Source organism: Cryptomeria japonica, chromosome 4 (genome assembly GCF_030272615.1).
Source record: "Cryptomeria japonica chromosome 4, Sugi_1.0, whole genome shotgun sequence".
Classification (NCBI taxonomy): Eukaryota; Viridiplantae; Streptophyta; class Pinopsida; order Cupressales; family Cupressaceae; genus Cryptomeria; species Cryptomeria japonica.
Window position 1 is genome coordinate 776,690,496 of NC_081408.1, and position 72,089 is coordinate 776,762,584.

A 72,089-nucleotide genomic window follows, 5' to 3' on the forward strand; every position below is an offset into this window, starting at 1 on the left:
TATGCCACCTGATCCATTATCCTTTAATGGTCCTTAATTAAATTCATTTAATTATAATAATCAGTGGCAAAATCCTTATCCATCAAATTATGGGAATTTTCCTTAGCCAAATTGGAATAACCCCCAAAATGCATGGACCAATTATCAAAACTCTCCCCCTCCTTGGCAGAAAAATCAAGGAGGCAGACAACCACCTCAAGGAAACTAGCAACAAACACCTCGATGGAGAGGAGGACAACAATGGTCAAATCGGTCCACTAGTTTCCTGCAACCTCCTCAACAACCCCAACAACAAGCTCTAATGCCACCACTTAATCAAAATGCTACTATTGCACCTAAACCTACTCAGTTTCCATCTCAATCTATGCCCAATCCTAAGAGTAAACAACCACAACAATAGTAGGTTTATGCTACTGATCCAAATCAATATCCTTCCTATGTTGTTAATATTAGTAACATCCACTTAAGGTTAGGAACAACTCTTCCTGCACCTTCACCTCCAGTAATAACTGAGATGCCTGCAGAAGATCCCATTCAGCAAAGTGAGACAACTCTACCTGTTCCATCAAGGCCAATGCAGTAGGAATCAAATATTACACCTCCATTTCCCCAAAGATTGGAAGTTGAGCCAACAAAACTAAAAGAAGAACCCATGTTTTATATTGTGGATCAACCAAAGAATGTGTGTGTTAAGATTCCTTTGTTTCAAGCAATAAAAGGCATTCCAATCTATGTAAAAGCAATGAAAGAAGCTTGTTTGAAGAAGCTAGGAAGAAAGAGGAAAGATCCGCAGATGGTCCATGTTGTAGGCCAATTAGCAGATATTATGTTAGGAAAACTTTGTGTACCTAAATATTTAGACCCAAGCAGTCCCATTGTGGGAATAATCATTAATGGAGTTCAAGTTCATAATGCTCTTATTGACCTAGGGGAAGCAATAAATGTCATGAAAAAGGATGTGATGTAGAAACTCAACATCACTACCCCAAGATCTACACCTATTGTCATGCAGCTTGCATATAGTTCTACTGTTAAACCAGACGGTATGGTAGAAGACCTTATTGTAACACTGGATTCCTAGGAATATCCAGTTGACTTTGTTATCCTCTCACCTAAAGAAACTCTGGAGGGATACCCTATCATTTTGGATGGACCTTGGTTAGCCACAATAGATGCCTTCATAGGATGTAGGTCAGGATATATGACCATCTCAGATGGGATGAAAACTAAAAAAGCTTGCACTATACCCACCTGTAAAGCCTTGACTTGAGAAAGAGCAACCAGTTTGGCTAGATATAGAGGAAAATTCTGATGAAGTCAATATAATACAATAGTTGATGATAGGAAGATGAGGATGTGCTCTCCAATATCTTGCAAAATCAATATGGAGTCCCTGATCAAATTGATGATTGCAATACAGAAAATACATGTCCCTTACAACTGTTACTGCCAGCTTCTGCTGCAAGATTTCCTGCAGCCACAGACCTACTACATACACTACTGCCACATGAAATACAAGTACCACACTTTCCTATAGCATCTATAATAGAACTGATTAAGAAAGTTGAAGTGACTCCAGATAAATGGTTGAATGTTAATAATAACCTCACTCAAGATCAAACTATGTCGCTAACAAAAGTATTAATGTCTCTTAAGGAAGCATTTGCATGGGACTACACAGATATGAAAGGATTACATCCTAATTTGTGCACGCACAAAATTTACATCAAATAAGACTGTAAACTAGTGAGGCAACTTTAGAGAAGAGTCAACCCTGCATTAAGGGAAGTAGTTCAACAAGAACTGCATAAATTACTAAATGCGGGGTTCATATATCCTATCTCTGACAGTGAATGGGTCTCACCTCTTGTCATTGTTCCTAAGAAAAAGGGAAAGTGAAGGGTTTGTGTAGATTATAGGGAGCTTAATGTCGCAACCAAGAAAGATCACTTCCCTCTACCTTTCATTGACCAAGTGTTGGACTCCTTAGCAGGGAAGAAATATTTCTCATTCTTAGATGGTTTTAGTGGATACAACCAAATAAGAATAGCACTATAGGATCAGGAGAAGAAAACATTCACATGCCCATGGGGGACTTATGCCTACTCTATGCTTCCATTTGGCTTATGTAGTGCCCCAGCTACTTTCCAAAGGGCAGTCATAAGCATGTTCTTAGATATATTTACTGATTGTATGGAGATATACATGGATGGCTTCACTACCTACAATGGAACTTTTCAAGAAGCATTAAGTGACTTAAAAAATACTTTGCAAAGATGTGAAGACCATAACTTGTCTTTAAACAGTGAGAAGTACTTCATGATGATGCAAGAAGGTGTTGTCCTTGGCCACTATCTTTCTCACAAAGGAATTCAAGTGGACGCAACAAAAATTGAAGTTATTTATAACTTGCCTATACCTGCAAAACAGAAGGATGTAAGGATTTTTCTAGGCCATGCAGGCTATTATAGGAGGTTCATCAAAGATTTCAATAAAATTGCAGCACCACTGTATACACTCCTCACTAAAGATGCTTAACTCGAATGGACAACCTCATGCAACAAAGCATTCTCTGAGCTAAAGGAAGCATTAACTCATGCACCAGTGCTTCAAGGTCCTAACTGGGAACTTCTATTCCAGATACACACTGAGGCATCTAATTATGCAATTGGAGTTGTCTTAGGACAAAAAGAAATAGCAGTGGAGCATGCAATTTATTTTGTCAGCAAAAACTTGCAGGGCCCTGAATTTAACTACATAGTGACAGAAAAGGAAATGTTAGCAGTCATCTATGCCCTCAATAAGTTTAGACATTATATAACTGGGTATAAAGTATTTGTTCATACAGACCATGCAGCAATCAGATATCTCATGAACAAACCTTCAATCTCAGGAAGGTTGGCCAGATGGATTCTTTTGATGCAAGAGTTTGATATCATTATTATAGACAAATTGGGAAAGACAAATGTAGTTGTACATTTTCTTTCAAGCTTACAAAAAATCAAGATTCATCGATTATAAAATGAATCTATCCTCCATTGTTGTTCATACACCATGGTATGCTGATATAGCCAACTATTTAGTTGCTCAAAAGGTACCCTCTCATTTTTCTCCAAAATAAAGAAAACTACTTGTTGAGAAGAGTTTCAAATTAGCATGGACAAAAGGATGCTTATTTTACATAGGTCCAGACCAAGTCATGAGAAGTTGTGTGAGAGAAGATGAGACTTATGACATGTTGCATGCATGCCATGATAAACCCTGTGGTGGACATTTTGCAGCAAAAACAATAGCTATCAAAATAATTAACACATGATTTTATTGACCAACACTTCATAAAGATGCAGCCAGATATACAAATAAATATGATAGGTGCCAATGGATGGGTAGACCAACCAGATCAGATGAAATGCCCTTGCATCCTCAAGTGGTGGTAACACCATTTCACAAGTGGGGCCTTGATTTTATAGGACCAATTGTTCCACCTTCTAATGGTAAGTCTTACATTTTGGTTTGTACTGATTATGTCACTAAATGGGTAGAAGCTAAGGCAATGACACATGCAAGAGATAATAATGTTGTCGAGTTTCTCTATGAAGAAATCTTCACAAGATATGGGGTTTCTAGAGAAATTGTCATAGACCAAGGAGCACAATTCACATCTACACTTGTTATAGCATTAGTAAATGAATACAATATTAGGCATTGAAAATATACACCATACCATCCTTAAGCTAATGGTCAAGAAGAGATAACCAATAGGGATATTGAAAGCATCCTGACCAAAACTGTAGATCTCCATAGGAAAGATTGGTCGACTAGATTGTCAGAGGCAGTCTGGGCATATAGGACATCTTGGAAGACAAAAACAGGGTTCACTCCTTTTGAGATGCTATATGGGAAGAAATAAATGATGCCCATTGAATTTGAGCATAAAACTCTCAAAACAACAGTTGACTTGGGCATGAATATCAATGAAGCACAACAAGCAAGAATCATGCAACTGAATGAGTTAGATGAAATCAGGACAACCCTGCATCACACTGAAATCCTACAAAACCAAAGAATTAGATGGCATGATAAGTACATTAAGGATAAGAAATTCCAATCAAGAGATTAGGCTCTCCTATATGATTTATGATACAAACAAAATTTGGGAAAACTTCAAACAAGATGGTTGGGCCCATATGAGGTATCAAAGGTATTTGAGAATGGAGTTGTTCAGCTCACAATAATTGATCCTGTAAGATATAAATTGTTATTAAACAGGCATAGGTTGAAGTTATATCACAAGCCCTCATCCAAAGTAGAGTTCCTACATCAGTTTGCTTCAACTTTCGATTTTCCTGGAGCTTCAAACTCCAATTTTCCTGTAGCTGATGAAGGTGGGCTCACAGCCCTTCCTTCTGACTTGTCAACCATAACAATTCATAATAAACACTTCCATGCTTTTGGAAGTCATTTCTACATAATAAATTCCATACACCACTTAATTTCACTTCCTTACATTTTGTTTCATTCCATCTCACTCCACATACCACCACTTTTCCAGCACTTACATTAAGTTAATTGCAAGTGAGCTAAAAAGGACTACAACATGCATGTCACCCCATAATTCAAGGTATGTCATAAATTAATGATTTATTTATTTCTTGTTAGACTCATTCATTGCCTGCATCATTATTGTAATGTATATTCCACATAGCCTTTCTATAATTTCTCTTGTATCATGTGAGAACACCTGGCACACTTTTGGTTGGGGGGAGTGCAGTGTGATTTGACTTTCCCATGTTCCACATCATCAATACCTTGTTTTTAAATATGTGATTAAAATGTCATTATGTCGCTTTTAATAAAAATTAAATCTGAGTTAAGGGAATAAAGTGATAGTGATATTTTATGCATTTTTTTGAAACTTTGCATGAGTTACCTTTCTGGGTTGTACTTCTGCTTGTATGAGCCATAATAACACTGTCTCGTCACCTTTTTAGTTGCCATTTTTGCCATTTTCATCTATAAGGGTAGAAAACACTCAGGTTTGAGAAGTGAAAATAGGGTTTTCCTTGAAAGAGAGATTGTGAGCCACATGAGACTTTGGTAGGAAGTTGAAACAGAGTATTGCAAAACTTGAGCTGAAAGAGCATAATGGGGGGTTCTTTGATAAGGCACGAACCTATAGTCCATACCTCTATTTTGCAAGACCAAGTATGTGGTCAAGAATTTGTTTAGAGTGAATGGTTGAATTATTTTCTGAAGCTGGATGATTTTAATAAAGATATAGCCACTGCGTTTTCCATGACATTCTCTAATGGTGAAGAAAATGTTAAAGGTTTGAGGGTTCTGGCCACTAAAGAAAGGATTGCAGAAGTGACAGGGTTGCCAATTGAAGGAGAGAAGTACCCAGAATCTAAGGATTCTAGGAGTGCTAGAGAAGAATTCACAAGACCTGGTGATCATGCATTGGTTGTTGACAAGCAAGGGGCCAGAAGAATCTCTTTACCAGACAAATGGATGGCAACATAATTAAATATTTGACCTGTGAAGGGAGATAGTCTTGTTTGCACTCAACTCACTTTAATTTTCTCAGCCATCTCAAGCATGGAATCAGGATTAATGTCCCAAATGTGTTGTATAACCTTTTGGTGATCATGGCCGCTGAAACTCAAAAATGTAGGTTGAATTCGACCTCTCACCATTGTTTAATTAAATTTTTAGTTCAATGATCATTGAGGGATGTTTCTCAGTTATCCTGGGAGGAATTTGTCTCAATTCAGGAATTTATCACAAAATATTATAGGGGTCAACAAAGGGATCTTGAAAGAGAGACTAGGGTTTATAAAAAGAAAAGGAAAATTGCTCCTGAAGCCTCAAGCTCTAAGAATGTTCCTGCTGCATATTTTTCTGCAGCAAAGGTAATCCCTGGCAATGTTGAGCCAACTCCTGTAGCCACCAGTGGAAATGTTCCCATAGAAATTTCTAAAAAAACTAGGGCTTCTACTCGTAGGAAAAAAGGTAAGACAGTTGAGTCAACTGAGGTTGAGATAGAAGAGGAAACCCCAAGCCCTAAATATGCAAAGAGGAAAAAGTCAACTAAGGCCATTAAGGAAATCCCTAGTACAAAAATCCCTAGGAGATTAAAGCGAAGACAGAGGTTTAAATAGAATTTAGAGAAAGAAAAGGGTTCCTCAAGTGTTGAGGGTGTAAAAAGGAAACTTGAGGATGACATAGAAGAAGAAACTTTAAACCCTGAAAGGAGAAAGTAGAAAGTTGCAAAACCTCCTAAAAATGGAAAGGAGGCTTTTGTCACAAAATCTCCAGCAACATCTTTTTGGTTCAAATAAACTACAAAGAAATATCAACCTACCAAAACCCATAGGAGTGCTCCAACTATGCCTTGTAGAAGAAGTTGTAGGCTTAGAGGAAAGCCCAATAAAAATTCAAATGTGAAATCTGGAGGACCTATCCAAGTTAATTCTTCAAACTTGGCTTCTAAAACCCCTGAGTCTGAGGGAAAAGAGGAAGAAGTTGAGCGGGAGGAGGAGATGAGTGGAAGCTCTAAAAAGGAGCAGACTTCTGAGGAGGAGTAGAGCACTGAAGAACACCAAGAAGTTCAAGAAGAGCAATATTATGATGAAGTAAGGATGGGCGGGTTAGATAATTTATTGAAAGCAGTAAAGAGAGTAATTGAGCAGGAACAAGATGCAGTCCTGCAACAGCTGCTTCCATGATAGGACAAGAGGAAGTTCCCGCAACATAAAAGAAAACTCCTACCACTAAAAAGGAACCACAACAAGAAGGAATACAATAGACTCCTAGAACAGAACAAGAAGCAACCTCTGCAAGAGAGCAGGAAGATGAAATATGACAAAAAGAAACTCTTTCACAAGAACTAGTTAATGAAAAGTGGAAGAGAAAGGATAGTTAACTGAGGAACAAAGGAAAAGGAAAGGAAAAGATAAACTTCGAGTAGTTAGGCATAGGCCTACTCCTTTTTCTTGGATGTCAATTACATTAGATCTATATTAGGACATGTTGGACAAGGAAGCAAATGGGAAAATGAGAAGTGTCAACTACAAAAAGAAATTAAGAAAAGGGATGAGAGGATTGTTGCTCTTAAGGGGAAAATAAACACTGTAGTGACCATGGTCCCAAGATCCTTGAGTGTAGATCACCAATTAGGGTCTATGCAATGTATTTAAAGGAATATTTTCTCACTTTCAAAATGTCTAGGATTCTTTCAGATCGGGATCACTCCTTGGGAACTGCACAAACATTTTATCAAGTTTATCAAGACTTTCATGCTATAATTAGAAACTTACTTTGCGAGTTGTATTTGCACAACTATGCAATGCCTCATGATAGAGAATGGAATCCTCTATTATAGATTGGTGGCATACATTTGAGAGCACTAATGTCCTGGATTCATAATGAACATGCAAGAGGTGAAGAAGCTAAGACCTATCAAGAGGAAGAACTCATAATTCCTTTGCCAATAAGAGCAAAGAGTGATAATCCCAAGAAAATTTATTATGAATGGTAGAGAGTGTTGTATCATCCTGATTTTAAACCCAAAATGTTGGCCCTGAGGGAAGAATCATACAAGGAGTTTGAAGAAATGAGCTTCTCTGAAGCATAGTTAACTCTGGGTCACATAGAAACAAGGTGGAACAGTCTTACAGAGGAATTACAAAGGGCAGAACCACACTCTTTATAGAATTAATATGTAGCCTTGAAGAGAACTTTGTGGTACCTTCAATTGGGTTGAACACAAATGAATAATTGGCTTCTATTACTCTTTCAACCACCTATGCTTCTATGGCCAATACCAGATTGCAACAGATTTGCCAATTTATTTGATGAAATAGTAGAGAAATCTAGATGGGACAGACTTGAGAAGAATAAGGGATTTTATTGGAGCCTTGCTATAGGAGGTTCATTACAAACTCAAGTCATTGATTACAGGATTCAAGCAAGAGTAAGGAATGCAACATCTTCATCTTTTTCTAGAGGACCAACAAGACTTTAGGTTGGGGGGAATGATGAGCCAAAAGAATGGCTCTAATTTATCTATGTTTATGTGTCATTACTGGGACATTAGGACTCTAGATGTGTCTTTTGAGTTCAAAACCTCTACTAAGTGATAAGACTTTATATATTTTGATGGTGCGGTCATATGATATGTGTTGGTTAACAAATTTAGCCTTTCATAAGTTTATAATAAATTGCTCATGTATGTGTTGGCAATATTGCATTATAACAAACAATGAAAGATTGTTGGCATTTCATAAAAATATTGAGAAGGTTGTTGATGATTATGGATATAACTGATTAAGGATGTTTACTATCTTGATATTATTATTTTGTCATTGATGTCAAGAAATTGATTTTCTAATTTACTATGATGTTGCCATATCTTGAGAAGTATGATTTGAAGATTATAAAGATGTCGATAAAAGACACAGGAAAGAATATGATGAATAAGGTATTCAATGGGCAACTATTACCGAGTCAGACAATGATGAGATCATGATGTTTTAGATTGTTTTAACATCATACATATGTTGTAAATTGTAAAGGTTAATACTATACTATGTTATCAAGCAAAGAACCTAGTCGGTAAACCCTAAGGAACCTAGTTGATAAACCCTAAGGTTATCACTATCAGTTAATGAAGGCGGAATGTCTACCGAGTGAAGTTTAGTATTTACCGAGTTGTTACCAAGTTGTAACCGAGCTATAACAGAATGCATTAAATGTTTGCATGCGTTATTTAATGAAGGAAGCTGATGAGCTAGAACTGATTGAATGATTGGTATGTCATTAATATAGTTTGTTAATGAATCTAAGTCAATAGAAAGTCAGCATGAAGATCTACAGCGTAGATTGAACCGCAATACCCTAGCACAAGTTCCAAGAAATATATGCAAGTTCCTAGGTGGGGTAAAATGTTTTCAGATCGAAAGATGCATTGAACCTGGACAAGATCAAAGATCTGATGCCTATGATTGATCATGGGAAATGTGATCAAGGAGATTAAGCGGTTACCTAATTATTTATAAATAGGAAACTGTTGATAAACAATGCATGCGGGCAAGTGTATGCACAGGGATGCTACATAGTGATTACCGAGCACAGAAGCTTGAAGACCTATTTGAATAACAGAGTATAGAAGCCCAGCAGATGGACAAGATTAGTTCTATGTCTATATTGTATTGAACAAATAAGAATCTTCTTTAGCATTTTAGATGTGAAGTTGTAGATAGATTTTATTACTATTATTTTGTGAAAGTGACAGAAAATCTCTTAACCGAGTGGACTTAACAGTCTTATTTGTAAAACCCTCTAGCAAGGTGACATTCTAATTGAGTGTTTGAAATCCTTTAACAAGGTCACTTCTAACAAGGTGAAGATTGTAACAGATCTGAGGGAAATCCCTTAACCGGGTCACATCTAGCAATGTGTTTGTAATCTTTAACAGGATTTGCTTTTAACCGAGCATACTCTAGAAGAGTATATTTCTTAGTGGGTCCGAAATCCCATGGTGGTTTTTCCCTATTTGGGTTTCCACGTTAAATCTGGTGTTATGAGGTTTATGATGTTTATATGCTTTTGAGTTTGCATGTTTAACAGTTTTGGTTATATTACTGAAATATATGTTACCGAGGTTGAATCTGACGTTTTTATGGAAGATTAAGTTTGTATGATTCACCCCCCCCCCCTCTCATCTTGTTGGCTATTGGATCTGTACTTATATTAAGTATCAGAACTATCAGTATGCCCTTAGTTTTGTGAAAGACTAATAGATCCAACAGTTGGGTAATCCAATGAATTCTTTACCCTATGCATAAGGGTGCAACTTCCCTATGATGTTCAATGAATTTTTAAACACACATAAATATTGACTTCATTTTTAACTAGAAAGCGAGAAAAGGCTTTTCACATTCATCAGTCAACACCACATGAATGCCAGTAAGATAAACACTCTATATGTAAACCCACAAATTTACAATAAAAAATAATTTTACTTCTCAAAATTTTTACTTAAAGAAGCGATAAAATCATGGACTCTGATTGAGTCTCTCTCGTGTCTCACAAGACAAGGGGAATCAGATCCAGACAAAGTTAACAAAGAATTACTTATCACATTCATTCATAGACATATGAAAAGTGGATAATCAAAGAAGCAACAATTTCAACACAAACAGATTTATCCCAAAAGAGATTCTCTTTTCTACATTTAAATACATAGATTTGAAAGTTGTTGAAAATGTCTAATTTATTTATTGATAAAATGCCTTCATTGAAAATCCACAAGTATCAAAAAAAAAGTCTGCTAATCTTTACCAAAATTTATCGGACCTTTTTTAAGTCTTTAGCCAGAAATATATAGCTAAAATTTCTACTCTAACCACTTAGTAACCACAGAGTTACACCACTCTACCCGAGGGTAAGTTAAACAGTCTGTTTTAAAAACTAACTAATAAAACCATTTTTTTTTTACTAAAAACAACAGAAAGTAAAGAAGACACGGGAACAGTTATCCAATTCATGGCAACGGGCGACCAGTTTGATCATTCTTCCACTCTATGAATGCCTCTGTGAATTGCTAGATGATAGGTTCATTTAGAATGCCTACATGTAAAATTTGTTGTTGTCAAACCTCCTTATCATGGCGCACTTGTTTTACTTTATCCACATGGTTGTTCAAATGATCTATGCATAAAAACAGTAAGGATTCGATTTTAGCAATGGTGGAGAAATCTTTCTTGGTGACCACCATTGCACTCATGACCATATCAATTTGCACTTCAAAAGATTTGCTTATGGCATCAACGGTGTTAACGATTTGTCCATCCTCCTTCATATATTTCACTCCAATGCATTTCAGATCATTAAGCATGTTTTGTACCAATTCAGACAATTCTTGCCCATGTTTAACAAATTCCTCATAGCCCTATTTTATTACTAAATTTCTCCATTCAATTTTCTTTTTGCAAATGTACAAAACATTATCATCGAATCCTGGTAAAGGATTTTCTACAAGGAACTTCATTACACCATGCTTTTGAACTTCTTCCATGTGAGCTATTTTTCGAGCCCATTTGGATTCTTTGTTCTTCTAGGCTGTGTTTTCCTTTCCCAACTCTCAAATAACTTTAGCATCGTCATCATACACCTTTCTCAAATGCCCAATGTATTCATTTCCCTCTTTCCTGGTCGTATCTAACCATTCAAGGAACACCCCATGCATCATTTTTTTCCTTTGTACTTATGCGAGCAACTTCTGATTGCTAGGGGATTTAGGATCAAAGAGTGCTAGTTGTGTAGACAGTGGTTGGGGATCTGGTCCATGGATTGCACCAATGTATTTCATCATTTGTCTTAAGATTTCCTTTAGTTCCTTTTTATCTTTTTCATCCTTCTAGGTCCTGGTTATGATCTTTTTTTGTGGAAGCTTCAAGATGAAGAACATCTGTGGCCCGAGAAGCAATACCAATATTCACCTTTTCAACAGTAAAATCCTGAACTGTAGGGTCCTCTGTTTTCTCATCTATTAATGGGCATGCTATCTCTGCAGTCCAATTCCCATTGTCAGCATCAAAATCAATTCTTGAAATGGTTTTTCAGTTTCTTCACTTTGGGAGCCTTCCCCAAGCACTTGCTCACCATATCTTCCAAAGGGATCGAAACTAGAACCACATTCCTTTTCTTTCTATTCAGGGTATTTTCTAACCATAGGGGCTCGGTGGGCACAAAAGTTTCATCAGAGCCAGTTGTAGTCTATTTTTCATTCTTTACTGCCAATGTGGTAGTAGTGTTTGCCAAAATATGTACTTGTTGAGTGTCATTTGCATCATCAACATTTAACACCTCCAAGTCTGGATGAGTTGAAGAATCTTCCATATTAGGAGAGGCTTCTAAATCAACTATGATGGAATACATAGGAGATTTCTTAGCTCTACTTCTAGTTCTGGCCCTGGTGATCCTAGTAGGAGTTGGTTCCCTTTTGATTTCAATTGGCCTAGCACTCTGACTAACTTTAGTTTGTGTTATGGATGATCCTGCAACACAAGGTGTAACACAGGAGTTAGCCAATGGGACTTCAGAGAATGAGCTTGAACCTTTATTAGAGCCCTTTCCTGTTCTTTGCTCTCTTAGCCATCTTTCAGTTCTCTAATAACTGGGAATGTCCTTGTTTGGATCTAGTCCTCCTCATCTTTTTCCCATTCCACTTCTGGAATAACTCCCTTTTTCCTATCATCCACAAACTAAGGATCCATCAATTCACTCTCATCATCCTTGACATTGGAAATGTTCATTTTCAACTCAAAGGTCATGACCTGTTGCAGGGTGAACCTTTGGTGTGTCCTCTTCCTAACTTCAAACTCATCGCAACAATCAGCCCAAAAATACTCTATATTTGGCACATGGATAAAATATTTTCTCAATGTCTTATGGGCGGAAGTGAACCCTTTGGCATCAAAATTTGCACGCGGACCATATAGTTGAAAATTCAATTTCTTAAATTCTAGTTCCAAATTCAAGGCATCGAAGACACCACTACAAATAAAATAAGTTAATATAATTGAAAATGAGACACCTAACTGATGTCTAGCTCTGTACTTTGTATCAATATAGGCCAGCTGCCTGCATATCTCTATTAAAATTTTTCTGTCAAATACATATCTGGGAAGCTTGTATGGTTCTCCTTCAAAACCCCCTACCCTTAGGTAAGTAAACTTGGGAAACTGTATGAAGAAGCTTCCATAAGTACCAATCAATTGCATAGCATCATCTGAAAATCTTTTATGAATGTTTCCGTTCAATTCATACACCATCCTGCCTAGGAATATGTCATGTAGTTTATGATAATTTTCACAAGATCTTTGTTGTTGAAGATGCGGGTGATATTCAAATATTCTCATATTATCCACCCACTCTTCATGGTACAAACTAGGCCAGGGTCTAACACATGCTAGACAATATAGAAGATATGATGACATATAGAATTTTTTGTTATCGAAGCAACTCAAACCTTCATGCAACCTGTCTGCAATTAATTTTGCCCAATCAATATATCTTTTCTCACCAAAAATAACCTATATGAAGAAATACATCCAATCTTCCCAATAAAAGGCAATTTGGTTCCCTCTCACTCTATGGAATAGGATGACTATGTCCCTAACTTCTTTGGTCAGATGTTTCTGGGTCAATGGACTTGGCAATTGGGAACCTCCTCTTTGAAACTTTAACAGCTAGTTCCTTGCAATGGAATTCCTATAAAATGATTTCTTTTTTGAGAAAAGCCCTTGTGACTTTTACACACTATCCAATCCTCATATTTCTCCTTCTCAGGTATTTTCATAATGGCAACAACAACCTCTGGACTAACCCTTAGCAGAACGTCACCATCTACGCCTCTTACACATCTCTCAATAGGGTCATATCTATTCATGCATTCTAGAACCAGCTCAGGACATGATACCACTGGAAGGAAAACTGCCACTTCAACTAACCCACTATCCAGAATCCTCTATATTAAAGGAGAACCAGTGCGATTTTGTGCCCTTTCATGGAATTCATCTAGGTCTATTGATGGCAGAAAAAGTGTCCCCTAACTCCAGCAAGGTACAAACTAGCCAAGACTTTTGGTCTATCTTGGGCAATTTAGGTCAACTAAACTAATTGAACAACCAATCAAAGCTTCCAATTTAAGAAATCACAGGGATGAGAAGAAGATTTTGAACTCACCTTTCATGCAGAGCTCAAAATCCAAAGAGACAAGAACAAAAAATATCGCTTGTGCCAATCCCTTACTAAATTAGGCAAATGAAGAAGGCAAGTATTTTGTTTTTTAAAAATAAAGCAAATCTTGAGAATTAGCTTAAAAATCGGTCACACGATTTGATATGATTGTAACCGCATTCTTATCCATGCCAAATTATTTCAAAAAGACTTAATTCTGATAATTCATTAATTACAAGTCTTTTCCCCCAAAATCCTTCCCTGAAATAATTATTCTCAAGTACGACTCTTCATCGCAACTCATTCCTTCAAAGTTCAACTTTTAAATCTGAAATATTCCCTCCATGTTTATGCTTCGTCATTTTCATGTCCGCCACTTTTATGTCCAAAGCTAATCAATCCTTGAAATTTGAACTTGGAACCCTTCGAGAAGTAGTTCAAAGGTTTAAGTTCAAAAGAATAGAACAAGGACAAACCAAGAAAAAGACACCACAAGGCCACGACTTACGTGTTACAAAGACAAGACTTAGACAAGACTCAACTTTCTTAGCTTTGAACTTGAACCTTGAACTTTTGAAAAGGTTCAATAGTTCAAGTTCAATGACAGTTGAAACTAAGATCATTAACTTTTTAATTAGAACAAAGCCGCAACACAGAATGCTCTGCTTGAACTTGAACCTTGAACTTTTGAAAAGGTTCAACTGAGAGGTTCAATTCAAGACAAAATTTAATAAAAGCAAAACTGAGAATTACACAAACCCAGACTAAATAAACACTCCTTATTTTAAATAACATGAGAACAAAAATACCTCTGGAAAATGAGGAGGGTAACAATATGAACTCATTTGATATATGTTCCTTTTTTATGCAATAGAATAGGTAATTATACTATGAGGAATATCCATGGTAATGTTGCATGTAGATTTTGACTGTTACTCTAATAGGGATAAATAGGCCTATATTTGTGCATGTTAACAATTTCATGCAGGACCAAAGAAGAATGTTGAACAAGTCCGAGATTCTCATCAATAAAGAACATGGAGTTGTTGGTCGGTAAAAAGACACAACAAGGATTGTCATTGAAAGAGTCAACTAGTGGTTGAAGATGGTTCATTATGACTTCTCTGAAGACTTAAATGATTTCCTTTGTTGTAGGAGTAAATTTAGGACAATGGTTATGCTAGATTTTCTCTCTGCTATTCTAATAGACCTTGACTGATTCTCAATGCTTGTAACTTCCTTGTTTAATAAAAGCATCCTCCTTGAATGTTGGGAGTGGTATGATAGTTAGTTAGGAATTTCATGCTTTAAATAATATCCCACCTTCTTTTGTACATTGGTTAGAGAAAATAATAGTTTCAGAGTTTGTCATAATAGTATGATGTTATGTTATGAAGAACTTTTGGATTAACAAAGATGATACTTTAAGTTCTAGGCATTTGATTCAGTTGTTTGGATGCTTACTAAGGGGTCCCACTTAGTGAGTATTCCCTTGATTTATTTTATAAGTTACTTTTCATTCTATACTTAGCATAATCTTGATTGCGGACTGTTCCTACAACCACTAGAATATTTCTTGTGACTATTCCTGCAGCCACTGCAAATTGAGTAGAACCCTTTTTGTTGATAATGGATAGAGTCTTGTCTATCCTAGTTGTTACTTAGAAGATAGATAGTTTTCATTTAAAACATTTTAATTACTTTCTTTCAACATTTTCCTTTAGCAACATTTTATTTCCAGCAATAGGAAAGGTGACTATTTTAGTCTTTCTAGTGCATATACTTTGCAGACCCATTTCAAGTATACACCTCGAGTTGATAACTAAATGAACCTTCATAATTAAAGATAACTACTAAGTTGGATGTCCAATCCCTGAGGTATGACTTCAAGGTCTAGTTGTTAAACCATTGAGAAGATCAGTCACCCCATGGTGGGCACCAAAAATGTATACAAGATTTTAGTGTAATCAGTCAATCAATTTGAAAACTAGAAACTAAAATACCAATGAAACTTTTGGATATAAAGAATAACTAAGCCTAACTAGTTAAACAAGCTAATATTTCAAAGTGTGTATCATTGTTCTCTATCTCATAGGATTCCTCAAGTCAATGGTTTCCCTCAGATCATTGAGCAACTGACTTTTGGAATAACAACTCCAAGAACAAGTGATAATGGATGAAAATGATCTACATGCAAGATGCATCTAAGATCTATATGATATGATAAGCTTACTTAGATATGATTAGTTATGCTATGATGAAGATAATGATATGTGATGCAGTTAAAGTAGGGAGGTCCAATGAAGGACAACCCAACCTTGCAGCTAAACACATAAACCATGCAAAGCATACCGGTAATAGGTAACAAGATGCTAGAAACAATAGATAGAACAACTAGTAACAACACAAAACACATAACCGGTAAACAATGCGAATGAATCTTATTACAATTTGAAGAATTATACATGCCACATGCTGGATCGCAGTCTAGGGTACAAACAATGCTTACAATTCAATTACAAGATCCAAAGTTCATCCTTATATCAAAACAGCTTTCGGCAACAGTCTGTCGGTTCTATTCTAATATGGACCTCAACCTTTCGGCCTCAGTCCTACAAATCAAAATCCTGTCAGTTCTACATCTTCACTCTATCTTAATGCTCTAACTTTAATCTTCTAACTTCTTTGATCTAACTTCTATGATGTCCCCTCTATGATCAGACTCCTCTGATGTGACCTCTTTCCTTAGTTATCATCTCCCTCCAATGATTCACAAACCTCAATATATATACCGCCCACAAATAATTACAACTTAATCAAGTCGGCCCAAAGACAAACAATTAAAATTTAATCAAGTCGGCCCAAAGACCAATTGGTTCAGGAAACATGTAATGGTAACATGTCGGCTCAATCACTCCAAGACACAAAATGATGTGCAGCCCTCTGGGAATACCAACCAAGGCCCAAAAACAACATCTCCAATGATCTGCAAGTCACATAGATCATCTGCAACCCGAAATCATCTTCGCTCAACACACTACAAGCTAACCGGTAAGAACACACCAACCAGGATGATACCAGAATTTGCTTACTACCGATAACAAAGTAAAAAGCTATGAAACTCAAACATGATAACGACCATGAATGTAAGGGAATAAACCCAAAACCACAATGCTAAACATTCCAACATGAAGAAATGTCATGCTCTCAAGCAATGCTACTGAAAACTGCTCAACCGATAAGAACTAGACCGGTGCTCCTGCATCAAACTCTCGGGGTTAATTGAAAAGTGAGTCCCATCACTTGATTTGGTTCAGCAATCAGTCAGTAGGTACTTGCAACTGCCTTAGGGGATTCAACGATCTAACCACAGCTTTCGGTTGCCTCTCTACAGCAATCTACTGGTACAAACTGCAGCCTGCCTCAATCGGCGATCTATTCAAGTCTCCACCCACTAACTGCCTCAAGCTCAAGTTCTAGGATTGGCGATCTACCTGCAAACCTTGCTCTTCCTCACATTTGGCGATTTGAACAAGTCCACAATTTACCTCGATCTTCTCTCTAACCAACAAGTGCACAAACAACACTCTGTCCAACAACAGGTTCACAAACCAGCTCTGATACCATTTGACGCAGTCAAAGTAGGGAGGTCCAATGAAGGACAACTTATCCTTGCAGCTAAACACATAAACCATGCAAAGCATACCGGTAACAAGATGCTAGAAACAACAAATAGAACAACCGGTAACAACACAGAACACATAACTAGTAAACAATGTGAATGAATCTTATTACAATTTGAAGAATTATACATGCCACATGTTGGTTCGTAGTCCAGGGTACAAACAATGCTTACAATGCAATTACAAGATCCGAAGATCATCCTCATATCAAAACAGCTTCTGTTAACAGTTTGTCGGTTCTATTCTAATCCGGACCTCAACCTTCCGACCTTAGTCCTACTAGATTAGAATCTCACCGGTTCTACATCTTCGCTCTATCTTAATTCTCTAACTTTAATATTCTAACTTCTCTGATCTGACTTCTATGATGTGCCCTCTATGATTGAACTCCTCTGATTTGACCTCTTTCCTTAGTTATCATCTCCCTCCAATGATTCACAAACCTACATATATATATACCGCCCACAAATAATTACAACTTAATTAAGTCGGCCCAAAGACAAACAATTACAATTTAATCAAGTCGGCCCAAAGACCAATCGGTTTAGGAAACATGTAATGGTAACATGTCGGCTCAATCACTCCAAAACACAAAATGATGTATAGCCCTCCGAAAATACTGACCAAGGCCCAAAAACAACATCTCCAATGATCTACAAGTCATGAAGATCATTTGCAACCCGAAATCATCTTTGCTCAACACACTGCAAGCTAACTGATAAGAACACACCAACCGAGATAATACCAGAATTTGCTTACTACCAGTAACAAAGTCAAAAGCTATGAAACTCAAACATGATAATTACCATGAATGCAAGGGAATAAACCCAAAACCACAATGCTAAACATTCCAACATGAAAATATGCCATGCTCTCAAGCAATGCCACTGAAAACTGCTCAACTGGTAAGAACTAGATTGGTGCTCCTGCATCAATATGATAAAGAAATTAACGAGCTATGCTAACATGATTCATGATTAAAATGCTATGTTAATATGCTCCTAAATTATTAAAATGCTAATTATCAAAGAGAGGCAAATGCTTGATGAAAGTAGACTATAACTTGGATGCATGAAACTTGGATATGAATAATGAGAGAAATGAGGCCTATTTATAGAAGAAATGGACAATTTGATGGTTAAGATTGAATTAACCTTAACAAGTGCTAGGATTGAATTACCTTCAATCTATGTATACAATTTTCACCAATGAAATGGTGACAATTGTCAACATGAGATGGCTTGAGAGGAGAGAGAAGAGGCATTAAATGGCAGAGAAGACATGGTGGTCACCCTAGGGGCTAAGGTTAGGGTTGAGTTATTGGATAATCCTTTTGTCCAAAGGATAAACTCTTGTGCAAGGATTCATGGATAACCATAGTCAAAGAAATGAATGATTGAAGACCCATGAGTTAAAGAGTGGTTAAGTTAGAGAGAAAGTCTCTAACCATGGGTCAAGATTGAGTAAACCATTAATGGTTATGAAGACTTTGGAGGTTAGCTTGTTGAAGACACAAAACCTTTAAGGGTTTATGAAGACTTTGAGGGTTTTTGAGAAGTGACCCTTTACTTAAGGATTGTGAAAATGTTTAAGAGGTGATTAGGCTAATTAGGATGGTTTAGAAGAATCTAGAAGGGGGATTAGACATGTAAGTGCATTTGTTAGGAGAATGCAAGTGGGAGGATATTTTTGGATTTAATTTTGAAATAAAATGATTTATTTCAAAAAGGTGGGTTACAACTTGCATTGGAAGAATATTTAAATAAATTTGATTTATTTAAATAGGAGAGAGGTTTTAATTAAATGTAAATTTAATTAAATAGGAAAGGGGGATTTAATTAAATAAAAATGTGATTTATTGAATTAAAGGCTAGAGTGTGGTTAAATGAATTATATTAAATAAATTGAATAATTTATTTAATTAATTGAGGAAAGGGGGTGAATTAATTAAATATGATTTAATTAATAGAAGAATTATTTTAATGGATTAAATAAACAATGAATAATTAGATTTATACGTCTACAACTATAACATTAAAGGTCAAGGGTTTGGTTTAATTAAACATCAAAACAATTCCAAGGTCAAAAATATTAACATCAAGACATAAAGTAAATTTGGCCAATTAACTTCTCAAAAAGCTTCAATAAAAAAACCACCATTACACTAAACCACATTCAACCCCTACTCAGGTATAATACAGATGACTAATACAAGATAACTCATGTATACAGAATTACTCATGGGAAATGACGAATGCTGACATAAAAACAAATAACATAACTATAGCATCCTCATTAAAAAATTAATACAAGTTTATTTTCATTAAACCCATAAACTTATTTTAATAAACACATTTAAAACACATAAAGCACACACATTCCCATTAAAAAATATTATTACAATATAATCCTCCAAATAGATAAATTTGACCAAAAATAACTAATAACCCATTACTTTGTAGATTTTCAACATAATAATTTACAAAAGATTAAATAAACTTTTTGTTCAAAATATACATACAAATATATCTTCATATATTAAACGTCTTTATGTGTGTGTGTGTGTCTATGCACATACATACATACATAGATGTGTGTGTGTGTGTGTGTGTGTGTGTGTGTGAAATATCAATTTAATAAAAATAATAATAAACAAATGTTTTTATTTATTTTCAGTCTATTGTTTTCAGACCGCATGTCATAGGAAAGTATGGAGGAGAGGGTTTGACTCCCCATGCGGTGGTTGGAAGTCTCCCCCCACATCGTGAAGGAGCCTCCCCTCCACGTAGTGGAGAAGGCTCCCTATGGTTATGGGAGTGGAATCCCCACAACGTGGGGGTTATGGGTTGAGGCTCCCCATAGTTGTGGGTCGAGCCTCCCCACGTGGTGGTGGGTTAAACCCGCCACCACACAATAAAACATTTTATTGTTATTATTTTTAAAAATGGGAAACAAAATTTATAAATTAGAATTTGCAAAGGATAGAATTTATTAATCCAATTTTATAATTAAAATTATTAATTCAATTTCAAATTAGAACCTCCAGGTTATAGATTATAAATTAAAATTTCAAATCTAAAAACCTCCTGGTAACAAAATTATATATAAAAAAAAGATAATTTAGATCTCCTGAAAACAATTTTAAACATAGAACAAAATTTCCAAAAGCAATTTCATTAACAATCAACCCATAATCTCTAGAAAATAATGACAAACACAATTCATCCAATTTTCTTGAAAAACAAATTTAATTAATTTATTATTTTTTTCTTTTACACAACCTCCAAAGAAAATTCACAAGCAAAAAGGGATTTAATCCCTACTTCTATACGCAATCTTGGAAGACAAATGCAAAGGCAAACCTTGAATCCCCAAAATCCTCAGCTTCACAATCCAAAATCTGACAAATCACAGGCCAACACAAACTCCCCAAAACTCCAGAAATTTCTTCAAAACCCTTCTCTAAATTTTTTTCCAAAACCTTTCCCATTTTTCTCCCCATAACTTCACCGAAAGGCAAGAATGAAAAAAATCCCCCTGACTTCTAGAAAATTCTTGATAGGGAGGACCCTAGATTGCTTGAGTCAGCTTGACTCACACCAAGGCCTTTTTCCTAGCCTAACCCGGGAATGCTCCTCTCTATTCACCTAAACCACTCTAGGTCCTCACTACCGAGGTTTGTTACTCTGCTCTTGTGAATTCACTTTCGTAAATACACCAACTCACTATTCCATTGAATCTAACCAGACACCTTGCAAGGTTTGCTATACCATTAGCTATACCTTCGACTTCTCCTAAGTCATTTTCCTCTCAAGATTGGATCTTTTCTCCTATTGATCCCATCTTCCTCTGGTCTAAGGCTAATAGCCTAGACTTTGGTCTACCCTGCAAGTGATTCCTCTTGGTCATTGATACCTAGTCGGGCTATCATCAAGCTCGCCTGGGGCCAGTCTGTTGAAACAACTGACGCCATTCCCTGGTCTGCTACAAATAGAACTATACTGTACATGGCTGGCTCTTCTTGACAACCTCCAATGGTCATGTGGATCCCATGATGGAGAATCAAGATAGAGCCATGTTTATAATTGCTTGTCACCAACAAAAAACAAGAAACAGAAAGACAACTTTATTTATAGATCCGAGCTTGGCACGACTTCAAAATTGGACTCACAAAACACATAAAAGTAACATCTACTCTATCTACACTAGCATTTAAAGATTTAAGCCATTATTTACAGTTTACAAACATAAATTGAACTCTGAGAAAAGAAACCAAAAAATGATCTTCACATTGCTATTCAAAAGAAGTTTGTTCCTGTGGAATCAACACATCTGACAATCCCAACCCAACCTTATTACAGAATGCCCATTGGGTCTTTTATAGCCTCCTAGACATGTCTTGAATCATCCCTAACAAACGAGATTCTACTCGACACAATTCGGTTTCTGACTGTAACTAACTTTTTATTTCCATCAGGTTATCGAGATAGCATCAAAACATTAGCTCTGATGACTGATGACAGTTTACAACTCGTGCACCTTCTTGTCGGGTTATCAGCGTAGCATCAAAACACCTCTTGTCGATATTCGATGGCTCCACTTCGGTCTTATGCATACTCGTCAGGCATCGGGGTAGGGTAAAACCGGTTGTTCTGATACCTGATGGTTGCGCTCCATATGCTGGCGGTTGCATCGGGGCAAGTCTTGCTGAAAACACAAACTTTCAAAAATGAAAACAAAAATGCACTACAAGCTCCTAATGGACTTGAACCAGTCCTTATGCCAAAATTTAAAAGGGTATTTTCTCACCCTTACAGATGCTCCTACACCAATTCCCATAATAATAATGTGTAGCTTCCCAAAACTCTTCACGGGAGAAAGAAACTTCCCCAAAAAATCAACACTTCACCCAAGTTCAAAAATAACGTTTCTAAATTTTTTAATGAGTTTAATTTAAATTTATTCCAACCTACCAATAATAACTTACTTAATAAATCCATAAAGCTTCTATTATAATTTATTTATTAAAACATTGATATTAATTTGTTACTCAACAAGGTACTAATATTAAATTAATTTATTAAAAGCATTAATATTAGTTTATTAATAAATATAAAGGTATTATAAGTACCCCACACCCCCCCCCCCCCCCCCCCACACACACACACATATATAACTAAATAAACTAATCTCCAATATGAATAAAACTTTATAGTAAATTTAAAATTAAAATCTACCAATTCAATAAAACAATAAACTCATATGCAACACATGAACAAACATAAACAACATACCAAAGGACATCAGATTATTGCCTATGTGGCATTCCGATTAGGTTGACACTAAACAGAGACATTGCTCTATTACCGAGCAAGGCTAAGGGTATGAACATCGGGCCTTATACTATCTCCTGCAACTTCCATCAGGATTATGTAGGCACACTTAGACCTAAGAACTAGGTGGAGTTGATGCCTTGTACCTGCAACCCTGCAACATCGAGAATAACATATATACAACAACATACATTTACCAAAGAATTACATGTACACCGGTGAAGGGGAATCGTGACATTTTGTGTCTCTCCGAAGTGAGTGATGGAAGATCATCCCCTCACCCCCATACAAAATCAAACACATAACGTGAAATCTAACACATGATACATCTCATAAATTAAGAAAATGTCATTCCATAGGTCAATACACAAATAAAATCTAGCATCTAATCATCCATAAAGATAAAGTGCATAACCAACATATATCAAATCAAAACATCATACAAAATCTCAATCAAGAGGAATTCAATCATCAATAAGGAATTCAAAAGCACACATGAGATTCATTAGCATCTAACATAACTATCATAAGAATGACTCCTGGAGGGGCATTACATAATGTAATTCTTCATTCTCATCTTCTTGGTGATATATTACTAAGTGTGATCTAAAATGTCTAGATGCGATCTTATTAGTTATAATAATATTTAATTATTATCACACTTAATAATCTATCATCAAGAAGAGGAGAGAGAATAATTACATTACAAACTAGTGGGTCCAATTCCTTGTTCACAATATTGACATCTCTTAATAGATGTAGTGGCAATGGATAACAAAAATCCTTGTATGTCAATCAGTAATGGAATTCATGAAGTTGTACATTTTTTTCTACAAGACCTACATAACTTGTACATCTATCTTTATTGAAAAACAACAACACAATATTTGAAAAAAACTAAAAAAAGAAAATAAGTTATATCTTTTATAATATTTAATATTAAAAAGTTTTAAATTAATTAATATACTATATAATTGATAAAATTATCTTAACATATCTTCCAAAATTACAAAAAAAGGCACGACGTTAGCCATTATTATGATTATTAACTTTGGTACAAAATCAAATATTTAGTGTCCAAAAATATAAGTTTTAAACAGAGGCGGATTATTAGAAAACATGTTTATTCAAGGTGGTACGCTTGGAAGGCGGAAGTACCATTACAAACAATGCTTGCATTATTTTAACAGATTTATAGTTTGATTTGTATTTGCGAGAGACACATGCTATTTATTGTTATAAGCATGAGAAACCTCAATCACAACAAATAGCTGCCTTTTTTCAAAAAGACATTACTTAGTAATAATGAGAACATTCATTATTCTAGGTGGCATTTCGCTTTAAAAGAGAAGAAAGAGTTAGAAGATTTCATTCATTTTCCTTCATTTGAGAATAGTGATATCAAAAGGTGAGAGGGAGAATGGGCATGTTAATCCTTTTGTAGTCCACAAAGAGACATATGGCCTTCTTGGGGATTTTAATGGAAACATCTATTGGTCATGATGCAGTCCAAGCAACCACTAGTCTTGCATGCGATCAAGAAAGTTCTGGAGGAGGAGTTTATGAAGGCCCATCACCACCATAGATTAAATTCATATTAAATGGCTATGTTTTTAGCCATGCTAATATATATGGGGGTTAACAAGGCAAGGACCAAGAAATTATGTCAAAAGATCTTTCTGCATGCTTATCTGAGAGAAATCGATGCAACATTGGACAATATTGATGATAATCTGCTAATTCCCAGGCCCCAAAACTATTATATGAGTCTTGGGAATGGATTGGAGGTTAAAAAGGAACCTATTGTAATGACATTAGAGACAGATTTGTTGGAGGATAGTTGGAATGAGAAGATGAGGAGCATAAATTTCCTCATGAAGGTGGCCAAAATGAGTCCAAGGACCCCTAAAGGATGGGTGAAGCACTATATGAAAGAGAAAAATGCCTTGTAGGATGAGGAGAAATTGTTGAAGGATGTGTTGCAAGACCTAGAAAATGGAGATGAGTGGGGTTTGGGACATGGTGAAGAATGGCTGCCAGATGATCCCAGGAATATGGAAAAAAATATTGATACAAAAGCGCATGTGGATTGTGGATTGGATTGCCTTATTATTGCTAGAGTCATGACAACAAGGAGGATGGAGGCTATGGAGCATGAGGAGGAGGAAGATTCGGTCTCTGAGGAAGTAAATTAATCTACCGTTCTAGTTCGAGTATGGTTTATATAGACACTATCTGCAGATGTATGTTACTTATGCTCAATTTTGGTATAATGGCCCTATTATGTTATCATATGTTGTAGTTAGATAGTAGTAGATTATGGCCCAATTTTGTATCTTAGGGGTTGGGGTAATTCTCTATTCATTAGATAATAGGAACAATGTATGGTTTTGTTAAGGGTATTAGGTAAGCATAGGATATGGTAGGCATTTGCAGGGGAGAATTTTGAGGATATCTCCCTATGATCTAAACTTTAAAATATGTAACTTTTAATATTAATATAAAGGGTGTTTCCCCATAAGCAGCTATTTACTTATTAAAAAAAAATTACCTTAACATATATAATATTATTAACTTTGGGGTTCACCCCATAGCGCAACGGTACTGTTGCAAGCCTCCCTCAATGGAAGTCATGAGTTTGATGCATGGGGCTTGGCCCCTCTCCGCTCTCGTCGTTCCGTCTGTCGCTGAATCGGTTTGCTGACTTGGCAAATAGCCAAAGGCCTACTTTGATCGAAGAGGTAATTCGTTGTTGGTGCACGTCGAGGAGTGATTGATAAATTTGGAGCATTCTCTTGGTCCCCTCGATGCTCGCTGGTCGATTGCTCTTCGTTCGTTGGCTAGGAAATTGACAGTTGTGCTCTCAGGCTGTCTAGGGTTCTTCAAAGAGGATGCCTTGGCCCTCAATTCGGAGATGAAGTCCTCATTGTGATCTCACTGGTTCATAGCTCCAATCAAAAGCGCTTTCCCAAGTATATATATATATATATATATATATATATATATATATATATATATATATATATATATATATATATATATATATAATTAACTTTTAAAAAATAATTTTACTTTTTTATTAGTTCACAACAAAAAAATTCAAAAATAAAAAATAATCTATTATATTACTATAAATAAATATATAATAATGAAATATTTTTACATGAAAGGTGTACCCTATATGAAAAAATGAGTTAACTTTACAAATAAATGGTTCACAATATCCAAGAAACGTGCAAGACAACGAGAAACTGGCTAACCATTGGATTGCCCATCCATTGTCGTTTTCTGATCATCATCCCCAATAAAAAATTTGTCATCAAAGTAAATCCCCGATAAAATTCCCATCGTAAACGCACATCAACTTGCACATGAATACTCGTTAGCAGAACATATATTAGAACACTACTATCTGCCATCCGTAGGTATTCATGCATAATCAAATCAAAATGAGGTTTGACCTTGAACAATCCATTTTCACCATTCTTTATTTTCGCCTCCATAAATTATATTTAATATAAAATAAAGTATTCTTCTTTTCTACAATGTGTACAAATACTTTTGCATATAGTATAAATTATATCTCACATCAAATAAATTAGCTTCTGGAATCTCGAAATACTCGCACAACATTTGCCCTGTCATTTTGTAATAAACATGAAATTTAATAATTATATATATATATGATTACATGTATGGAATTTTATACTATTTTAAAGAGAATTTTGGTCTTTTAGAATAGTTATTGAAAATTTAAAAATCCAAAAGTAGGCATTTTTAATTTTGAAGATATAGATTCTAATTTAATTTTTAATAAATTATTTTCATATTATAAAACTTTCTCTCTAAAAAATATAAAGATATAGTATATATTTATTTATGGACCAAATTCGGAAATAAAACTGGACCTTGGATGGAGGGCGGTACTGTGTTCGTGGTTGCCTTGGGCTAGGGTTGTCGTGCCCTAGCTCACCCTTCTCTCTGTCATTTTCTCATGCTTGTTCTAGTTGGGGGGGGGGGGGGGGGGTCTGTCACGTTTGTAGGGGTGTGGGCGTGGTGAGTGCCCATGGACGGGCTATCTTGGTTGTCGTGGGGAGTGGATGTTGCCTCGGTCTGGTTCGTGTGCCCTGCAAAGTGGTGTGGGGGGGTGCGAAGTATTGGGGTTTGAGGAAAACCCGCCCCTCTTCTCCTTTTCTTGTCTTAGGTTTTGCCTGGACTCCATGGAGAATAGAGGATTTCTCTCTTCTCAGGCGATCTCCAGAGATTTGGAAATGGCCGATCCGTCTCAATCATTACTTGCATGCGGAAAGGAGCACATAGGTAAACCTCAATCAGGTGAAAGGGGATCTTCTTCAAAAGGGTCTTTTCGAATGAAGAAGGTGAATGGATGTTTGGAGAGGTCTTCGGATCGTCCAGTGTTGGTTATTCAACTAGAGCAAGTTTCAGAGGATGTTGAATACTGGAGTAATCATGCTCTCATATGTAAATTCATGGGTCTTCATCTCTCTTTACTGGTCTTAGAATATTGGGTGCAATGAGTTTGGAATCCCGAAGGAGATATGGAGTTGGCAACCAATAACTATTTTCTGGTTATTTTTTCCAACTTGGTTGATAGGAATAGGGCTTTTGAGGGCAGCCCTTATTTCTTCAATCAAGTGGGGCTCTTTATCAAACCTTGGCATATCGGTTTCAACTCTGTAGAGGAGCTTCCCTCTTGGGTGCCTGTGTGGGTTTGATTGTCAAGGCTTGCGCTAGAATTTTGGAGGGAAGATATTCTTCATTCAATCTCTTTGCTTCTTGGAAAGCATGTGGGCTCGGCTACACAAACTCAAGATCAAAAGGTAATTTCTTACACTCACATTTGTGTAGAAGATGATTTAAATAACCCTCTTCTAGACTCCATCGAAATATGTTTGGGTTCATCTTCTTAGATCCAATAGCTAGATTATGAGACACTACCATTTAGATGTTGTATCTGTCATGAGTATGGACATTTATAGCGAAGATGCCCCATAAATAAATCTTCTTCCTCCGCAGTCTTGGATCCTCCTCACTCTGTTCATGCAGAGGATAAGGGAAAGATCCCCATGCCTGAGGGTCCTGTAGATATGGAATGATTCATTCTAGTTAGACCTTGAAATAAAGGCAAAGGGAAGAAGAGAACCTGGTTGGACAAGAAAAATGATGTCACTCTAAATAGGTTTGATATTCTAGATGATTTGGTCTAGGAGGAAGGAATTCTAGTTGAAATGGCTTTGGGTGCTCCAATTCAGCATGGGGAACAGGATGTGGACTCAATGGAAGAAGTCCAAGCAATATCTATGGGGGAGAAACAACAAGAATAGATGGTTTTGGGCATGCCCTTGCAAGTTTAGGATAACATGGATCTCAGTGGGTCATAGGCTCTTAAGGAGGCTATTGTCATGGCTCCTAATCCCTCTTCCACAAAGGTGGCCTCAGATGCTGGAAAGAGTATTGTCGGCTTTAGGTCTGCAATAGAAGCCCCTTAAAAAGGGTGCATTGGACAAACCCTTACGGAGTGGGCAAAAAAATAGACCAGGAAAAGGTTAAGCTTATTGGTGATACTCTGGTTGAGTCAGGATCTGTGAGGCCCATTGATTCCCATTTCTCTCAACCCCATAAATGATAGCGATCTCATGGAATGTAAGGGGGTTGAACAACATCCCTAGACAAAAATTTGTTTGCAGATTAATTGAGTCTCAGTCTTCTGATGTTGTTTTTATTTAGGAGACCAAGCTCTTAATTGATGGTTTGGCCAATTGTGCTATGCGTGTTTGGCCCTAGGGACATTGGCAGAGAGTGGGTGCTCATGGTAGTTCAGGGGGGTTGCTTGCTTCTGGAATCCGCGGAAGGTCTCCCCCATGTGGTGGATTTCTATCAGGTCATCCATTTCTTTGGTTGCTTCTAGTTGTGAGTCGGGAGAAAGGTGCCTTTTTTCCAATATTTATGCTCCTACTGATCTTTTGGGCAAGACATATTTATGGGCCCATATTAATTTGGTGAGGTCCCTAGATCCTTTTCTCCCTTGGATTTTGTCTGGATATTTTAATGCGGTTACAAGTTTGGATGAAAATATAGGGGGCGCACTTAAGCTCGATCCTTCTTCAAGTCTGCTCAGGGATAATATTAGTCTCTTGAATCTCATTGATGTAAGGCCAGTTAATGGTGTCTTTACATGGAATAATAGGAGGAGTGGTATGGAGGCTATTTCAGAAAGACTTGATAGATTTTTGGTTTCCTGCTTTGGGTGAATGGCAGGTGGTCCACCAGTTCATAAATTATTGATTGGCGTGGCTTTGATCATTGGCCCATCAAGTTCTAAGTTACTTCTTTAGAGTTTCCAAAAATCCTTCCTTTAAATTCCAATTGATGTGGATGTGGGAACAATCTTTAAAGAAGCTCATGGTTGATTGCTGGTATGAAGGGATGCCTACCCATGGGAGGGTTATGTATACTTTTGGGAAGAGATTACAATATGTGAATTATAGGTTGAAGAGGTGGAATAAGCAATGCTTTGGGAATCTGCATGTGCAAAAGAGGGTTGCTTAGTCCAAGCTGAATGATGTCACCCGTCAAATAAGGGATCGAGGGATGATTGTCGAGCTTAGTAAAGTTGAGGTCCTTTCTCTTAAGGACTTAGAAGAGTGGGAGTTGTGGGAAGAGATTTTTTGGAAGCATAAATCTAGAGTTGATTAGCTACAAGAAGGTGATAGAAACACAACTTTTTTTCATAACTTTGCTAAGGCTTGGAGATCTAGTAATTATATTACTTCTCTTATTTATTCAGAAGGGATCCATCTCTCCTCTTATGAAGGAATTTCTAGGGAACCTGTCAAGTATTTCTCAAATTTGTTCACCAAAGAGGATTCTAAAGCTATGGAGGACGAGAGAGCCATTTTGAATTGCGTCCCCCCTCTAGTCTCGACTGAAATGAATGATTCTCTCTTGCATCCCATTTTGTTACCTGAATTGGAGGAAGTTGTGTTTCATATGAAAAAAGGTAAGGCCCCTGACCTTGATGGGTTTCCTATTGAATTGTTTTTAGGAATTTTGGGAGATTATAGAGTATGACCTTCTAGATGTGGTATAAGAATCTCTTAGGAATAAGCAAATGCTTAAATCCATGAATTCTACTTTTTTGGTTCCTAAGGAGGGGGCTAATAGTTTGGATCAGTTCAAACCTATAGCTCTGTGTAATCTAGTCTACAAGATAATTACTAAATTGATTGTAGAAAGACTCAAACCATTCCTTGGTGCCCTGATCTCTAAGGAGCAAGGTGGGTTTGTTGAGGGAAGACAATTCTGGATGGTGTTGTGATAGCAATGGAGGTGATCTACTCAATGGAAAACTCAAAAGAGAAAGCGATGTTCATTAAACTTGACATGGCCAAAGCCTATGATAGGGTGAATTGAGAATTCTTACAAAAAATACTTTTGGCATTTGGTTTTCGAGATGAGTGGGTGAATTGGGTGCTTAGTTGTGTGACTTCTACCTCTTTCTCAATTCTTAGTAATGGAGAGCCTTAAGAATTGTTCAGTGCTTCTTGGGGACTTCGGTAAGGGGATCCTCTATCTCCCTATTTATTCATTATCATGGCTGAGGCTCTTGGTAGATTGATCTCTTCCCAGGTGAGACGAGGTCTTATTCAAGGATGGAGTTGGGGTGATGCTCTATCTCCCTATTCTCATCTTCAGTTTGGGTGATGCTCTATCTCCCTATTCTCATCTTCAGTTTGGGTGATGCTCTATCTCCCTATTCTCATCTTCAGTTTGGGTGATGCTCTATCTCCCTATTCTCATCTTCAGTTTGTGGACGACATAGGTTTGATGGGCAGGGCCAGAGTTAATGAGGCGGCAAACTTTAGAAGAGCCTTGGACATCTACTTGAAGTCTCAGGTCAGAAAGTCAATGAGGATAAGTCTTCCATATATTTCTTTAATACTCACTGATTTATTCAGAGTAGAATTACCAGAATCCTTAGATTCCGGATTGGGTCTCTTCCTTTGATGTATCTTGGGATTCCTTTGGATGTGAGGACTCAATGTACAGATTTTTGGCAAGGTGTTTTGGACAAATTCCGTAGCAAGGTTAGTCATTGGACTTGTTGTGTGTGTGAAAAATTGATCTGTATCTATATATGTATCTGAATACACAACACTTCAATTAAGTCATTAGATGCATGGTTAGTAAATCAACAATCAATAATGAACAATAAACCATTACAAAGCGACCTATTGCCTTCTAGTAGATGTGAGTTTAGTTTTGCTCTCAGATTTTCGTATGCAACACCAGTGACTAGATGACACCTAAATGAAGGATTTAATCTATATGAGTATGAAATTGAGCTAAATGGATGCAAGATTAAGCTAGATATGCATGATTAATCTAACACGATTTAAGCAATATTAAGCTAGATGATTTAACAAATATGCAATAACTAATATGTAATATCTCAATGCACAAATCTCAATAAGCCTAGAGTGAAAATAACATAATAACAATAATCTCCAGGTTCTTTTTTCATGAGAGATGAGAGCCTAAATTTATAGAAAATCTAGAGAGAGACCAACGGTCCAGATCGATCAACGATGAGTGACAAAGATTCTCTAAGAGGAAGCACAATCCAGGTGAATTGATGTGATTGGCTGCTTTTCTCAGCTTTAAAGAAAATTGAACCAATTTTAAGATAAAATAAAAAAAATGATTTATTTCATATTTTATATTTTGATATTCAATTTTGATTTTTAATTGATTTAATTCATTAAATTGCTTTTAAGAGATTTTTTCAATTTAATTCCATTTTGATTTCTTTTCTCAATTTTAAATTCTTTTCAAATTAATTCATTTTTTTCTAAATTAATTCCTTTTTGATGAATGGCAAATTGATTTATTAATTAAATATGCTAGGATATTTAATTGAATAAATAAGATAATTGATTAAAATGATTTACTTTGAATGATTAATTAATTAATTGATTATTTAATTAATATTGAGTGATTTATTTGCCATGTGAAATTGATGACTAAGAATTAATTAATTAGGTGCTCATGATTGATTTAATCTGCCTTTGGTTAGGACCTTGGTGATGTAGTTGAGATTAGGAGCATATGGTTTAGATGACCATTTTTAGGGTATTACACTTGTAGGTGGTTATCCTTAGCTAGGAGAGTGACTCTTTTGAAGACAGTGGTGTAGGCTCTTCCTATGTATAGGTGTTTTATGTAGTCTCCCCCCTCCATCTTTGTGAGAGAGTTCGATGCTCTCTCTTGACAATTTCTTTGGTTTGGAAGTCTTCTCTCTTCTAAGTGGAGCCTTGTTAAATGGGAGTTTGTTTGTAGACCGAAGCATGCTGGGGGACTTGGTATTCGATCGATGGCTCTAGTTTGCAAGGCCTTAGCAACCAATTTGTATTGGAGGTGGTATAACAATCAAGATCAGGACTGGGCCAAGATTTTAACACGCAAGTATATTCCGGATGTTGTTGGCAAGGAGGTGCCTTGCTTTGGTTTGCTGGGTAGGGGATCATGTATCTAGGACACTCTTAAAAAGGAGGCTCAACTTATTAAAGATGACCTTTTCTGGATTTGTAATAGAGGTTCTAAAGCTCTCTTTTGGAAGGACTCTTGGGATGGTCATCCTCCCATTCTTTCTAGTTATCCAAAGCTTCGGTCTCTTGCAACATTTTCACTGAGGTAGGATGGATTAAGGTAGAGAATTTTAAAAGGGTTAGGTGTATAGGCTAGATGGAGATGTTTTGTTGGAAGGATCCACGAGAGTGGCCCTTGGGGGGTCTGATGAGGACCATGATATGTTGGCTAAAATCTTAGAAGGTAGGTTATGTAGCTCTCTCAAAGATAAATATATTTTGGCTTGGAGTCCCAACCCGAAAGGAAAATATATTGTAGCTGCAGGTTATGCAAACTTAGATGGGCAAGTGAATGACCTGACATATGTTCTTTGGTGGAAAAAGGTATGGAACAACTATTCTTGGCCTAAATGTAACTTCTTCCTTTGGCTGGTGGCTCAAAGGAAATGCCTCACTTGGGAGAATCTTTGTAAGAGAGGTTTTCAGGGTCCCTCTATTTGTTTCTTTTGTAAGCATAGTGAGGAGTGTTGCTCCCATTTATTTTTTCTATGCCCTTTTTCTAGGGAGATTTGGCACAGGTGGTGGAAGGCGTGGCAACATGCTTGTATTCATGCTTCCTCTTTAATTGATTTTTGGGAGAGTTTGGGAAGACCTCCAGCGAAGACTTATTTCCTTTAGGTGGCGTGGACTATTGGGCCTGCTCTTATTATATGGAACTCGTGGTTGGAAAGGAATCATAGGGTCTTTTGTGATTCACAACTTGGGAGTTCTTAGTTGTGGCAGAATATTGTCTATAGGCTTCAAGAGACTATCTTGACAAGGTGTGGCATGTCTGAAAATGTTGATCCTGGTGATTATGCTATTGTTAGGAACCTGCAGCTAGGGAACAATAAAGTGGGTAGTACTGCTGGCAACAAATCCAAACATGTTAAGTAGCGGATCAATAGAGAGGGAAAGTGGTTACCTCCTCCTATGGGGGTCTTTAAAATTAACACATATGACTCTTCTCGTGGAAATCCAGGGCATGCAGGTATTGGAGCTGTTGGCAGAGGTGTTGATGGATGTGTTGTTTTTCTCTTTTCTATTTATAAAGGACAATATTCTAACAACTTGATGGAGGCCCTTGCTATCAAGGATGGTGTTGAGAGAGACATCTCTTTCGGATGGAGAAGGATTATCTGTGAGTCGGATTCTCAAGTGATTGTTGATATGCTGAATAATCAGGGCTTGGAGGATGTTAGTTGGCAATTAGCTTATGTGGTTAGACAAGTTTTACATCTCCACAGATACTTGGATTTTGTTTCCTTTTGTCATATTCCCAGAGAGTGAAATAGAGTGGCCAATTGCCTGGCAAAGTGGGCCTCTAAGAATCCAGAGGGATGGGATGTTGGTGGAAGGAATGGTTTATCTTCTGGTTATCTTGAGATCTTAGATAGGCTAGTTTTGGAGGACAAGTATATGTAGTGGCTTTGTTGTAGTTGTCTTTTGGATGCTTGGTTGTGTTCTTTTCTTGGTGGGTCTGAGGCCTCTGCTATGTTTCTTTGCTTTGTTTGAATAAAGTTTTACCCCTTTTTGTCAAAAAAGAATCATAATTAATTAAATGTTTATATATAAATAAATAAAATAAATTATTCTTATTATTAAAATTATTTTAAATTATTTTTTATAAATTAAATGATAAGTTTAAATAAGAATTTGATTGAAGGTAAAGTTTAATATTATATTTAAAATAAATTAAATGATTAGTTATAATAAATATTATATAAATTTAATTAAAATAACAATCTCTTTCTCTATCAATATCATTATTTCTCTATAAATCTCTCTACTTCTCTCTCATGTGTCTCTTTCACTCTCCCACTATATCTATATATATGTGCACATCTCTCTCTCTCTCTCTCTCTCTCTCTCTCTATATATATATATATATATATATATATATCTCACTTAGATGCACATACTCCTTGTTTCTCCCTCCCTATATCTATCTCCATCTCTCTATATTTCCCATCTTTACTTCTCTCCTCCTCTCTCTATTACTTGTCTCTATCACCTTATCTCTCTCTCTCTCTCTCTCTCTCTCTCTATCCACACACACACACACACACACACACACACACACACACACACATATATATATATATCACTTAGATGCACATACTCCTTGTTTCTCCCTCCCTATATCTATTTCCATCTCTCTATATTTCCCATCATTACTTCTCTCCTCCTCTCTCTATTACTTGTCTCTATCACCTTATTTCTCTCTCTCTCTCTCTCTCTCTCTCTCTCTATCCATATATTTGCAGCTTTATATACCTATCTCTCTATCTTTGTCCCTATCTATCTCTTTATATCTCCCTCTATCTATATCATTCCCCTTGTTCCTCTCAAAAATTTGTGTCTCTTATTCAGTCCACCTCTCCTACTCTATTTCTCTCCCTATCTCCCTCTCACTCATCTCACTATCTCTTTCTATCCATATCTTTCTCTACCTCTATTTCACTCCCACCCTCTCTATCTCTCCCCATGTCTCCCTCCCGCTCTATCTCCCCCTCTCCTTTGTATACCTCTATATCCAAATCTCTTAACTCTATCTCTATCTCAATATTTTCTTCCATCTCTTTCTCTTTCTCTATCTTATTTTCTCTACATCTCTCTCTATCTCTATATCAATATCTTTCTCTACCTTTGTTTGTATATATAAGTTCCTCTCTCTCTCTCTCTCTCTCTCTCTCTCTCTCTCTCTCTCTCTCTCTCTCTCTCTCTCTCTCTCTCTCTCTCTCTCTCTCTCTCTCTCTCTCTCTCTCTCTTTATATATTTATCTCTTATATCTCCATCTATTCCTACCTCCTCTCTTCTTTATTTATCCCTCTCCTTAACTCTCCATATCCCTCTGCTCCTCCATCTCCTTCTCCATCCCCATCCTCATCCTCATCCTCATCTCTCCTCTCATATTAAATCGTTTCTAAATATAGCAAAATTTTCCTCAATTCAGTCTCCACACCTCTTCGGTGTACCCATTGCACACCAAGGTGCAGTTGCTAGTTTAAAAATAAAATAAAAAATCTATTTTTAATACTCTCCATCATTCATCGAGTGCCTATATTATAAAATTAGTAAAATTGAAAGATTACATAAAACAAGAAAACCTAATAGTTAAAAAATACTAAAAAAAATATTTTTAAAAATAAAGGGTATTAACTAAATCGTAACAAAAAAAAATGCAAGTCATTAGGAAGGCCAAATGAAGAAAAACATACCCACTCGTTCTTCCTTTTGTCTTATCTTCTTTTAAAAAGATGTCCGCAACAAGAAAAAAAAAAAAAACACGCTCGGCACATGCTATGACTATGACTAATTTTATTTTCCACTGATTTTCTTAACATTTTTTATTACCCTCCCTGCCCACCTGGCACCGACAAAAGAACTGCCCGGCCGTAACGTCAGAAAAAGATGGCGAAGATATCGGACTGCTAAATATAGTTAAAAGTTTATCTTCCTTCAATTAATAAATCACTTCTAAAATAACGTTTTTAAAAAACGCACTCTGGGGAGAGCTTTGGAGCTGCAAGACTGGCTTGGGACGCGGAATTCTGCTGAAAATCGAATCGAATTTCTAAATATAAGCCACCCACAAGCTTTGTATTAAGCGAGTCCTTTTTAAGTGAAGGGCAAGAGAAAAACGAAGGGATATCCAAGCTGCCTATTTCAATTTGCAATATATTACAGAGTTTCAATTTGCCAATTTCAATTTGCAATATATTACAGAGTTTCAATTTGCCAATTTCAATTTGCAATATAGTACAGAGTTTCAATTCGCAATATACTACAGAGGTTCATCAATGGTGGGAGTCATGTGTCTCCCTGGACCAAAGCCTGGCAATCTTCTTGCTGGTCTATCACCGTCTTTGGCTTCTTTTATCCAGCATCTACCGCCGTCTAATAGTAATCTCCCTTAACCATACAAATTTGATTTATGTTTTTCTTTGCTTTTTTAAGGTTTTAAATTCCACAAATTCTAGTTTCCTACGAGTTTGGCATCCTGATATGTGAGGTAGATGTGTATATGTCATTCGTTTGCTTTTTTAAGGTTTTAAATTTCACAAATTCTAGTTTAGTACGAGTTTGGCATCCTGATATATGAGGTAGATGTGTATATGTCATTCGTTTTCTTTTTCCTTTTAAGGAACAATTAGGGTTTACAATGTTCTCCTTAGGGTCTGTGGTCCCATAGCGGAGACAAACTGGAATTTATCCAGCCACTTTTGCGGACAAAACATGGAAGCATTTCCCTTGTGATATGGTCATATTTATAAATCAAGTCTTCTCGTTCTGGAAACAGTAAAAAGTTCTCCCGAATCTTGATTTTGAATATTTTTATAAAAATAATAATAATCTTTTATTTCGCATTGAAATTTTCTAAAATATCTCAGTCAGACAATTCAGAGTTTTAGCCCCCCACTAGTGGCAGTGGGCTTGAAACCCCCCTTCACGGTAGGACTTATTACTCTTCGCTGTTTTTGATTTTAAACAAGTTGCAGGGAACTCTTGCTTCACCTTTACAAACCAGATAAACACAGATTATTAATAGCAGTCAAGAGAGCAGTTTATTGTATAAATCAGGAATATTTATATTTATATATATGTTATAGTAATTGTTTTGTCTAGGTAATGTTGGATTTTAGAAAGCATGTGGTTATCCCACGGCCGAGCAAGGGTTTCCTCTTGGTGATTTTTGTGTTTGGGATTTATGTCTCTTGGGCTTCACCAATTAACATTAGTGCTTTGTGGTTATTTTCATCTTCTTTGCTTCCTTCATGTATTTATTCTATTTGTAATGTTTTTGCAAAATTTACCTTTTTGTATTCCTTCCTTCCTACTGTACTACTCCCTTCCTATTTTTGTTTGTTTTCTTTTTTCCCTCATTCTATTCTATCAGGGTACTATCACGAAATGTTGTTACCAATTAGTAGCTGAAGCTTGGAATCTGAAATCTCATTAGTTTTAACGAGTCTTTGGATCATTTGTAGCGTCTTGTATAGGTCCTTCCTCTTTCAAGGGCTTCTCGACGTCTTTTTCTACCTCATCCTCTCTGTCTTAATGTTGTTTGGCTACTTTGGCACTCTACACATCCATCTTGTCTTCCTTGTTTTCTTGGTTTTGGCTGGCTACTTAAACGCTTTGCCCAACAAACCTCTCCATTTGGATATCTTCCACAATTCTCTAATTTGAAGGTTCTCCTATGCGCGTTACCAATTTTGGTTCTGTATCATCCTCTGTATCACTATGTTCATTAGTTGCAAGCCAATATCGTTTTGTCTTTGTTTTTGATTTCATGAATTTAAGTTGTTTTGGAGTTTAGTGGCAGACTGTTCTTGCTTTTAATCTTACTCCTTTTTCTATTTTTTCCTCTTTTTCCCTTTTGTCTACGTATTCTCTTTTCTTTCCCTTTCCATTCTTTGTCTTCTATTCTTTGTTATTGTTTTTTCATTTCTATTTTTCTCTCCATCTTCCCTACTTCGTTATTTCAATAATCCCTCTTCATCTTATCCTTTTTCAAACATTGCACCTGATTTGTCTCAGTAACTGCACTTCTTTAGGAAGCTGTCCCTTTGTCGTATGCCATCCCCTAGTTGCCTAGCTTCTTAAGGGATTCGTTCCTAGTAGGTATGGGTCTCTCTGATCACAAAGGCACCAACATCAGGTGGCACCACAAAATGTTACCAAGAAATATCAGGCCAGGTGGATAATTGGGTTCTTGTTATGAAATTCAAATTATCATTTTGATGTCAGATGATAAAAATGATTTAACACACACATATACACATACAGTATAATATTTAATACTGATAACGTATAGCATATATCTCAATATAACATTATCTTTTCTTGTAGGGTCAATTTATTTCTTGTTTACTCATCTCATGTGCTAACCTAATCTATATATAGAGGTTCTCTTAGGGTAAGGACTTGTTGCATAGATCTGTGCTTAGATAACAACATGCTTGGGCAGTACCAAAGTAGTACTGATAAACTGCACTTACTATAGTTGTTGATCCCCTGCTGCAGTAGCGGTCTCCTCAAATCTGGATATGTGCTTTAAGGTATAGATCTTTTCAGCAAATAGAATAGAGGATTAGTCAGGCTTTTTGAGGAAATGATGGGAAGCTTGGCTGCTTGTTACTTAGATCCACTTCCTTTCCCTTGATAGTTTTGCAAGAATGGACTGAAAGTTTAAACAGTGTCATTTTAGGTGAGGCGATGCAGGCCTTAAGCATGCACACTGTGTCGGCTCAATTAATTGATGTTGTGATAATGAATTGAAGCTATCTTAACTTTGTTAAGCCTAATAAATGTACTGTTAAACAATCTCTTCTCATAAAGAGAACAGGCACAGCAAATAACTTTATCCTGTCATAATCATTATTTCATGATGATTCATTAAAGTGACTCAGAAAAGCAAGCCCTTTAGATAAGCCACGGTAAATACCCAACCTGGGGATGAGATGCCTAAAACGACACTATGCCCCCTAAGGGGTGGTTTAGCGTACTCTCTTCTATCCAGCTAATCAGCACTTCCAAGTTATGTCACAAGTTTTAGCTTTGTGTTTGTGTTCAACAGAGATTGAAGTTGCCAAAAAAGATTCATGATTAAATTTGAATAAGATTAAATTATAAACTTTTATATGTATATTTAAAAAATATAGGTAAATTATGCCAAGATATATCTTATAATAGAAGGAAATCTGAATACAAGAGTTTAAAAAATATGGATAATAATAGAGTTGCATAGTTGGAAACAAGTGTTGAGGGTTCTATTTTATTTGAAGTAATAAAATAACACCTCCACAAAAACCAAAAGATGGCATATTTCATGCATTTACCCGTCATTTGCATGTCAAATTGTTTCAAAATTGAATTTTTGTTTACGGACATTTTGATGTCATTGTAGATGCCTGGGCATAATAAATTAAATAATTATTTCTTTTAATTTCAATAATTTAAGTTTAATGTATTAAATTTTAATATTAAAATGAGAAGATGAAGGACATGGCAATAAATTTAAATTACTTGGACTGAGAATAGCCCAAAAAATATGATAATATAAATCAGTGGGAACTGGGACTTGGTTGAATGTAAATATATACAACGTGAATACAATCTAGACTTGAAAGCCCTTCCAAACAAATATATATAATACACAGACATATTTAAAGAAAATAAATGTAACAAAGTAGAGTTGCCAGACAACGCTAAATAAATAAAAGAAAACCTGAAGTGTAACTTCTGTCCCCTGCACCTGCTGCAGCCATTTGATACAGTTACTAACTCACCACAATGCAGGCTTGTGAGGATCAAGCTCACCTATTCAGAGTTGGAGCTTTCGCCTTAAAATTGACCCTTGAGCTCATACAAATTGTTCCTGATTGTGCCAAAATTGTCTATGAATCCCATGATATTTCATATAGTTTACTCAACATTGGATGGGATGGTTTGAATCTCAACTCTGCAACAACAAGAGTTCACATTGGCCAATGAATTCAACGTGGGGGACTTTCAACCTTGGCAGACAACAGGCGAAGACTCACACTTTTTATAAATATATTTTGATAGGGAAAACTTGAGCCCTTTACCATATGAATTTTAGGGCAAATTGCAACAATTCTTAAAGTTTTTATTAAGTTTGCTGAATTTTGAACTTCAAGCATTAAATTTGGCTTACCTTATGACACAGCTTTTAAGCCTTATTTTGTTTGCATGGATCGACCATGTAGAGTTAATGTGTGGGATTGTGCAACACTTGCACCTTCTATTCAGCTATTCTTTACCTGGAATTTGAAGTGATGTTCGAATGAGATCAAGGATAAGTGGAAAGGGATTTAGCATTCCGTAGGGTTCTATCTAATAACCTATTTGGAGTATGGCTTTTATCCACTGCCCTGGTTGCAAGCAATGATTCAACCTAAACTGTAAGTTTGTTAAATTTTAAGATAGGAAGATAAATTTATACTCTTTAACATCTAATTTGGAGTATAGCCTTTAGTGGTGGTGTCAGTACATTTCTGCCGTTTTCATTGAGTAAATGCAATATTCATGGAAGGATGGTATGAATTTTTTCAAATGATTACAGAGCAATTTGATAAAGTATAAAATTGCTAAAATATATATTAAATGTTATGTTTGCATCAACCTGACTAGTATTCGGTGGTTCTCTGAGTTTCTGGATGGCGGGATGTGGTGACACAGTTTTGTGGAAGGCAAATTTTTTTTTCCAAATTTGGAGGCAAAAAAAACTATGAGCAGATTAAATTTTTAAAAGAAAATGCAATGCACTGAATTTGCAGTGAAATGCCTTCCCGTTTGTTTTTTAGGGAGTTGTAATATTTTTTTCCTTAAAAATTTACTTTTTAACAAAAAAGTTTTCCTTAAAAATCCAAACCTCTTAAAAAAAAATTATACACCAAATGGAGCAAGCTGCTCAGTCGTCCATGTCCCCCAAGTCACGAAGTCCCTAAATGTTGGGTACTTCACCTGGACCCCTAGGGATATGTACCCATGGAACGTTGCTAATATTAGTTGTATGTTTTTACAACACCAAATCCTCTCTGGCCGTTTATCTGCTGCAGTTAAGTTTAATAAAGTTTAATCTAAAACTGAAAATTCATAAATCTTCATAAAACAAAGAATATGCCAGTGGTAGTAAGATGAAACTGGTAAATGAGTATGATCCCTTTTGAGTTGTAACTCATCATGAGTACTTTGTTTTGGGCACATAATTTTTCAGACTTTAGAACTTCAACTGATCCATCCTCAGTTGATAAGCTTTTTGTTTTATGCTGTAAAATACTTAGTTTCAGGCACCTTTGTTTTTTCAACAACATTATAGATGCCAAGATCATTCAACATGGATGATTCAAAGCACGAGTCTTTATGCTCTTGCACTTTCATCTCAGATCAACCCTATTTCTGAGTAATTCAGTAATTTCATGAGTTTTTCTAGGGTTTTACGAGTTTTTATAGTAATTTTTATTCGCTTTTTTTTGCCATTTTGGGGGTTTTTTAACATGATTTTAACGTGATTTAAATGCAACAAATCATTGAAAATTGGGTCAACGATTTTTTCATAAATCGGGATTTTTTCAGGGAATAAATCAGCTGGCTCTAGGATTCAGGATTAAAAGGGTATAATTGCGATTTTTTGCAGAGTATTGTTTCTATGATGTATAGTTATACAATGGTTTTAGTTGTCCTTAACATGTTGAAAGGTTTGTTTTTATGCAATTGAAATATTCTCTCTCTCTCTCTCTCACACACACACACTGTGTTTTTAACATTTTAATAGGTGTGATTATATATAATTCCAATCCGACCATAACACAATGTGCCATTACATTTTACACTGTTTTAACACACTTATGTTTTCCATGAGACTAGTTTGAGAAAGAGACTATGTCTGTCACACGGGTTAATTTGCCTTGATTTGAAGATGATGTTTATGTGTCTTATTAACTTCTCCTTTTCTTCGACTTCAGGAAGTGCACCAGATATGGATGTTATTTGAGACATTCAATAAGGATGTTCGTTGCTTTAAGCTTGAAAGGTTGTCTATCGCAGAGCTTGATGAAGGAAATGCTGATGAAGCCCGAGGTATCAAAGTGTGCTATTCCATTTCAAGCTTAAAGCAAGGAACATCCTTATTGAATGTCTCAAATATGAGGCCATCGAATGCAGACCAAGGATGTAAGAGAGAGGAACCTATAAATGTTAATATCATTTTTTTGTTATTAGAAAACCTTAGTGCAGAAGGGAACCTATGTTTCCGGCTGCATATTTTAGCGATAGAAAATTCATTTAGTTCTTTTGTTTTTAGTTTGTAAATTTAGTAGTTCAGTTATACATTCCATCCAAGATGTCTTTGCAATGATGCACATATTGTCTTTATCTATTGCGGGTTGTGGAAGTACAATTAATTTTATAATTTGTGGAAGTGCAATTAACTTTATAACCTTTTTCAAGTTTTTTTTACAAAACATTTTAGTTTTTAGAATCTAATACATATTTTTTAATTCTTAAATATCTGGTAAGCTTCTATGGAACAGGTTTTATTATAGTCTTTATCTTGTTGGAATGTTCAATTGGGTGCTCAAGGCTGTATCAGAAATTAAACCTGCTCAAGAATCCATCTGGAGTAACAGACATGTCTTGAATCTTTTTATTTTCTACTCAAATATTGAGCTTGATGGCTGCATGCAATGTTTTATGGTGACATAAAACTACTATATAGCATATATCAGTTCATGATGGATTGCTTTATTGCTTGGCATGGTACTAGCAAGAAATATGCTAATTACCATATTTTATTTATTTATTTATTTTTTTGTATGTAGTGTCAGTGAAAATAAAAATGTGGATCAATATGTTGATTTTTCTTGTGCATATGCATCTGAGAGTTGATGTTTGTATCTGTTATCATATCTACATTGACAATTTAAAACAACGTAAAGTTTTTCTTATGCAAAAATGTTACATAGAGGCTCAAATGTTCATCCAGAAGAGAGCCAAGGAGGCCGGCTCATCTCTTGAATTTAGAGGATGTTCTATATCCCTGGAACACCAATCATAAAATTTTAAAAGCTCAATCCATTTTCCGAATTTTATTTCATGCATTTAGAAATGCTGCCAAGGGACCTTAAGCTTAGATTAAGTTTTTTATTGGTATTCTCAAATATGTATGGCTATAAAGAAATTTGAGGTTGCTAGCTATGGCAACGTTTTGTTTGAGAATTTTTCTGAAAGTACGCAAACTGCATCTGACATATGTTTCAAAGCATGACTTAAGAGACAGATTAAGAAACAGATGTCCGTATGTAGCTTAACAAGGAAGCACAGAGGAGATAATGCATCTACACGTAGAAGACTACAAAAGCATATGAAGACGAGCATGATATCAAATGACATTTTCCATGATGAGTATCTAGTGCCTTTATATCAAATGATAACAATGCTCTTTTAAAGATTGACCAGAATTTCATTCGAGTGACGCGCAGCCTTTGCAGGTCGTTAATCTTTTCGTTTGAGTGGTCTGGTGGACTTAGTGGGTCTCCAAACCTTTTGTTTGAGCAGTGCAGTGGCCTTTGTATGGCTTAATTCTTACTTGAGAGCAGCACGGTGGCATGTGTAGGACGGCTTGAAGCCTTCTTTTAGGGGCTGTCATGGCTGTTATGGGGTGTTAAGCTTTCTATCGATGGGTGTTATGGCATATTGCAAATTATTTTTATCTAGATTGTCTCAAAATGTGTTTAAATGAATGCTAAACAAGTCTTAGATGTCTTACCTTCACTCAATGAAATTTTTTTGATTAGATGGTTTTTTGTATGCTGTAAAAATTATCTTTGTTTTGTATTTTAAATGCAAAATAATCTAGTAGTGAATTGTTATTGATAACATTGTTTATATTAGAGAGTAGCTTCTGGATTCAACTGTGTTGGATTAGTTTAGCATCAACGTTGTGGGTCACATTTCCTACATTCCTCTAGCTCTAGCTTTCTTTCATCCTGATGATGGATTTATGCTAAACAAATCCAACATAGTTGAATCCAAAAGCTACTCTCTACTATTATGAACTGTGGAAGTTCAATGTCTCTAATTGTTTATAATGTTTTAGCCATTTTTATTAGTTGAGGATTTCATTTTGTCATTATATGATAACTTCATTGTGGTGTCATTCAGAAACCAATACAATGAGAAAACTGTTGTCCAAGCTAAAGAACTTATTTGTGAATTTATTTATCAGTTTTGGTTCATACATGTGCTATTTTATATGGATGTTAAAATGTAATTGTTTATTAGTTTATATGATACTATCTTGTCTCTTTTTTTTTCTTTTATAAGAAATTCTATAATGAAAGGTTGTCTAATTAATAAGTATTTTATGGTTCATGATTAATCATAATTGAAGTATCACTATATTATATATATATTTTAATTATCATGTTATCGGTACAACATAAATGAATATTAAACACCTTTTTTAATAAATTTAATTTTCTTATCAAAATTGTGCTAAAGCTGCAGCTGCTTCATGTAACTCTTCTGGTAACAATCATATCAACTAATTAAAAATAATAACAATTTAATCAATTGAATAATCTTAACACAATCTTTTTTGTTTTTTGGTCCTATAGTGATCTTGTTGGTCTTTGTTATTCTTTTTAGCTATCAATAATTAGCACAGAATATAAAATGAACTCTTTTAAAGCCAACTTTGTAAATGCTTCTTGTGACATTTGTATGCTTGAAAATGTCTATAAAGCGTTTATTTTCAGGTGCTTAATTTTTATGCAGTTGATTTTTTTTATTTTTTATTTTTTTTAAGACTGCATGTGAAGAAGGCAAAGTAATAATGTTTTCATTTGTTTGGTTATTAATGATAGGACTTTTAATATACATCAATATTAATGATATGATTTTTAATATACAACAATATTAATTTTGAAGAATCAACAGTTTAGATTATTTTGAGTTCTTAAATTTTTTTAAATCAACAAATTATTAATATATAGAATAGGGATGTAAGAAAATTGATAAAAATAAAGTCAATTCTATGATCATTTCTAGGGTCCTTTTAAAAAATTGTTCCATGTTTGAGATATCTAATTAATGCAGTGGATATTTAATGAAATAATCACTCTCAAATCAATATTGCAGATTCACCATTAATATTACACGAGGGTAAGGAGGCACACATGGTTAACACATCTTCATCTTTGACATCATTCATTCATGAGTTACCTATTGTTAATGGTGAGTTGAAAAACATCTTTTAGTTGACTCCTAATTTTTTGTTATAGTTAGAATGGTGTATAGAGCTTATAAGTTTGTGCTACTTCTATAGAAGTATCATTTAATTTTAGGATATATCATCAGTGTGTTATATGTTGTATTTAATCATTTATTTTATCTAAAGTAGATGATATTGTTTTCATTAAAAATACCCATCTAACTAATGGGGCTTATTTGTCATATTGATTATGGATTTTTTCCCTATTGAACTTTATAGGACCTTTACCAAATGTGGACAAGGTAATTTCTGCATTATTACATGGTGACATTTCATTTCATAAGAGTGGACTTTCATCAACTTCTAGGAGGGCAAATTCTTCAACAATGAAGTCATTCCAAACAAGCCATTTGCTAAAAAGAAAGCAAGATGATGGTAAGTTTTGATCTTCCCTTAGGGAGACTAAAATATTGAATCTAAATGTTAGTCTTGTACATCTAATCTTGTTTGATTGCCTAGCAGATGACAAAGAAGAGGTCGTTTGTAAAAAATCGATGATGGATATATTTAAGTTGCGACAAATAAGGAAGCTTAAGCTTCAAGCCATGACAACCAATCAAAATCAAAGTGGAACTACTTCTCGTACTACTTCTGGAACTACTACTTCTCATACTAGTTCTGTTCACAGTTAATAACCTTAAACAAATTTTGACATTGCAAAAATAACATAAAAGATTATTGCATGTCATTTGTTGTACAACAATTTTATGTAACAAAGAGAAGCATTTGCTATTTGTTCTTGACAATAGTGCTATTGTATTAAAGTTGGAATTTTTGTAAATTCAAATTTTGACATCTTTAAAGAATAATGTGGAATTCTTTTTGTTATATTGTTTTAGGATAAGATGTTGTATAACAATATAATATAGGGAAGTAAACATGATTGTTATACAACATATGGAAGTAAACATGATTAGTTTATGCAACAATTTCCTTTCATGTAAAATGTATGTAATGGGTTTTCTTTATTAGATTAACTGCATGATTTTTATTTAATATTAAAATATAGATCATATAATTTTATTGTCATTACGATGTAGGGTTTTTTATTATAGTGAAATTTAAGAGTAAAACAATTAGGAAGTTCAACAATGAAACCCAAAATATTCCTAACCCAAAAATGTATGTCTATTATAGTGAAATTTAAGAGTAAAACAATTAGGAAGTTCAACAATGAAACCCAAAATATTCCTAACCCAAAAATGTATGTCAAGGAATGAAAAGAAGAAATTATTAGAAAAACTAGTTAAACTCTAATGTTTACTTGCAAAGTAGAGGCATCATAGCAAATTATTCTTTTAACTACCATGACCCAAAAAGGTATGTCAAGGAAGGAAAAGAAAAAATTGTTGGAAAAGCCATTAAAAACTTTAAAAGGCTACTGATTGCTTGCAAAAAGTGCAATTTTAAGTAAACTATCCATGAAACTCATCTAAAAAGCAAAGAACAAAAGCCCACTCTTATAGGTAAAAGGTCTTATTTGAAATAGTGTATTATTTCACTGATATTTTTATGTGTTCTTTTGCCAAATGTTAAGTCTTGTGACCATGAACTAAACCATGAATTTTAGAAGAAAACAATGTCTTAGAAATAAATTATTTTAACTTGTGAAGGACATATATATCAAAATTATCAAAATTGACAAGATAAAGCAATATACACATCTAGAAATATTACAGTAAATCTTCTCAGAAACATGCATTGACGAAAGTTCTTTATCCAATTCGTAGGGAGTCTATAGAATATTACTAATCTAATTTACTAGTATGGTGAAAAAGAGGAATACAAAGTTTGCATTGACGAAAGTTCTTTATCCAATTCGTAGGGGAGTCTATAGATTATTACTAATCTAATTTACTAGTATGGTGAAAAAGAGGAATAAAAAGCTTAGACTTCCTGCCTATTTTGTAGGAGACAGTGGTCATCATTAGAAATATACATGGAACTCATCTAAAAAGTAAATTGAAATTTTTTAATTAATTTTTTTTCTATAAAGAAATCTCAAATTGCTTTAATAATATATTCTTGACCAATCGGTAATAATTTAGATAAACCATTTATTATATTAAAATACAATATTAAAGTACAAGAAAAATCCATTAGCATCATGAATTCAATGATCAAAATATTCATTTAATTTTTTGGTCTTGTAAAGGCAATCTTCATCCCACTATTGCTTTTACATCCCTACTTAGATGATCTTAATCACGTTTCATCATTTTCAATGGAAAAATTCTAATGCAAAATATCAATAGTGATTGAATAACATGAATGATCTTCTCCAATCTCTTCTCAAATCTTAACGATTGCAGTATGAAATTAGATTTGTTTATGAGCATAAAGCCATTAATGTGGTCTTTCTTTTGAAATGGTAGTACATACCTATATGTATGTATGTATGCACACATATACCCATATATATGTATACATATGCATACATACATGAATTTACTTTTATGTAGCACTTATTTCTTTCACTTTATGTTTGAAATCTCTTTATTTCTTACATTACATAACAAAATAATTATGATTAGGAAAGCTTCTAATTTAGATTTACATATGCATGAAAGGTAGATATTGCATAGAATATACATTAGAATATAAATCATGTTGAACTTACTATTTTGTGCATGAAAAAAAAAAGCATACATGCAAATTATGTATGATTTCATAAGTAGGAAGTTAATGCATATAGTATCATGATGTTATCATTTGCATGAAAAGGAAAGAGTTAGTTTTAAGAGCATATGCATGTTTTTTTATTTTATGTTTCTTATTAAAGAAAGTAGTTTGTTTGCTTGCATGTGATGGGCTTACCTTTAGGGATGAGTGTTGAATATGGGCTAATGAAGAAGGTTGATCATATTTTCGAGAAAAACCAAATATTTTCAAGTGCTTTGGTCAAAGTTGTGTTTTCATTGACATGATGAATGTAGCCTAGCAAAATTATATTGGTATGTTTCTTTGCCATATCTTGATAATAGGACATTTCATGTTCATGTTAGAACATGCAGATTTGCTAGATTGCATTGGGGTTCCCACCTATCTATTGTTTCTAGGAAGATATGAATTTTTAGTAGGGTCAATTCTTTGTGTTTTAAAAGAATTTTGGGGAAGCATGCTTTGTGGCTAGGCAAAAAAGTGTTTCAGCCATATTCGCATCTCCAAGACTTGTAGATGATTGTTGGGGTCAATGGCATTAAGAGACTCATCGATTATATTTCATATATCATTTTTTCAATATTACTTATGTTTATACATCATTATTTGTATAAGTTGACTTCATGGCATGAGAGCGTAAGCTGTGGTATTTGTATTTTTCAATCATGTGCTATTCTTAGTTTAGGTACTAAAATGTAATATGAAAATTATATATACACTAGATTTATATCATTCGATTTCCATATTTATGTGAACTTGAAAATTTATTTTATTTCATGATAGAGTTTAAGGGTTGTGAACCTTACATTTTGTATTAGATATCTAGGTTTAACACTAGGGCCTTTGTCTACCATGCTAAGTCGCCAACTTCACAGGTCACTTCATAACCAACCATGGTGAACACCAGGAAAGGTGGATAAAGAAGTGAGAAAAATAATGAGTAGAATTAGAGGTCAGACCAAATCCTCAACCTCTTAAACCAACAAAGAGCTATATCGCTATATCGCAATGTCTCCACTTCAACATTAAACCCCTTTCGCGATATGGTGATATTTATGAACTTAGCTTCTTTTGTCACTATTTCGCAGACTGCTAAATATGATAAGATATGGGTCTTGAGAAAAAGTGATACCTTTATAATCTTTATTTTCTTTGTCGCTTTTGCAGAATGCTTATTAGTTCCTGCGTAGCATATTAGTTCCTGCGTAGCATAGAACTATAGCCGAGGGCTTGCACTAAACAGTGATTAAACTCATCTTTCTCAGCCAATCACAATTCAATATTATTTGAAGATTTCTCCTCCTTGAAATGTTTTATACAGAAAACTGATTGATATTTAACAATTTACTGTTGAACATCAATCTCGGCAAGATCTGATTGGATGATACAGAGCATTGGTCGTTATCAAGACAAGAGAACGCAGGGTATCGAGGAGGAATGCCGAAACCAAGACAAGGCAATGGTGATTTTGAGCTTTTGGAGATGGTGTATTAAACATTGAGAGAACACCTGTGGTAATCGACCCGAATACAACATCCTACCTTTGAATGGTGGTGGGATTTCATGGAAAATGCAAAAAATCAGCTGTCCCATTTACATGGTTGACCGATTTACGTGGTTGTTGAGGATATTGAGCTGCATCTCAATGTTTCAAGGCAGAAAATATATGCCTTATATGGGACTGGTCTCTCAAAATCATGCAGTTTTTACCATAAAAGTTAACAAAAATAACCCTAAAGAAGTTGAAGAATATCCCAGTATGGCATTCAGATCAAGCGCATATCCTCCAAAAATTACTGTAACTGCTAGAATTTTTTAGCTCCTCAATCTACAAGTTAAGTTTCCTTCTTTCCCCCTCTGCATCTTTTAAATAAAGCACTTAAGGATTTTTTAGATATGTTTCTTAGAAGATTTAGAAGGTAAACCCCAGAAAATGCCGAAGGATAAATAATCCATTAACTCGGTAAAGATTTGTTCAATTTTGGATGTTGGTGGAGCGTATGTTCAAACCTCAAATATCTTAAGTTTTTAACTTCATTTTAAATACAAATATTTTCGAAAGTTGTACTAACGGATCTGACCGATTAGCTTAGATTTTTAGTTTCACTTTTCACACAGAAATTTTGAAAAACTTTAGTGATGAGTTGGATGTACTGACACAAACCCTGTAGATTCTTGGTTTTCACACAGATATTTTAAAAAAGCTCTCTGATATTCTATTGGAATAGTATTTTTTTAGGGTCGTATGTTTGCAATCACATTCTAATTATAACACTAAGCATTTGTAAGCTGGTCAAAATATTAAAGCAATTTAAGTTTTCTTTAAATTTCTAAATCTAAATTCTCACACAAAAGAATAAAGCCTACATTTTCAGATGCATTTGTACCTCTCCACCACATTATAGTTAGTTTTCATTATTGTGTGGTTATTATTGGCCTGAAATACAAAATAATAAAACCCTAAGTGTTCAGAGCCCTTTGTGCCTCTCCACCATTGTAAAATAAGGGGCTCTAGGATTCACAACTTTATGTGCACAATACGAAGAGTAGATACGAGGGCACTGGGCGATACTATTGTTTTTTAAAGGAAAAATTATTTTAGAAAAGCATGTCAAGTCTTTGAAGAACTCTTTTGTTTGAAAAAATGACTGGTTAGGGTTTCAATTGGCACAATTTGGTATAACACATTTCACTTTCAAGTTTTTGTACTTTTTAATTCATATGGTCCGTTTCTGTAATTAGATTTTAGCATGGCTAAAACAATTTTAATTGCAAGATTTATGACGAAATATTGTTCTCATTTTTACCAGGGAGGATGTTGGTTGCGAGCTTTGGAGTTTTATGGATTTGTAGATATACCTTGTTCAAAAGCCCCTCTTTTGGCACAGGCTCGGGGATGCTAGCAAAGGTTGTAGTGTTTGGCTGTACACCTGCCAATTGGACCCATTTTGTCCATATCCTGTAATCCTGGCAGCCCATGAAATAAACGTAAGGACAAGACATACGTTCCTCCCAATTTGGCAGGGTAGTTTTAGAAATAGGAGATTAGGCAAAGTACAAGCTAGGAATGGGTATTCCGGAATGTCTAGTGTTCAAAATTCAAATATTCTACTGCCACTTAAGATTCTACTATACAAATATTTTTAGGCAGAATATTTTCTAGAAATATTGATTGAGTGTGAAATTTTCAAATGTCAAAATATTTTTGTGCCATGCCCCATACCCTATTTTGTGTTAGAATTATATTAAACTCTAGATTAAATTTTAATTGCTATTGCTTTATGTGCAATTTGAAATTACTTTTGGAGATGTCCTTGTTATGTGATTATCTGGTTTTTGTTTTGATATTTGTGTTTATTAGATATATTAATGTACAACATCTTTCCTAGATTAATATTTATGTTTTATGAGATTTATCTTTATGTTTTATGAGATTTATCTTTATGTTTTATGAAATTTATCTTTATGTCATACACATCCTAGTTAGTTGCTCAAGACCTTGCTTGTGACTAGTTCCGTGCATTTAGGGAGTCATTTATATTCTGTGTTCTACATAAAATACTTAAAAAAATTGTCAAAACAAGGTTTAAATGATACACCTCTTCCATGTGGTGTGCAATGGGTCTTGGCATTTTTTTTCTTGATCACATATTACATTTGGAATCTCATTTTGGACAAAATCTGGGATACGACACATAAATTACTTTTCTAGCTTCAAAATTAGATGTATACATTCTTCTAAGATTAATGTTGCCATGCCCCATACCCCAAGGTAGAAGAAGTATCTGCTAGAGTAATATGCCTTCGTAATTGCCTTCTCTCTATTGTTGGACTATCCTATAGCTTTCATAATTGTTTGTGAAGTTGAGAAGATCATTCAAATCCATAGATACTATGTAGGCTCCCAAGTTCATTTTGTTGTTAATCTTTGCATTGAAAGTATCTATCTAGTTTGATTGGTAGTTTCTATGAGGAGATCCATGACTAATTATAGATGATTTTGAAGAAAACACTACTGAATCATCGTTATAAGGTAAGACTCCTGCATCCAATGCAGTTGGCCTTTTTGAATTTTCATGATTCTCTCTAAATCTTCCATATTTCAATGGAAGAGTTGCTTCAATCTCATCTAAATCTAGGGCTTTTGTTTCCATAGAAAAATCAATGTAATTATTACTATAGTTGTTGGGTGGCTACATTTGAGAAGTGTTCATCATTATGTCCTTTCTCTGATCAATAAGAGATGATTCAAGACTCTCTATCAGCTTCTTATAGTTGTTGGGTGGCTACATTTGAGAAGTGTTCATCATTATGTCCTTTCTCTGATCAAGATTCTCTATCAACTTCTTCAAAGAACAATCATGTTTAGATATGAGCATATTCTAATCAAATCCTTGTTGGTGATTTAGATGAATTGTATTATGTAATGTGCTTGGGCTTGTGTCAGCCATGGTGGCTACCTAAGTAGGGTGTTTTGTTCAAATAGTTGGGGAATGCTCCATGAAAGAACTAACTTCTTCTTTTAGGTCTGCAAACAACTCAAAACAACCACACAACCGACCTTATACTCCTATGCAGGAACTTCGCTACTCTGTAGCACTTGTTACAATAGGAAATGGGTCCTACGAAATAGCGATAATCCATAATATACCATATTTAGGTCCAAATATAATGACGAGTAAGGTGTATAGACATTTTTAAAGGAAACTAGTGGAAAGTACAAACTCCCTAAATGACAAGGACATAATTCTTTTAGTGCCTATTGATGGTTCATATATAGGGGGTATAGGGAGAGAGAGAGAGAGAGAGAGAGAGAGAGAGAGAGAGAGAGAGAGAGAGAGAGAGAGGTGGAAAGAGTGAGAGAAAGAAGGTGACATAGACAAGTAATAAAGGAAGAGGAATAAAGAGAGGGAAATAGATAGAGAGGGGGGAGATAGAGAGATAAACATAGGGAGGGAGAAATAGGAAGTGTGTGTATATGATATGAGTGAGAGGGAGATTTTTACAAATTATATATTATAGTAAAAAATGATTTAAAAATATAGAAAATAATTTTAAAAATAGAATAAAATATAAAACTGTACATTATGTGAAATACTGTATATAATTCAAATGACCACAAAAGTAAATAGTGGAGTTGCGACATTATGATTTACCCAAAAAATTTGTTAATCAATAAATAGCATACAAATTGTATGAATGGATCTAATAATTGGTATAGTGATCCTATATTTTATTATTGAAGAAGTTGGGAAAGTACAACTTATGAGATCCCAAGAGCATCTGCAAGCAAAATACCTGTCACAAGAGAAGATTGGAGACAAAACACAAAAAAGGCTCTGAAGAAAAAGATTATCATTTAGAGAGGGAATGAATAAGAAAATTACAATACAATCCTTATGATAGGAGAATATGAAACCCTAAATATGTGCAACCCTAAAGGGATAAAGAGTATTTAATAATTAGAATAATTATTAAATATCTACAATATTATTAAATGCCTAAGTTTCACTTGAGCGTAGAGTATAATAGACTAATAATTAAACAAATAATTATTAGCTAATACAAGATAACTCTAACACACCCCCTTAAGATGAATTTAGGGAGTAGCTAAAAAAATAAATGCAGGAAAGCAAAATGCAACTACATGAAGAAGGCAAAAAAATTTGGGTCTCGACAATAAAGCCTGATGAGGTACCCAATCACAACCAAATCTCTATGAAACAGAGAAATAGAGAAAACCACATGGGATAAACTCTACTCCAAAAAGAGATGGGAAAAAGCATGCAAAAAAAAATATGAAGGAAGGAAGGCCTCAATGAGACCCCCCAAGGACAACTTCTTTCACCCCAAGCATAGAGCACAACTGAAGATAGCATGGAGATGCAAAAGGTTTAGTGAATATCAGCAACCCGCTCCTCCGTAGTAATGTACTCCAAGATGAGAAAGTCATCCTGAATCAACGGTCTGATGAAGTGCATGTGAAGCTCAATGTGTTTAGACCTCTGGTGCTCCATTGGGTTACGGGAAAGGTGAATGACACTCTAATTGTCACACCAAAGAATAATGGGACTATCAAGAGGGAACCCAAACTCACTCATCAACTATCGAAGCCATAAAACCTCCTAACTAGCTAACACCACTGCTCGGTACTCAACCTCTGTAGATGATAATGCAATAGCAGACTGCTTCTTGCAAGACCATGTGAGAGGACCAAAACCAAGGAAAAAAACAAATCCAGAAGTAGACTTCCAATCTTGAGCATCACTAGCCCAATCTGAGGCAGTGAAGCCAACAATGTGAGGGGATCCTGAAGTATAGTGAATGCCAAACTGTGTAGTGCCCCGAATGTACCTCAAAATACATTTGGTTTCTTGCCAATGGCTCTCATGAGGATCATGGGAGAGCCGAGAGACAAGACCAACTGCAAAAGAAAGATCTAGGCACGTATGTATCAGGTACAACAAACTGCCAACCAACTACCTATATAAGGTAGAATCCACAAAGTTTAGAACAAGTGGTAGACAAAACAACACCTAACTGAAATGATGTGGGTACAAGTTTGCAAGTAAGCATGTCAAATCTGTGAAGCATATCAAGAGCATACTTCTGCTGAAGTATGGAAATCCCATCGGAAGACTGAATAACCTGTAGGCCCAAAAAATAGTGCAGAAGGCCAAGATCTGTCATCTCAAATTGGTCCATCAAGGCTCGCTGAATATCCTGAATCAAGGAGGACGAGCTACCGGTAATGATAAGATCATCAACATAGAGCACAAGAATAACTATATCATCCCCCTGATGTTGAATGTATACTGCAGGATCAAAATGACAACGTGTAAAGAGTGTGGAGAGCAAGAAAGAGTCCGTCTTCTCATACCAGGCCCGAGGAGCCAGTTTGAGACCATATAATGGGCATCGAAGTTTGCAAACCAAAGAGGAATACTGCACAAATCCATGAGGCTTCTCCATATAGATCTCCTCATGAAGGTCTCTATGCAAGAAAGCACTCTTCACATCCATTTGAAAAACCGTCCATCCCTGTGAAGTGGCCAGAGAAAGTACAAAGCGAATAGAATTCATCTTGGCGACAAGAGAAAAGGTATCGGAGTAATCAATACCCTCCACCTGAGAAAACCCCTTTGCAACAAGACGCGCCTTACACTTATTAATAGAAGCATCTGCACCATACTTGGTACGATACACCCACTTGCACCTAACCAAATTTCTTCCTTTCAGAAGAGTACAAAGATCCCAAGTATGATTCTTCTGTTGGAAATGTGCCTCTAATTCACTTGACCTTTGTTCATACTGATTGGGTTAACTTTGGCCGATGAAACAGTGTGAAGAAAATCAGCGAGCTCTATAGGCAAACCTTTGCCGATGAACTCAACATATCGGAGTAGGTGTCGGCTATCGAGAGTGGTCTCGGTCTGCTATACCGATACTCGATGAGTCCTCCTTCCTATGTCTTGAAGTGTAATGGAGCTCGAAGAAGCATATTTGAAGTCATCTCGATGACCCGATGTAGTCGCCTTTGATCATTGGGGTAGCATTGGCTATTGGGTGGACTTGTTCAGCGTTATGTTGATACCCGATGGATTCACCTTAGGCGATCGGGGTTGTCATTGGCTATCGAAGGTTCACGATTGGAGTTACACTGATACCTGATGAAGTTGCCTTAGGCGATTGGGTTGACATCGACTATCGGGAGGACTGCATGGAAGCTATGCCGAAGTTCGATGGATCCTCCTTGGGTCATCGAAGTAATATCAGCTATCGGAGGAGTCTATGAGAAGCTACGCCAATATCTGATGGATTCGTCTTCAGTGATCGGGTCTTCCATCGGCCATCGAAGATGCAGTTTTGGAGTTATGCCAATACCCAATGGAGTTGACATGTCTGGAGCCACATGTTTAGGAACCACATACTTGTTCATCGAGGATCGGGGTAACCTCATTGAGGGTCTTCCGATGACTGATAAGGTGCGACCGATCGCGGGTGCTCACTTCGAACCGAAGTCCAAAAGATGAGCTCGTGGCCACATTAGAAGTTCCTACCGATGTATTTGAATACGAACCGGTGTGATTCTTGGGTGCATGTGGGATAATTGTTTTCTCACAAATGCAGACAGACGTAGACATTTAGATGTCTAACCGATTGGTGCAAACTGATAGTTGAATGGTCAACATGGAAAATGTATATGAAGCCAAGAGGAAACTCAAATATGGTTGTTGTTCTGATGATAACCCGTATACTGCGGTGTGTAACAGAAGTGATCCGAGTGAATGCCTGTGCCACAATAACAGACTATATTGTAAATATTCTTTGTTGTGAATAAAGTTCTCTTGTTGTCAGTGGTGGGTTTTTTCCCAAAAGGGTTTCCCACGTAAATTCATTGTGTTTATCTCTGTGTGTGTTTGAATTCTGATATTATTTCTGTTTCGTATATGCTAGTCTTAGTATTTTGTAAAGTTTAAAACATACTAGTCTTATTTCCCCTGCAAGTTGACATTAGGGAAGCATTTTTCTGCACTGTTCTTTCCCTACAAGTGGTATCAGAGCCTAGCTAGTTGTGTTATCCTTGTTGGGCAGGGTTGGTGTTTTGTGTTAATTTGTTTCAGTGGGAGTCTGTTAGTGTGTCTACTTGTTTATAGATTAAGATGACAAGCACTTATGGAAGAATGGATATTGAGAAGTTCAATGGCTCCAATTTTGAGTTGTGGAAACTTTAAGTTGAGGACCTGCTGGTTGACCAATATTTTTGGATTGCAGTGAATGGAGATAAACCTTCAGGCATGAAGCAAGAATATTGGGACTTAGCAGACCGAAATCCAAAGGACTCATAAGACTAAGCCTTGCAGACTCAGTTCTATTAAACATACATGAGGAGAAGACTACAAGTGCTTTGTGGAAGAAGTTAGGAGACATCTATCAGGGAAAATCCTTGGTGAATTAACTTTTCCTCAGGAAGAAGTTGTATTCTTTGAAAATGGATGTAGGAACACCCTTGGCAGATCATTTGAATGCGTTCAACATGGTTCTCACTCAATTGACATCATTTGGTGTGGCTATTCAAGAAGAAGAACGTTGCATGTTGCTGTTATGCTCATTGCCAGATTCATGGGAATATTTGGTGATGGCCATTGGAAGCACTACTACCCAATTCAAGATGGATACAGTAGTTGCTTCTTTATTGTTAGAAGAAATGAGGAAGAAATCTTTTGAGACAACTAAAGAGGCACTCTCTGTTTGAGGCAGACCAAAGGACAAATGCAAAAAGAAGGACAATAAGTCCAAGTCCAAGTCTCAAGAGAGGTCCAAGTCTCCTGGAAATAAGTCTAAGGTGAAATGCTAGAACTGTGGAAAAAAGGATCATATTCGAAAGGACTGCAAAGAGGAGAAGAAGAGAAAGAACTCTTCTGATAATGAATCTTCTCACAGTGATGTAGATGCCTTTGTAGCAGCTTTGGCAGTACCTGCTTCTGACAATGTGTGGTTGATTGACTTAGGGGCATCTTTCCATATGACGTCTCACAAGGAGTGGTTCTCAAAGTATGAACCATATGCTGGTGGGAAGGTGTACTTAGCAAGTGACTCAACACTGGAGATTGTTGGGAGAGGAAGAATTAAAACCCAGTTTCTTGATGGGAGAATAAAGGGAATCAATGGAGTTCTACACATACCAGGTTTGGCAAGAAACCTACTTTCTGTAAGTAAGCTGAATGATGCTAGAGTCCAAGTAACAATTGTGTCTCGTGGTTGTAAGATGACTAGAGGGTCTATTATTTTGGCTAAGGGTGAACGTATTGGTACATTGTACAATTTAGATGTTGAACCTGTGTGCTGTAATATAGTCACTAAGAAATCTGATAGAACTACCGAGTTGACATATGATCTAAATTCTATGGAAGCTAAACTTCCTACAGAAAAGAAAATGCTCTGGCATTATAGGCTTGGTCACATTGGTGAAAAAGGTTTGAAAACCTCAAAGAGTAAAAATATGGTAGGACTTACTGATTGTAACCTTGAGTTTGATTTCTATGAACATTGCATATACGGAAAACAAAACTGTGTTCAATTTTATTCAAGTTCTTATAAATCTTTTGACATTCTGGACTATGTGCATTCTGATGTGTTTGGCCCAGTGGATGTACCTTCTTTGTCTAAATCAAAGTACTACATATCCTTTGTTGATGATTATTCGAGAAGGACATTTGTTTATTTTATGAACAATAAGTCAGAAGTGTTTAGTCGATTTAAGAAATTTAAAAACTTGGTTTAAAATCAGACAGGAAGAAGAATAAAATGTTTAAGAACTGATAATGGTGGTGAGTATTGCAATACAGATTTTGACAAGTATTGTGTAGACCATGGAATCAAAAGGAATAGGACTATGCCTTATACTCCACAACAAAACGAAGTTGCTGAAAAGTTGAATCGGTCTCTGATGGAGAAAACAAGGAGCATATTGAGTAGTGTTGGGATAGAACAAAATTTTTGGGTAGAAGCAGTTGCTACAACATGTTACCTGTTGAACCGGTCTCCTACCACAACGTTAGTAGATAAGACACGTATGGAAGCATGGTCTAGTAAGAAACCTTCTCCAAGAAACATTCATGTTTTTGGTTCAGAGGCATATGCACATGTGCCTAATGTAAAAAGTGTTAGGTCTCAGAGATAACTGAGAAGGGGGGGGGTGAATCAGTTGTCAAATAAATTCAAACCAAAAACAACTTAACCAACCTTAATGCTTAATACCGGTAAACCAGACTTTATGCCGATAGACAGTTTATCAGTTAATTAAAGTGCCGGTAAAGATTAATGCATGAAACTGAAAGACAATAACATCCACAACACATAACATCAATATTTGTACGTGGAAACCCTGCAAGGGGAAAAACCACGGTGGGAAACATTACCCACAATCAGATGATACTACTGCAGATAGTAAGTGTATACAAATGGGGTCTGCACATGCAAAAAGGCTAAGCGCCTAGAGCTCACTACTCAAACACAAAATAGGAGTCACACTGACTACAATTAGATGGTTAAATCCAATAAAGATGTACTACTCAAAATAACATCTTTCTATGCTGGATTCAGTACCGGTGTAGTTCTCATTGTCTTCACAAAATCTCCCTTCAACCTTCAAATGATATCTGCATGTAAAGCTCTTCTTATTCTTGCATATACCGAATTATATCTTTCTTTGCATTCTCCTCTCGATCTTACAAATAAGATCTTACATTTATACCATAACCTAAGACCAATTTTAGTAGGTCGGCTCTAAAAGATATTACAATATAACATTTTACAAGTAAATCAATAACCGATTCAATCATGTCGGCTTGATGCATTTACAACAATAATAAATCATCTCCAAAGCATGTCGTGCTGATCTGGAATAGATAAGCCTGTCGATGCTTATCCTGGACCTATTTGCCGGTAACATCAAATATGCAAACACGAATATACTAATGAACAAATCTCCAAGACAAAGTGTCCAAACGATCTCTTCGACATAGCCAGGTGTTTTCCATATCATTCCAAGTGCCGGTGAACATTATATCCTACCAGTGTACTAGATACCGGTGACTGTGCATAAGTCACTTTCTTGCCGGTGAACATTGCCAATCCTTCAAAGTGCCAGAGTTGATAAGTATTGATAGGTGTTGACATCAATGACAAAACCATACCAAAATACCAACAAAAAGATCTAAGTTGGATAACAAAGCAGTCAAATGTATTTTCATTGGCTATGGAGTTGGAGTTAAAGGATACAAGCTTTGGAATCCTGAGACCGGAAAGGTTGTATACAATAGAAGTGTCATCTTTCATGAGCTGAAACCTATGTCTATAGATAAACCAACAGAGAAGGAAAAAGAGAAGGATGTGGTTGAAGTTCCACGAGGAGAAGAAGTGAAAACTCTAGATGTACCTGAAGATGAGAATGAAGAGAGTTCAAGTAGCTCTAAAAGTTCAGAAGAAGAACAAAATGAAGCCTCAACCCAAGTGTTAAGAAGATCCACACAAGAGAGGTGACAACCTGATAGGTTTACTCTAGATAGGTATAATTTTTCAATATTGAATGTAAATTGTGCCTATGCTTTACTTGTTGATACTGATGAGCCTAGGACTATAAAAGAAGCCATGGATATGTCAGATTCAGATTCTTGGTTGGAAGCCATGAATGATGAAATGAAATCATTGGACAAGAATGGAACATGGGATTTGGTATCTTTGCCTAAAGGCAGAAAGCCTGTGGGTTGTAAATGGGTTTTCAAAAGGAAGTATGGTCCAAATGGCAGCATTGACAGGTACAAGGTCAGATTGGTTGCGAAGGGGTATTCTCAAAAAGAAGGTATTGACTATGGAGAAATATTCTCTCCTGTAGCTAAGCTGACATCTATTAGATTTATTTTGTCACTTGCAGCAACATGTGATTGGGAAGTCGAGCAAATGGATTTGAAAATGACATTTCTTCATGGGGACCTTGAAGAAGAAATCTATATGTCCTAGCCCGAGCATTTTGTGAAAAAAGGTAAAGAACATTTGGTATGCAAACTAAAGAAGTCTCTTTATGGTTTGAAACAGTCTCCCAGAATGTGGTATCAAAAATATGATACGTTTGTGTTTTCTTTGGGATTTGTGAGATCGAAAGCTAATCATTTTGTGTACTACAAGGTTGAAGATGATAAGATACGTATTATTGCTTTGTATGTTGACGACATGCTGTTTATTGGAAATAAAAAAGGTATGATCTCAGACTTGAAGTCCCAATTATCCTTGAAGTTTGAAATGAAAGATTTAGGGTCAGCAAACTACATTCTAGGATTGGAAATCAAGAGTGACAGATCTAAGAGAAAACTCTGGCTCAGTCAGTGAAAATACATCACCAGTGTTCTTGATAAGTTTAATATGTTTGACTGTAAACAACAGGTTGTTCCTATTTTGAAGGGAACCAAACTGTCTGTGCATGATAGTCCAAAATCTCCAGAAGAGATAGATGACATTAAGAGTATACCTTATGCAAGTGCTATTGGCAGCTTGATGTATGTAATGGTTTGTACAAGGCCAGACATTGCCCAAATAGTGGGAGTATTAAGCAGATTTATGTCAAATCCAGGAAAACCGCATTGGGATGTTGTAAAGAGAGTTTTCAGATATCTGAAGGGTATTTTAGACTTTAAGTTATGTTATCATGGTAATTTGAATGATTCAAAGAGAACTCTCAACATTTGTGGTTATGTGGATTCTGATTAGGCAAGGGACATTGATAGCAGAAGATCCACCAGTGGATATGTTTTTGTTTTGAATGGTGGAGCAATAAGTTGGATGAGCAAGCGATAGTGTATAGTTGCTTTGTCCAATATAGAGGTAGAATACATGGCAGCCACACATTCTTGTAAATAAGTTGTTTGGCTTAGGAGTTTGAGTACAGATGTTGGTTTTGATGCAGGGTAGGTTGAAGTGCGAAGTGACAATTGGAGTGCTATATGTTTAGCAAAGAATCCTACATACCATGCTAGGACTAAACATGTAGATGTGCAATTCCATTTTGTGTGTGACATGGTAGAAGATGGAAAGATTAATCTGAACAAGGTAGACACTCAAGAAAATGTTGCAGATGCAATAACAAAACTGGTGAGCACTCACAAGTTTAGGTGGTGTTCTAACTCGATGGGTCTCAGTACCCATCCCTCTCTATAATATTTGGAAAGTGCTCAAGCAGTCCAATGAATTCTTTGTCAAGTGGGAGTTTTTTGGAAATGTGCCTCTAATTCACTTGACCTTTGTTCATACTGATCGAGTTAACTCTGGCCAATGAAATAGTGTGAAGAAAATCTGTGAGCTCTATCGACACAATCTTTTCCGATGAACTCAATATATCAGAGTAGGTGTCAACTATCGGGAGTGGTCTCGGTCTGCTATACCGATACCCGATGAGTCCTCCTTCCTATGTCTTGAAGTGTAATAGAGCTCAGAGAAGCAGATTTGAAGTCATCTCAATGACCCAATGAAGTCGCCTTCGGTCATTGGGGTAGCATCGGCTATCGGGTGGACTTGTTCGACATTATGCCAATACCCGATGGATTCACCTTAGGCAATTGGGGTTGTCATCGACTATCAGAGGTTTAGGATTGGAGTTATGCTGATACCTGATGAAGTCACCTTAGGCGATCGGGTTGACATCGACTATCGGGAGGACTGCATGGAAGCTACGCTGAAGTCCGATGGATCCTCCTTGGGTCATTAGAGTGCTATCAGCTATCAGAGGAGTCTGTGAGAAGCTACGCTGATATCCGATGGATTCATCTTCGGTGATCGGGTCTGCCATCGGCCATCAGAGATGCAGTTTTGGAGTTATGCCGATACCCGATGGGGTTGACTTGTTTGGAGCCGCATGTTTAGGAACCATATACTTGTTTGTTAGGGATCAGAGTAACCTCATTGAGGGTCTTCTGATGAGCGATAAGGTGCAACAAACCATGGGTGCTCACTTCGAATTGAAGTCCAAAAGATGAGCTCATGGTCACATTAGAAGTTCCTACCGGTGTATTTGAATACGAACCTGTGCGATTCCTGGGTGCATGTGGGATAATTGTTTTATCATGAATGCAGACAGACGCAGACAGTTAGATGTCTAAATGATTGGTACAAACTGACAGTTGAATGGTCGACATGGAAAATGTATATGAAGCCAAGAGGAAACTCAAATATGGTTGTTGTTCTGATGATAAGCCGTATACTATGGTGTGTAACCGAAGTGATCAGAGTGAATGTCTGTGCTGCAATAATAGAACTTATTGTAAATATTCTTTTCTATGAATAAAGTGCTCTTGTTGTCAGTGGTGGGCTTTTTCCTGAAAGGGTTTCCCACGTAAACTCATGGTGTTTATCTTTGTATGTGTTTGAATTTTGATATTGTTTTTGTTTCGTATATGCTAGTCTTAGTATTCTATAAAGTTTAAAACATACTAGTCTTATTTCCCTTGCAAATTGACATTGGGGAAGTGTTTTTTCACACTATGCTTTCCTTACATCTTCATCAAGGAAGAATACTCCTCATCCATGGCCCTATTCCACTCTGGGTGTCCTGTCACCTCTGAATTTTTTTGAGGATCATCCGAAATGGCATGACTCAGAAGACTAGAACCAAATGTCTGTGCACAAGTACGATGAGTCTCAAAAGGATCACCTACCATAGAACCAACAACATCAACTGTAAACTGGGCCCACTTGGGCAAAGGCAGAGCGACGGGTGGTGGTGGTAGTGGTGATGGTGGACCATCATCTGCATCATCCTCAAAGAAGAAGGAATCCTCAAAAGATGAAGAGGGAGGAGGAGGCAGTGAGGGAGAGGCTAGTGATGGAGAATCCATCTGAGGAAGGCCTCATCAAATTGGACATCCTGCCTAAACAGGACCTCTCGAGAATCAGGATCAAACAACATGTATGCCTTAACATCCTCACAGTAGCCAACAAAAATGAGTGGTTGGCTCTTCCTCTCCATGGCTTTCCTCTCAGCATCTAAAATAATGCCCAAGCCTCACTACCAAAAAATTAGAATGAAGAAACGTCAGGCTTGACAAGGGACCAAGCCTCCTTAGGAGTCAATTGGTGCAATGCCTTATGAGGCATCCGATTCTGAATATAAGTGGCACAATTAACTGCCTCAACCCAAAAGGAAGGCTACATAGAACGTGACTGAAGCATACAATTGGCCATCTCCCTTAGTGTTTTGTTCTTTCTCTTAGCAACACCATTTTGCTGAGGGGTGTGTGGAACTGATAACTAATGCTGCAAACCATGTTCTGTGCAGAAAAATCTATAAAAGCCTGATTCACATATTCTCTCCCATTATTTGTGCGTATCCTCTTTATAGAAAGACCAAACTGCTTCTCTACAAATGTCTTAAAGACTCAAAATGAATCAAAGACATCAGACTTGTACTTAAGAAAGTACACCCATGTACGTCTGGAGAAGTCACCAATGAAAGTGAGCACATACTTGGACCCTAAAAAAGATGGAGTCGAAAATGACATAAGAGCACTATGGATCAAATCCAAGGGTGCCTTAGCACGTGTGGCTCTGCCTATAGGAAAAGGATCACAGTGATGCTTGCCAAGTGCACAACCTCGACATACACCATCAGTACAAGATATATGAGGGAGCCCAATAACAAGTGCTTGTGTGCTCTTCTGCTATAAGTATCTGTAGTTGACATGGCCAAAATGCTCATGCCAAAGTCTGTTCACTGAATCTGCATGTGCTACAAGAGAAACACCTAAACCATCAAGACTCTCAAAGCCATCAAATTGGTATAACCGAGAATCAGGATCAACACTACTAGTAGCCACAATTAGATTAGGATCATGGAGCTCTCTAATAACCACATCATGTGGTGAGAACTCAACTATTTTACCAGAGCCAGAATGAAAAATCTGATAAATAGAGAGGAGGTTCCTCAAAATGTCAAGAACCAAAAGAACATCCTGAAAACAACCACCTGTCAATGGAACAAAACCTGAACTTGAAACTGAAAGTTGTGCCGAGTCACCAACTGCAATTTGTAAAGTAGTACTGTGAGCAAGTGAGGTAACAAGCTGCAGTGAGTGTGTCATGTGGTAAGAAGCCTTAGGATCAATAATCCAAGTGGATGCAAAAGGAATATCTCATGTAGAAAGAACATGTCCTTTCCCAGTAGAAGAGGAAGATGGAGGATGAGGTGTAGAGATATGATGCTACTGCATGGATGCCTCCAAAGCCTCTAATCATTTCCAACAGTGAGAAACTAGATGACCTTCTTTGCCACATAAATTGCAAAGTTCATCTAATTTCTTCTTAGTCTTGGAAGAAGATTCACCAGACTTAGAAGAGTGCTCTAGTTTGGGATAGGACTTCGGTTTGTAATCAGACTTAGGTGGTGGCTTGGAGGGACACTCATTACCAGTTGAATCCTTCTTAGTCTTCAGTTTTTGCTTCTTGTTCTCTTTAGATGTTTGAGCAACTAATGCTTTCAACTTTGATCTTGTGAGAGTGTCCAACTGAGATAGGCGAGCCTACTCATGAGTCAAGCGATCACAAAATACATCAAAAGTAGGCATGGTGAAGCATGTACCCAATGCATCCATAGTAGAATAAAATGTGGAAGCAAATATCTGATAGGGACCTCGAAGCTTAGAGAGAATCAGATAGATACACTCTAGGTCTGTCTTATTTTTACTACAGCTGTGTAGGATAGATCCGATAGTTTTAAACTTGTTCAGAAAGTCCTCAATGTGAGGAAAAGACTCAGGTAATAAGGAAGAGAGTTCTGCCTCAATTTGTAATTCTCTGAACTCATTGATAGTACCAAAGAGAGTTTCAAATTTGGACCACATAGCCCGAGGAGTGAGGAAACCATCAAGGTGAAAAATCAAGCTGTCTGAAACATGTAAGGAGATGACACCAATAGCTTCATCCATCTTATTTCGATGCTGAAGAATCTCAAAAGGATGCTGCAACAATGGCTGATCCTCATCCAACTAGGACCACAACCCTCTTGATCTAAGAAGCCTCATCATACGAGCTTTCCAGAGGTGATAGTTCTGGGATGTAAGAAGCTCAATTGAAGAATCTGCCATGTGTACCTGTACTTGAACCTGGACCTACTCTTGATTTTTTTTAACTAAGTGATCTTTTAGACTAGACAGAAGATGCAGAAGGAGTTTTTTGTTTTTTTTGAGTTTAGGTGTTCTGATTTTCTGAAGTAAATTATAGAAAATAGTAAAGAATAACACCCCCCACAATATGTAAAACAAAAAACCAGTATGATCTAAGAGCCAGAAAAGAAGACAAGAGAAAAAAAGCATCAGACAATATCTTATGTACCTGGTTATTTTTACGGAAAAAATAACTCCAAATCTGAGTAGGGATCGAAAAGAAATTTCTGAGGCCTATTCATTTTCTTAAAACAGAGTCCATTTGCCCAAGTTAAGGCTCACAGAGTGCAGAAAAGAGTGTTAACTTGGAAGGCAAAAAATAGGAACTAGATGAACAAATCAACAAATATCACCTCTAGATCTGAGTAGACCTTGAAAAGAGAATTCTGGCACCTATTCATTTTTGAAAATCTGACTCCATTTGCCCAAATTATGACAAAAAAAACCAACTGCTTGTCAAAAGATCTCCAAAGAAAAAACACCCCTCCTTGCTAGTGGCAAGGAGGTGGTGCCTGGGTGGAGCGGTGTAGGCGATAGTGCCTGGGTGAACTAGCAGTGGAGCGACAATTGAGCATCGAAGGTGGCGGGGCGGGGCGGTCTAGCCAGAGGTAGCGGAGCGGTGGCCACGTGACGGAGGCGGCAGGGTGGAGCGTCGACCAAGTTGTAGAGTGTTGGTAAGCAGATTTGTCTCTCACAATTTATTTAACTTTTATACTCTTTAGCCCAAGAAATGAAAGACAAATTTCACCATACAGTTGGAAAATCATTGTATTGATTAACCTCTAAATTAAGGTACATCTCCCTTTAATAAATATTCAATCAACTCCAAATTACATACAACCAATATTATACTTTTCACCAGAAAGTACAAAAAGGTAATTGTATTCACCAGTCAATACCAAATGAACACAAGCATTGATTCATATATAATTCTTTGTGTAAAGCCGGCATACTTCACACGTACGCTAAAACAAAATGAAAACCTTAAAAGACGAATCTCACTGATATTTTCTGCACATATAGAAAGCTATGACAGATTCTTTCTTGAAATAGATTCTCACAGAATTCAAATTTCAAACACCAAACACACAGATTTGAAGCCAAAGATAAACTGTCATTTAATTTTCATTCATAAATGATCATCAACTTCCAACACATACATAAAGTAATCAGGCAAAATTAAAGAGATAGTTTTTCAAAAACTTAGCGGACTCGCGTAAAGTCATTACAAAGCTTATAAATAGGTCCCCAGACCAATAGTTCAACCAAAGGTAAAATTAACTCGAAATGTGCTAATGAGAAAATGTCCTAACTACATAACTGAAAATAAAAAGAAAGCTAGACACGCTGGCATACAACTGCCAGCAGTGCTAGTCATGTTGTTGATTCTGTTTCAATTGGATTGCCTGGATTACTATTCTGGGTGGACACCATAACTGCTTTCACTGCACTCCACTCCCAATGAACCCTTGAGAATTCCTGGATTACCGCTACTTGTGATAGGCTGATATGAATTACCCTTTGCTTCTAGAGTTCCTTCTTTCTTTTCACCAGCCGCACTTTATCTCTGTGAGAGTCCAAGTGATCTAGACATACTATAAGCATCGACTCCACTTTAGCAATCTTTGTAAAATCTTCCACGGCTAAGGAATTTTCCACCTTAATTTGTTTAATGCGACTGCTGAATTGATTGACCATTTTTGCTGTATCTTTCAAAGTCTAGCCATCCTCTTTAAGAAAATGAACATTTACACAATGCAAATCCTTTTGCATGGTTGTTCTCAGGTTTGTTAGTTCACTTCGCAGACTAGCACACTCACTATGACCTTGCTCAATGATTTGGTTACACCACTCTATAATTTCTTTGCATATCCTATCACTTGTCTTTCGGCAAGAAAATTCATCAAGCCATAGTTCTGAATATCGCATATTTGCCTTGAAATCACCGCCCATTTAGTCTTTTCATTCTACCATGCAATTAAGTCAGCGTCCAATTCCTTGGTAACATCATTGGCATCTTTAAAAATTTGAACTAAATCTGATATATAATTAGTTCCTTGATGCACAATCGATGTAAGCCACTCAGAGAAAATCTCTACGATCATCTTGTTCCTGTGAACTTCATCCAAGAACTTCTGATTACTAGGTAATTTTAAATTAAAGGGAACAAAGCTTTGGGATAATGGCAGTGGACTATTTTGTAGAGCATGGATGTATTGAGCCATTTGCATTAAACTCTATTTCAACTCTGCTTTATCCTTTTCATCCTTCCAGCTGAGGGAGATAATCCTTTTGGTTGAAATTTCTAAATGTTTCACATAAACCGCTCTAGTTCCTACCCCTAGATCAACTTGCTCAATAGTATAATTGGCCTCTGAGGTAGTGGCAACATCCTTATTGGATGTAGGCCTAGCAATATCTACAGTCCAATGTTTTGTGCCCTCATCAAAACTGATCATGGTTTCAACTTTTAGCTGCTTAGGCTTCGTGGCTCTTCCTAGACATTTACTCATGACATCTTCCATTGACACAAAAATAGGCACAACATTCCTTTTTTTGGTAATTGAATCACTCAACCATTTAGGAGCCACAGCTAGATCTTTGGTTTGCATGGGTGAAGGCCCTCCTGAAGTCAGTAGCATAGCATTATCTATATTAGACAGAACACCAAGCACCTGTGAATCCTGGAAATTAGCATCAACATCGGTTAAAACCTTGTTAGCATTAGAAACAGGTGTTTTCATATTGCCTTGTACTTCCTCAACGTCCAAATCAAGAATGAGATGAGCGACAGGTGGTTGAAAATTCTTCTTGTGTCTTGATCTAGTAACTCGACCACCAATGGAATGTGCAACTTCAAAGTCAAGTTTTTTGTCTTTAATCTTAGCTTGCTTCTTTCCTGCAACAGAAATAGGAATATTAGTTAAAACAATGGTTTTTATTACAATCTCCTTTTTTCCACCCTTATTTCTTGAACTGGTTGCCTTTCCCGGATGAAATCTGCAGTTCCTTAGCCAATTCTCCATTCTGTGAATTATATTGAAGGTGCGTGCCTGTACATTATCCTCCATCCTTCTAATCCAATAAACCTCTGGAAGAGGTTCATTGTGTACCCGTTTCATTAATTATGGATCTAGTACATCTTCATTATCAATAGTCACACCAGAGGTATCCATTTGCAACTTCATGTTGAGAATCTGCTTCAGAGTTAACCTGTACCAATTTCTTTTTCTTACTTTAAATTCATCTGAGTAGTCTTCCCAATAATCTTCCAATTGTGGCACATGTTGATCAGGCATTGTCATTTTCACATAATGAGCAATAAAACCTTTGCTGTCAAAATTATCTCTCTTCCCGAAAGTTTTCAAATGAAACCTTTGAAATTCCAATTCAAGATTCAGTGCATCAGAAACAGACTTGCAACTGTAATGGCCTAAATCAATAGGAAAAATTTCACTTGTACCAGAATCTTCACCAGAATTCTTTACAACATAGGCTAATTGCCTGGAAACTTCAATCATAAAACAACAGTTTGAAACATATCTAGGTAACCTAAAGGGTTCACCTTTAAAGCCTCCAACCCTTATATAAGTGAAGTGATTAAATTGAATAAAGAAACTACCATAGTTGTTGATTAGTTCAACAACTTCAACCGAAATTCTCCTGTGCAAATTACTTTGTAACTCAAAAGTTAACCTCCCAACAAATATATCATTCGAGCAAAGGTAATTGTCAACATGTCCTTTTTGGGTCAAATGGGGTTGGTATTCATAGATTTTTGTACCCTAAACCCATTTTGTATGGAATAGTCTAGGCCACTCCCTCACATAGGCTAACATGTAGAACATATATGAAGACATATAAAAATTTGAAATCCCAGTGTAATTGCTCAAACCCTCATGCAACCTTTCTGTAATTACTGTGCCCTAGTCAATGAACCGGTTTTTGTCAAAAGTGAATTGGATGAAGAATTACTTCCAGTCCTCCCAATAAAAGGAGTGTGAATTTCCCCTAATTCTGCTCAACATTATTACCAAATCCCTGATTTTAGGAATCAAATGCTCTTGGGTTAATTGCCTTGGCAACCTTGAGCCACCCTTTTGATACTTCAGAAGCCAATTTTGTGCAATAATGGTTCTGTAATACTGTTTCTTCTCAGAATAAATCCCATAAGGCTTTTCAATAGTCCAATCCTCATAGGGTTCCTGAAGATGGGAAAACAGATTTGAAGGTCAAATGATCAAAACATAATGAAATAAACATACAGAATGCTAAAATATTATTAAAAGACCATTTCACCTTGCTATTTTACCTTCTCCTTCGGATTGAGCTTTATGAAGTGAAGACGCCCCTTGATAATGCTCCACTTGATGTGCTCCTTTGATTGCTGGATGCGCACAAATGGAATGGATTTGAAAAATGATAAGGATGAGATGATCAAGTTGCCAAGATGATTTCCTGGGCTCAAAAGGGCATCATAAATTTACTGGATTTTAAGATATTTTGAATGAAGGGATGGAGCCCTATTTTATAGGAAGAGGAGAGGAAAACAAATGGCTAGGATGAATTCGAGATGAAGGGCTAAGATTTACTTGTGAGCTCACACAAGGTCCAAGAGAGGGTGTGGAGACCAAGAAATATGCCTTAAAGGCATTTCGTATCTCCACACTCCACAAGATGCATTGGAGGAATTAAAAATTCTCCAAAAAAGGATATCATGGGGATTGGAGGAATAAAAATGAATTAAAAATTCCTTGGGAGAGGGAATGCCTAGAGGAATGTGTGATTTTGAAAATCTTACATTCACCTACGAAAATAGCATTTAAAGCTAGTGGCTAGATGAAAAAGACAAAGAGTTGACTTTGTGGCTAATCATGATGATTAACCATTAACGACTCATTAGGAGAGGGATTAGAGGAAATGTTAAGTGGGATTAATATTTGTAGGAGAATTTGACTAGGAGAGAGAATGAGTGGAGGGAATAAAAAATTAGAAGAATAATGTTAAGTGAGTTTAAGGAGTTTCTAGAAGAATTTATTAGGTTAATGATGAATTAAAAAGATGATTTGTAGAAATCATGTAGGTTAACTAATTAATTGAAATTAATTAGCTAAGAGGAAGATTTGTGATGATTTGATTTTTTAGAAGAATAAGGAAAGGGATTGATTTATTAAATAAATCAATCACATACTATAGTGACAATATTAATTATATTTAATTAATATTGAGAGGAATTTGAATTAACATAATTAATTAATTAATTATGTGAGGAATTAAAAATAATTAAAATAATTATTTTTAAGTGTCTACATTTTTCCCCTCTTTGAAGCGAGGTGTGATAACACATTGATTCAAAGAATAATCTTGTTTTGATGCTGATATTGGTTTGATAGGATGCCCCGGCTCTTGATTAATAGATTATAGTATGGTGATGCCCCCTCGGGAGATCAATTGAGGTATTTGATCTTTGGAGTTTTTGAGAAATTGATATCCCGATAGATTTGATTTGATTCGATTGATAAGATCTAGATTCAGTCTGGTTTCAAGAAGAATTCATCCTGTATAAGACAAAGATGATCAAAGTGTCTGGTTTCAGGAAGGATTCATCCTGTATAAGACATGATTGATCACAATATCTAGTTTCAGGAAGGATTCATCCTGTATAAGACATGATCAAAGTGTCTGGTTTCAAGAAGGATACATCCTATATAAGACATGACTGATCACAATGTCTGGTTTCAGGAAGGATTCATCCTGTAGAAGACATGATCAGAGTGTCTGGTTTTAGGAAGGATACATCCTATATAAGACATGACTGATCACAACATCTAGTTTCAGGAAGGATTCATCCTATATAAGACATGATTGATTACAACGTCTGGTTTCAGGAAGGATTCATCCTGTATAAGACATGATCAGAGTGTCTAGTTTTAAGAAGGATACATCATGTATAAGACATGACTGATCACAACGTCTGGTTTTAGGAAGGATTCATCCTGTATAAGACATGATCAGATCACAATGTCTGGTTTCAGGAAGGATTCATCCTGTATAAGACATGATCAGAGCATCTGGTTTGAGGAAGGATACATCCTGTATAAGACATGAATCAGAATCAAAATTGATTATGTGATGAAAAAAAATAGAGGAAGAAAAATTAAGGTGGAAGGGATAGATGAGGAACAAATATGAAGCAGTCGTGAGGTATTTGGAAAGAATAATACGAGATGCGAGACCACAGAGGAAAATGAGGGAAATTGAGAACTCCATGGGATTATTGAGTTTAGGATTTGATGGAATGATGGTGAGATTTTGTGCACAACAAATGTGGAGAGCCAACCTAGTTTGATGTTGCCCTGAGTGACTTGCACCATTGATTATAGAAATCAGAATGCCATGAGAAACACAGAGCATGGACTGACTCTGTAGACAAATGGGAATTTCTTGCACACAACAATGCAAGTATTAAGAAACACTAATACAAAGTTGTGGGTTCGTGCAAGGAAACC

The 72,089-nt window shown here is 36.1% G+C and overlaps 1 protein-coding gene across 2 annotated transcripts; it reads left to right on the forward strand.

Annotated features, from left to right (window-relative positions):
• The first annotated feature begins 35,863 nt into the window (after positions 1-35,863).
• On the forward strand, positions 35,864-45,959 carry LOC131031987 (cleavage stimulation factor subunit 77). Of its 2 annotated transcripts, XM_057962862.2 has the most exons (4): positions 35,867-36,315; positions 45,079-45,174; positions 45,431-45,586; positions 45,674-45,959. In XM_057962862.2, exons 1-4 carry the CDS (start codon positions 36,213-36,215, stop codon positions 45,841-45,843), a joined length of 525 nt encoding a protein of 174 aa, XP_057818845.2. In that variant the 5' UTR covers positions 35,867-36,212; the 3' UTR covers positions 45,844-45,959. The 2 variants fall into 2 exon arrangements, with proteins under 2 accessions (XP_057818846.2, XP_057818845.2); XM_057962863.2 differs by lacking the exon at positions 45,079-45,174 and having other exon boundaries at positions 35,864-36,315.
• Positions 45,960-72,089: the final 26,130 nt, after the last annotated feature.

Coding starts and splice junctions, on each gene's coding strand:
- LOC131031987 (XM_057962862.2), top strand. CDS start 36,213: ATGGTGGGAGTCATGTGTCTCCCTGGACCAAAGCCTGGCAATCTTCTT. Junction 36,316..45,078: donor GCATCTACCGCCGTCTAATA/GTAATCTCCCTT, acceptor TCAATATTGCAG/ATTCACCATTAATATTACAC. Junction 45,587..45,673: donor AAAAAGAAAGCAAGATGATG/GTAAGTTTTGAT, acceptor ATTGCCTAGCAG/ATGACAAAGAAGAGGTCGTT.